The sequence below is a fragment of the Rhopilema esculentum genome, chromosome 7 (assembly GCF_057945365.1).
Source record: "Rhopilema esculentum isolate cy_ngs chromosome 7, ASM5794536v1, whole genome shotgun sequence".
In the NCBI taxonomy this organism is placed as follows: Eukaryota; Metazoa; Cnidaria; class Scyphozoa; order Rhizostomeae; family Rhizostomatidae; genus Rhopilema; species Rhopilema esculentum.
This window is the reverse complement of record NC_142821.1, coordinates 13890201-13960284: the sequence shown is the minus strand read 5'-3', so window position 1 is coordinate 13960284 and position 70084 is coordinate 13890201. Positions and strand designations below refer to the sequence as shown.

The 70084-nt window shown below is 36.3% G+C and overlaps 7 protein-coding genes across 11 annotated transcripts; 3 read left to right on the top strand and 4 right to left on the bottom strand.

Moving 5' to 3' along the window:
• The first annotated feature begins 9606 nt into the window (after window positions 1–9606).
• LOC135683154 (uncharacterized) lies at window positions 9607–23437 on the top strand. 3 transcript variants are annotated; one of them, XM_065198332.2, is made up of 4 exons: window positions 9607–10055; window positions 16667–16739; window positions 18169–21063; window positions 21527–23437. In XM_065198332.2, exons 3-4 carry the CDS (start codon window positions 18169–18171, stop codon window positions 23075–23077), a joined length of 4446 nt encoding a protein of 1481 aa, XP_065054404.2. In that variant the 5' UTR covers window positions 9607–10055; window positions 16667–16739; the 3' UTR covers window positions 23078–23437. The 3 variants fall into 3 exon arrangements, with proteins under 3 accessions (XP_065054404.2, XP_065054403.2, XP_065054402.2); XM_065198331.2 differs by having other exon boundaries at window positions 9609–14031; window positions 18165–21063; XM_065198330.2 differs by having other exon boundaries at window positions 9610–10055; window positions 18165–21063.
• Window positions 23438–24243: 806 nt separating this feature from the next.
• LOC135683157 (uncharacterized) lies at window positions 24244–27675 on the bottom strand. The gene has a single exon (XM_065198335.2). The coding sequence runs from the start codon at window positions 25978–25980 to the stop codon at window positions 24853–24855; it is 1128 nt and encodes a 375-aa protein (XP_065054407.2). The 5' UTR covers window positions 25981–27675; the 3' UTR covers window positions 24244–24852.
• Window positions 27676–27854: 179 nt separating this feature from the next.
• Window positions 27855–43514, bottom strand: LOC135683155 (leucine-rich repeat and WD repeat-containing protein 1). Its single transcript, XM_065198333.2, has 19 exons — window positions 43358–43514; window positions 41017–41245; window positions 40728–40787; window positions 40121–40177; window positions 39742–39852; window positions 37916–37966; window positions 37731–37803; window positions 37307–37404; window positions 37040–37172; window positions 36299–36399; window positions 33842–33929; window positions 33405–33527; window positions 33049–33118; window positions 32339–32473; window positions 31634–31716; window positions 31403–31464; window positions 31030–31105; window positions 30772–30902; window positions 27855–29304 (listed from the first exon to the last, which is right to left on the bottom strand). Exons 1-19 carry the CDS (start codon window positions 43453–43455, stop codon window positions 29170–29172), a joined length of 1914 nt encoding a protein of 637 aa, XP_065054405.2. The 5' UTR covers window positions 43456–43514; the 3' UTR covers window positions 27855–29169.
• LOC135683158 (uncharacterized) lies at window positions 33438–52851 on the top strand. 3 transcript variants are annotated; one of them, XM_065198337.2, is made up of 6 exons: window positions 33438–33596; window positions 49266–49314; window positions 50158–50293; window positions 50925–51023; window positions 51438–51500; window positions 52404–52851. In XM_065198337.2, the coding sequence occupies exons 1-6, from the start codon at window positions 33589–33591 to the stop codon at window positions 52655–52657; spliced, it is 609 nt and encodes a 202-aa protein (XP_065054409.1). In that variant the 5' UTR covers window positions 33438–33588; the 3' UTR covers window positions 52658–52851. The 3 variants fall into 3 exon arrangements, with proteins under 3 accessions (XP_065054409.1, XP_065054410.1, XP_065054408.1); XM_065198338.2 differs by lacking the exon at window positions 33438–33596 and adding an exon at window positions 48445–48708; XM_065198336.2 differs by lacking the exons at window positions 33438–33596; window positions 49266–49314 and having other exon boundaries at window positions 49569–50293.
• A 126-nt stretch (window positions 52852–52977) lies between these two features.
• Window positions 52978–56549, bottom strand: LOC135683156 (uncharacterized). Its single transcript, XM_065198334.2, has 4 exons — window positions 56151–56549; window positions 55653–55883; window positions 54907–55045; window positions 52978–54304 (listed from the first exon to the last, which is right to left on the bottom strand). The coding sequence occupies exons 1-4, from the start codon at window positions 56281–56283 to the stop codon at window positions 53560–53562; spliced, it is 1248 nt and encodes a 415-aa protein (XP_065054406.2). The 5' UTR covers window positions 56284–56549; the 3' UTR covers window positions 52978–53559.
• Window positions 56550–58818: 2269 nt separating this feature from the next.
• On the top strand, window positions 58819–61643 carry LOC148960057 (uncharacterized). Its single transcript, XM_089109230.1, has 3 exons — window positions 58819–59039; window positions 59809–60025; window positions 60938–61643. The coding sequence occupies exons 2-3, from the start codon at window positions 59827–59829 to the stop codon at window positions 61108–61110; spliced, it is 372 nt and encodes a 123-aa protein (XP_088965356.1). The 5' UTR covers window positions 58819–59039; window positions 59809–59826; the 3' UTR covers window positions 61111–61643.
• LOC135683649 (uncharacterized) lies at window positions 61276–63963 on the bottom strand. Its single transcript, XM_089109231.1, has 2 exons — window positions 63351–63963; window positions 61276–61576 (listed from the first exon to the last, which is right to left on the bottom strand). Exons 1-2 carry the CDS (start codon window positions 63520–63522, stop codon window positions 61386–61388), a joined length of 363 nt encoding a protein of 120 aa, XP_088965357.1. The 5' UTR covers window positions 63523–63963; the 3' UTR covers window positions 61276–61385.
• Between the last annotated feature and the right edge of the window lie 6121 nt (window positions 63964–70084).

Sequence of the window (70084 nt, the reverse complement as noted above, 5' to 3'; positions counted from 1 at the left end):
AATATTATTGTTTATTGGGAAAAATTGGGAGGGGGGTGTCATGCTAAAACTCTAGTGTTAGACGTTGGGGAAGGAAAGGAACGGCAACCTTTCGTTCCAGATTGCACGTAGTTGTGAATGACAGAGGAAGATGTTGTTTTGATTGGGGGAATTTTATTTCCTGAACAGAAATGTGCAGTTTCTTGTATCGAGAAGGCCATGTTTACGCATCCAAAATTAAAACATTGCAATGATATAGAAAGTTATTTACTGAATTAATGCAAATAAAAGAAAAATAATAAAAATGTACGTGAAAAAGTTAGCAATTAGATGAAACAAAATCGGTATCTTAACGATTTATTATGTTTTTTAGTTCCTGCACTGTTAAAAAGTAATAGAAAAAATGATAAAAAATTCCTATCTTTACCAAAATGTGGGCCTTCAGCCTCTTATTCCCCTCCAGTGACGCCGTGCTTGTCATGAAAATAATTTACAACTTAAATTAACTTGTATGGACTAAACCTTGCCCTCATAAACATATGCATCAATCATTGCATCCATTGGCTATGACTTTCAGTAAGAAATGCTTTCGCTTTGCAAATAACGGAGCTTTTCCTTACATACCTGTTCCGTTCTCTAAAATGCATAACGGAGCTTTTCCTTACATACCTGTTCCGTTCTTGGCGCCCTGCGAAATCTTCGATTGCCCTGCGAAATCGACTATTTTTTGGATTGGGGGGGTGTTACACCCCCCCACACCCCCCGGTAGTTTCGCCCCTGTATATCAAGAAACCTTCAGTATCAAACTTGATAGACGATGAAAACGACGATATTAATCATTTTAGAGGCTGGTTTTCATATATCGTAATTCGTCCGCGATGATCCTCGATGGTCAAGGACCATCCAAGTTGATTGGTAAATTTTTCCATAGTAGTTATAGTTATAAATATAAATGTAAATTGAGAAAAAAATTGCTTGGACTTGGCCCTGATACGAATTTACAGGGGCAACGTAAAGAAAAAAATTGCATTTTTTCTCAACAATTTTCAACTCTCCAATTTTCAATTTTCAAAGTTCAATTTTCAACTGGGCAGCCCTCCCAATATGAATTTCGTTCTGACCACACTGAAGTAAAGAGATATGACAAAGCGCGTTCTTTCCAGTTACTGCAAATGCTACGAGTATTTTTGTCCCTTTAAAACTTACATGAAATGCTTCTATTAGATTAAAATGATTCGAAAAAATTTTATCAGAAAATTTTTCTTTCTGGCCCCTTCTAGATATCATTCGCCTCGACGCCCCTGATAAAAACCAATTTGTCCGTAAAGGGGACATCGATGTTAGGGAAGATTTTTGTAGTATTGTAAACCTCTTCATTATGCTCAAACACAATTACCAACTTGGGCGTTTTCCTAAATTTTTAAGGGTCTGGTCTGCGAAAATCCCCCTTCCCCCTTGTTGTCAGATTTTTAATTGCCCTCCCGATCTCCCCAATTTGGCTACACCAAGGCAAATTAGAAAAACGATGATTATAAATTTCAACAGGCCTCTTTTCTCTTTACTTAAAGTAAACTTAAATTAAAACCTGAAATTATTGAGACATATTTTTTCGGCAAAAGGAAAATGAAAGGGTAAGAGTGTTTGATGCGATCAAAACAAAGCAGTAATCAAGAAAATTCACAGTTTTAGAGCTTGACAATAGCTTTTTACTGATATGCAGTAAAATTTGTAAAATCGAATTTGTCTCTGTCAACAGACAACTGTGCAGACAAAGTTATCAAATAAGTTTTTGTTAGGGTTGTTGCTAATTTTGTTTCCTGTAGAACTGCATTTTAAATAATTTGTGATCATTTCAAGTAGATTGGCACGATGACGAATTCAATGAATTGCATGGGGCAGCAGAAGATAGAAAAAATGAAAGAACTGTTAGTATGAAAGACAAAACCCCTAAGGAACTTTCCATCGTTGAATTTTTTTATCATTGCAAACAATCAAGAGTTAAGAAGCCAGTTCCTTTAATTTGGAGTTAAAAATGACATAAATAGTATATCTCATTGTGTTGTTTCCAGCGATTCATTGTTCTTCTTGGTTGAATTTTCACTTTTTCATATATTAAAAGTTATTCTGTCTTCTTTCTGTATTTCACTTTGTTTCTAGCCACAGTTAAGAATCCAACAACACTTATACAGGATTTTATTGCACTTGTGCAACTTTTATGTGTAGTTGAATTAAACTTTTAAAAAACTTTTATAACTTCAATTCAATAAAAGAGGTCCAAAAATCAGGTATTTCAAAAAACTCAGCTACGAGGTAGATTCCTTGAAAATAATAAGCGTGTATGCAAATTAAGATTACACAAATGCAGTTAGAGCTAGCTGCAAGTGCAACTTTTCCAAGAAATCATGCCTCAAGGGAAGTATGTCCTTATAGAATGCAATTGCTTACATTATCTGTGAAACTGCTGACAAGATCTGGGCTATTCTGTTACTTGATTGGCTGAGACCAAGCTATATGTACGCCGATTGGCTTTTTTCAGGCTACACCCATTTGCAGCAACTTTTACGAACACCCTTCAAATCTTTCAACATCACGAAAAAATTGTTTTTAGAAGCTTCTTAAAGTGTATATGCAGCGAAATTTTATGTCCTGCTTTTTTTTAAGAGTTAAATTTTCCCATCTTTTTCGATACGTTTGACACCAAAATTATCATAATTTGACCAGCAAAAGTGTGTTTAATCAGAGTTTGAAATTAGGTAGTACTTGCGAAAGCCAAGGCCAGTTTGTGACGTCACAGTGATGAGTCGGGTCGACAGTAACCAGGTTGTACAGAATAGGCTTTAGTGAGAGAGATAAGCAGAAGTATTGTGCAAATTGTGACACAACTACCAAAATTTTAGAAAACACCAAGTTTGATACGCTGAAAAAGATGTGATATAGACCCAAATCATATCTTTCCCATAAGATCTATTTTTAGACTGGGGTGCTCCGGTCAAGACCCCTAATTGTACCTTTGATCATAAACGGAGAACGCCAGGTCATAGAAAGTTGAAATTCACAATAAAAAGACATTTAAACAAAACAAAAAAGATGTAATACAGAACCAATTCATAATTTGTCCCTAAATTCTATTTTTAGACTGGGGTACTCTGGTCCAGACCCCTAATTGCACAATTGGCCATAAACAGAGAATGCCAGTTCACGGAAAGTTGAAATTCATTTCATTTCATTTTCATTTTATATTCTTTATACACAAAAATCCTTTCAGCTTACAACTAAATACAAAATAAAAGAATAAATACCCTAGTTAAATTAATATAATTTATCTACAATTAAAGCTAAATTATGCACAGTAATCTATCATATAACAGCTGCTTTTCCAGGGAGTCGTGTTTTATGTTGTGTTCAGCTGGTATAATAACTTTTCAATTGCTTCTTGAATTTACTAAGTGTAGGGAGCTCTCTGATATTGATGAAAATATCGTTCCAGGCTTTCAGAGCCGAATAGTGAAAGCCTTTCTTGATTTATTCAAGGTTATTTCTTGGGATTTGTAGGTCTCGGCAATTCTTTGTTCTGTAGTTGGAGTGCTGGGTCCTATGATGATATTTATCCCAAAGGCTTTCGGGAAATTGTCTGCTGATTATTTTGTATGTCATAACTGATCGATTGAACTTTGTTAGTTGCTCAACCAGAAGCGGACCGGCCCACCGGGACACCGGGAAATTTCCCGGTGCGCCCTCTGCCCCAAGTTATCTTTTCAAAAACTTGAAAACCTTCAAAAGGCAACTTATCCTCGAATAAAACTAAAATTGATTACAATCATCAATTGACCTCCTGTCTAAAGTAGGTTTCCATAAAAAGTTTAGTTTCGCTTTTAAGTTGAGCAAAATTAAGATTAATTGTTAAGTTTCCCGATCTTTGTTATTGTAAAATTCATTGTTGACGAAATTTTGATCAGCAAACTCTGTAAAAATTTTTGAAAACCTTGGAAAGAACATTTTTTATTTTGAAAATGGCTTTGAAAAAAACAAAAAATTCTAACATACTCAAATCTTTTTCGTATGAAACTTCTGAGAGCATATAACGTCAGAATAAGGGTCCAAAAGAACAAGATGGAAAATTCGACCCAGAAATTGGTATTTACTCTCCATCTTGTTCTTTCTGACCCTTATTCTGACGTTTTATACTCTGATGAGGTTCAGACGAACAGGCTTTTAGTATGTCAACAATGTTTGCTTTTTTCAAAGCCATTTTCAAATTTAGTAGCGCCAAAAAATGTTCATATGTAGCAGCCAGAAAGCCTACTCTTACTTCCAACCCTCGTTAACTTTTAATTTTTCAAGCAAGTGCGCAATGCTTGAATTAATTTGATATCTATTGAGGTGACTAATAATTTTGTGAAACCCATGACTTATGACTAACCATATTAGCTTTTTGGCATATGGCTAAAGCAAACTATTCCTGCTGCCTGATATCCAATAATTGAGGGCTCGCACTTTGGAAAGATAAAATGGTTATAACTGGATAAAATTATCGATCTGTTGGCTATTGGGTATGGGAACGTTCACATATTACGTAATCAAAGATGGGTTGAGCCATAAACTATCCGTTAATATTGAAAACTGCACTAGGCATGATAGAGGACAATACTTTCTGAACGTCCTGTTGTTCGCAAGCTATTTTATTTTGCAATTCAACTAAAAACTCATAGGCATCATGCTTTTTGTACGTTACAACCAGAAATTTTGTGCCCAAAAGAAATTATGACTTATTGGAGCCAAAAATCTTGACAACTTTTTGAAAAACTTTATACGGGATTCGTTGAGAATTCATGTCCTCATGTACGAACCTTCTTTAAAAAGTTAAACCGACCGTTTTGAAAAAAACTGGTTTCAAATTTGCAACTATCTATTAAAGCATTCCAATCTTCCTTCAAACGTTTGTTCCGGAATAGAGACTGTGCCTTTTCTTAAAAAATTATTTATCCTTTTTACCATGTCTACGCACAGTCTCTCATAGAGAAGGAGTCTTCAATCTGCAAAATCATCAATTTTCGAAAAAAAACGGCAGCATATACTCTAAAATCCATTTGTTCAAGATATGTTATCAGATACTTTTCGGACGAGTCTATAGTTTTTAAGCACGTGTTCAATACTTAATCATAATTCCGCACGCTGATGCACTGGCATGATATCTTTTGTAAATGATTTGTAACTCTAGCGTAGAGGCAGGGGCAACAAATTCATTAGGCTAGCAGGTGCTGAGGCACCCCTTTACTTTTTTCAAAGATATGCTGCAAAACTTTCGAAAATTTATGAGAATGAAGTCATGTATTTCGTCAAATTTCTAAGGATTTCGAGATCGATTTTAATCGAGAAGAATCTCGTCTCCTAGGCCAGAGAAGTTGCTTTCTTTGGAAAATCTTGGAAGATAGTGTCTCGCTACCTAAAATTGAGGGCAATACATCATTTGGTACCTACAAATTTTGTCAGCCGTGTAGACGTTGAAAATAAAGTCAATTTGACTGAGAATCTTCTTCAAGCCAATGCCAATTGGGAATAAAAAACTTTGATATTCAACATGGGGCATGTTCCGACATTCTAAATAGGGTTATTTCAAAAAATTTTCCGAGGGCCATCCCCCGATCCCCCGTTTCCTTTCCTGTGACAATGCTTGCAACAAACTGATTCTCAGCTAAAGCAAAGTTTTTCCGAGCCCGTTTTACAAGCCCTAAAGTTTTGAGACTTTAGCACCTATTGGCGCCCTTTTGGCTGCTTTTCCCGGTGGGTCAAACGGTTGCCAGTCCGCCACTGTGCTCAACGGTCAGCCAGTTATGAGACCAGTTGTCTTTGAGTCTGGCCTTATCAATAATCGAGCATGCTCTGTCCTGCAGATGTTGGAGTGTATTCAATTTTGATTTAGGAAGAGTGCCCCAAATACCATTAGCGTATATACAATATAAATTAGCGCATTCACAATACAAAGGCAATTTAACGAGCCGAAAAAGATGTAAAATAAACCCAAATCATATGATGCCCCTAAATTCTATTTTTAGACTGGGGCACTCTGGTCCAGACCCCTGGCCATAAACGGAGAACGCCATGTCATAGAAACTTGGAATTCTCAATATTAAGACAGTTTGACATGCAGAAAAAGATGTGATATAGACCCAAATCATACCTTGCCCCTAAGTTTTATTTTTAGACTGGGGTACTCCGGTTGAGACCGGTCAATTCTACCATTGGCAATAAACGGAGAGCGGAAATTCTCAATATAAAGGCAGTTTGATACGCTGACAAAGATGTGATATAGTTCCTATTCATATCTTGCACTCTAAAAATAGAAAAAGGGGACAATTTTCAGTCGGGGTCCATATCCTATCTTTTTAAGCATATCAAACTGCCCCTTATTGCAAACTGCTGTTTCATGCTATTCTACCAAAGTGAGACTGAGATACGATAATACCGTCAATAAAGGTCTAGGGCAAAGTACCCCAGTCTATAAATAGAAAAGGGGACAAATTTCATTTGGGGTCTATATCCTTTCGTTTCTAGCGTATCAGATTGTCACTTGTTACAAAGTTTAATGTTATTGTACTTACTTACAGCAGAGATATCGTAATATCGCCGCTAAAGTCTGGGGGCAAAGTGCCTCTGCTAAAATTAGCTGAAGGAGGTAATTTTCAGTTGGGGTCCATATCCTATATTTTTCAGCGTATCAAACTGCCCATCGTTCCAAAGTTTCATGCTAGTATCACAATTCGCACAATTCGACCTAATAAGTGATTTAAGCCTGATTTACAAGAGACGAATTTTTTCGTGCGAGGCGAAATTTTCGCCGCGAATGCGCAAAAAATATGCGCAGAAGTAGAGATTAGAAAATTCGCAGCGAAATCGCAGCGATAAATTCACTGCGAAAAAGTAGAAACCATTCCTACTTTTTCGCTGCGAAATTTTTCGCCTTGTAAAATAAACCAATCAGAATAGCATTGGAAGACAGCTGACTTCAGTTTTGGTTTCAGATGGCCTACGTCTTTCCGCATTCTTTTTCTCAAATACTCTCGCCTTTAAAACGTCATTAAAATAGGTTGGTAATTATTCATTTCCTGTTCCTTGTACATAATCCATGTATATGGATTCATATCAGATTATTATTCAAACATTTGAAGTTCAAATTGACAGAAACTGGCTTGAAAGTTTCATCTAGCTTCGATGGCGACCTTTGAAAGTATTTGAAGCTTGAAGTACATATCCTGGTCTGATAAATGTAAACGTAAATCTCTCTTACCGAAAGATGGAATTCCCCCTTCTGAAGACGTCCTGAATAAAATTTTCTAATCCAGTATCGCTTTCTGCTGTTTTGCTCGCTTTTTTATAACTTGAAAATTTAAAGCTTTCTGATAAGAGCACTCTTTGGACAGTCGCTATATTCTTTTGTAATACTCGCAGCGAATTCGCATAAAAATTTCTGCCAGTGTAAATTGAACTTTCGTGGCGAAAAATTCGCTTCGCGCGAAAAATTCTTCTTGATTTAACAGGCCTGACTAAATGGTTTCACCTCGACTCATCACTGTGACGTCACATCGGGAAATATAATTTCGCAATGCAACTGCAAAATATGCATACTTTGACACTCAATAAAAAAGAACGATATAACTTATCGGAATTCTGTTTTTTGTATAAGAAGAAGGGTGAAGGATTCTATAGGTTTCTTTTTAAATATTGGAATGGCAAATTTCGCTGCATATGCACTTTAAACTGACAAACAAAGGGTAAAAAAGCTCCCTTGCACTTCGGGGAATATCACTTTAGATCCTACTCAAAAACTGAGTAGGAAAGTCCTTTTTAGCGCGCTGTAGATCCATCTTGAATTCTAAAATATTGCCACTGAACATTCTTCCTACATAATTATGCGAACAATTCAATTCAATACCCGTATGCGATTTTGCTCTCGGCTACACAGAACCTCTACTTTCAAGTTAGGGGTCTGGAACACAGGCTACCTTTTTGGAGGGTAGGCCTGATCTCCCAACCTTTTCTTTTCGCAGGCCAAAGGTAATAAGAAAAGCGAATATGAAAGTTGTGAGAAAATGATAATAAGAACAATGAAAATCTTTCTACAATTTCAATAACACTACAATTATAAATATCTCTATTAAATAGAAAGTTTGCAACGATAGATAAGACTGTTACAATCGTAAGTGCAAAAGTGAAAACTAAGAAACCAACCAAAGGGTGTGATTCGGGTTTGGATAAATCACTCTAGCAAGGAAATACTTAGCAAGGAATTAGCCACAAATCAACGTTTAGCATCGGTCTTTTTGCTCAGTCCATTTATTTTAGAACACGTAAGCGCCAATTTATAGGCCCCCAGTGCACAAGCAACTGAGATATGACAAAATAGGGACAACCGTTATCCCTGCTCAACTGCCATGGGCGTGCCAAGTAAGATTCGTTGTTGCTGCATTTGTTAACTTTCGCACAGTCCCTCGAAGATTCTGCTGTCCTGTCTCTAAGCAAATTGAATCCGTGACAACGGATAGTGAGCAAATATTTCCATGTTTCACAGATTTGATGAAGATATTAGATTATCTAACTCTGAATCGATATGTTTCATTCAATTTTCGCGACCCCTCGGAAAATCATCCTTGCCAACCAAAAAAAATTATATGATATATATTATCTTTATTTTTCATCCTCACAACAAGTGTGAGGATGACCCAGTTGTTAAAGGCGCTGACTACAGACCCAAGGGTCCGTGGTTCGAGTCCCTGGCATGACCAAACTTTCACGCAGATTGAGGAGAGTCACCAGCTCTCTGTAATTCAACAGTATTCAGTGTAACAGTATTCAAAAGTTTAAGCCAAGTCCGTTTTCCTTGGAGCAAAATCCACGACAAGCATTTCAGAACCCGTTTTTTTATGGATTGGATTGCTTTAGCATTTTAGTTGTTATTTTATAGGGATTGTCTCAAGTACGTGAAGGATGTTTCTTTACAGACCCCAAAACGTGGGGAAATTGTTGAACATCCTTTAAAGATATACAGGAGGGTCATCTGCGAGCAAAAAAGAGCAGAATATTTTTGCGACGACGCCCTTGAGATTAGCTTAAAATCTTTTCAGAATATCCCTCCCCACCGTTACGCTGCTGATAAGAAGATAAATTCGGATAAGACGATAAAGTAAAATCTTGGCTAATTTGTTACTACTGAGTACCAACGAATGATTTTTACCGAATGAAGTAAAATTTACCGAAAGACACAGAAATATTGGGAGGTGTCGCACCCCCTACACTCCCCCCGCTAAATCCGTCCCTGCATTAGCTCCTCAGTGTCCTAAAAAGCTACCTTCGGATGCTAGGTAGAAACTAATACAAGTACAAATACGAGTACAAATCATCTCGCGGGCCACGAAAATTCCCTTCCCGGGCTTTATTGAAATTTATTGCACAGATTCTCTGGCCCTATCTGCATGAATTCTAGTTTAATTTTCCTTTTAACAGTTATGCGTTAAGCTTTCAATAGATAGATACAAAAGACGAAATAAAACTTGTGTCGTTAGTTTGCTGGCAAGACATTTATCGTAGCACTAGCAGGAATCCTGGAAAATTAGGGAGTATCAAAATCGAGAAAAACTTTTGCACAGACCGCCTTCATTTGGAAGATTTCATCAATCAAATTCATTAGAAAGGGCGGTAAGAATTGAAAACTTAGCAGAACTGAAGACGACTGAACAAAGATCGAACAAAAAGAAAACAAAGAAACAAATCTCAAAGTAAAGAACATATCGATAGGAGATTATCTCATGGTAAGGCGTTCTTTGTTTTGTTGACCAGAAGCCTTCCACTGTTCTGAAAGAAAACCCCATTGTTAGGTTCATTTTTCAAAATATTTTAGGATGGAAACCCATATATTACCTGTGGTTTGCACACAACGGAGTCGACATCTCGCTACATAAAGCTTCGGTAAGAAGAACCAAGACTGTTTGATATTCAAGCATTCGGAAACAAAATCTGGTATATTCATTAGGACGGCATAATCAGGCTGAGAGACATCAAAACGTTTGCGAATCATCCTGAAGGTAAGAACGCACTGTTTCAATAAATAGGTTACGGACGCCTGTTGGTAGTTTAACATAACAAAACTACATTTTGCTGGTGATTAAACACTTATGTGCTCCCGGCAAAAATTTGAAGGGAATAAGTTTCATGTTTTACATAAACGAGCGAATGCAGGTGCTTGGTCGAAAATGACCTGTCTTGAGTCATGCTTAGGCCTAAATCCTATCATTCTTGACTGAGCATTTTGTTCATGAGAAAGTTATTTTTCAGTCGAACTTGGTAACGAAGCCACCCATGTGAGTTTAAAGCAAAGGATCTAAAGTGTCTTAATTTTGCAGTTTGAATTCGTAGATTTTCATTAACACATGATTTATTTTGAGTCTGAAATGTCTTGTGGTTTTTTGTTTTGCGTACAAAGTGAAAATTCCAAGGTCATTTATTCTTTGTAGGCTGGTTGGTATATTTTGGTAAACCAGAAAATTATTGAATAACTAAACGGGATAAAACCCTTGCCACGAATGAAAAATTGTCCTCAGAGCAGTGTAAATTTTTACGGAGTGGTAAGAAATTGTCATCAAAATGGGTTGAATGCTGATATTTAACAGGTGTTTCCGTTAATTCGTGTTGGAGACAGAGTTTGAAAATTACCTCAGTTTAAATAACATCCTAAGGATGTTTTTTGCAATCCGAAAGTAAACATTCAAACGAGCTCATTCAAATCCAGCACTTTACAACTTCTCATTGTCTTTAACGGTTAGCGCTTCCTGTTCAATTTCAAGGCATAAGGTCGCAATACTGAAAGCAGACAAACATTGCTGCAAGGAAGGGCGCATTTACATCAAATGGCTCGTTTGAAGAACGCTTTAATCATAATAAACTTGAAAAGGTTAGCTGCTTTAAGGCGATCCCTGCTGCCTTGATTGGTTTGCGAACAAGATTACTCATTAAAGCAATTAACCAAATACTCCAATTACGCATGAAGTCAATTCCAGAAAGAGGGGGTTTTCCGAACGAGGCTGGCAGCCTCCAGCACCCTTCTCCTCGCTTGACCAACGTCATATTTCATTCTCAAACATAATTAATTGTATATTTTGGAGTTTTTCAAACTGCAATCATCATCATCGTGATCACCATTTACTAAAGGCAAGATTTTTCTTCTTTTCAAGGGGTTACCAACTTTCCTTTCATGACTTGGTGCCTCTTCTCCAACAAATCCAAAGTTACAGTTTTACAGCAGCAGTGAATAATCTTTCGTTTTAATGCATCTTAACTTTACTAAATCAAGAACCTGTGTTGAGAACACGGGACTTCTTTCTATTTTCCTTTACAGCATATACTCATGATGTTGTTAACGAATTTTTAAGGCCGCCATTGTGGGGAGGGGACAGCCGCCTCCCGGTTCTCAGGAAGTTGGTTTCTGAGAAAAGGCAAATCTGCAATAAAAATAGTACCCCAGGTTGGGGGAAGGGGGTGGAATATCAAATGAAAGTTAAACATTTTAAACGACTATAAAAGTATTCGGAAATTTATTTTAAGCTAATCTTAAGGGTGTGGTCGCAAAAATTTTTTTAATCCCATCAGTTTTTACACATAGGCTTCCTCGCCTGACACAATTCAGAATGTAAACGGAAGTACATTGGTAGCCTTAAAATTTCAAGCGTGTAAACAGAAAGCCAAGTGGAGAAGCGGAGGAGCTGAGGAGCTTCTAGCGCTTCTCCACTTCTATCTGGGGGTGTGGTCAGTCAAATCTTCCCCCGACTCCACTTTGCCTCTCCAATCTTCCACCCCTGGCTACGTCACTGCTTGACCACCTCTACTCTCCAAAAATCACTGCTCCCCTCCCCCTAGATCACATTCACTCGTGACAGAGTAAATCCAACGCAAAAGCAACTTCAGTCGTCTGTTACGACGTATTTATAGCAGATGAAATACAACAAGTAAAGCGTCAAACACTTGCGCGAATGACTCCCCCCCCCCCTTTGGGGCTAATGATGCGACCTCTGTGTACTGACGGTTTGGCCACATAACATAAAAGAACAAATAGTATAGTATTCTAAGATTTAAAAATTTTATGTTCTTGACCTTGTTGCTTCACAGACATTTACGGCCATTCATTAATCCCATTTATTAATGTATGTAACCGAGGCAGTATTTAAGCATATTATAAGTATACTGGATTTATCACCGCATCCCATTCCAAGCATCGTCAGCTTCAAATCAGGCCGACAGAATAATTCCGGGTCTCATCCTGTTTCTTTTATCCTAAATCCTAATCTGACCATACTTTATTTCATGAGATTTTATAGAAAAGATTATTTATTGTGCTTTATTTCGCAAAACTCATTACATTTTCATACATCAAGAGTAAAGATTGCGTTCTTCAATCTAAAAATTTTATGAATTTCAGTAGTTTTTACTGCTTCGTAGAAAAACGTATTTGCACGGTTTTTCGACCTACTTTTTAAAGCGTAGAATTCAAGTTTACAGTATACGAAGACCCACTTTTGTTTCATATTTTTTGTTTTTCTGCTTTTTTGAAAAACACCTTTGGGACTATTTACATCCCCTGCGATGGCGCGCTATAAAGGCAAAAGACTGTTTGAAGTTTCCTGACATCTTCAATCACAAGTTGAATCATCCCTGCTCATTGTTCATCCATAGTTCAAAATTATTTTGCATGAAAAAGGTTTTTCTAACTTTAATTAATCTATTTTGCTTTCTAAGCTTTGAGTGTATCCTGGGTTGTTTCTAAATGGGTCTCCTCAGAATTCTTAAAGGAGCATTTTGACAGTTGCTTACGATTTGGTGCCATCAGCGGCATTACCGCGCCGCTCATCGTCTCAGGTGCAAATTGTATCGTGTAAGTTTTTAAGCAGAGGCTCGAGTGCAGAGCCTTGTGGAACGTCGAAAAATATTTCAAACTTAATTTATAGGTAGGTTTACCCTTTGAACTGTAGAGCTGTTTACGCCTTTGAGTATAGAACAAGATGGTTCTAAGATGCATTAGCAAGACGGTTGGTAAGTGTGAAAGACATAGTTGCGACTTAGAACTGTCTTGTTCTTCACACAAAAGCCTACACAGCTTACGTACAGCTCTGTCTACTTGACATACGACGCTATGAGAGACTGGCGAAACAGTAATTTACGTCGTAGGCAGGTTCAAGCAGCTCCTGGATTGGATTTTGTTTGCAGATAAAAACGTCAAATCTTCAAAAAATTGTTTGTGATTGAAATTAAATTGTTGTTCGAAATTAACATGTGCTTGATAGTAGGTTAAGGAGCACAATGACAATACAATACGAATATTGTTAAAAAGGTATTTCGGCGGTAAAAAAATTTTAAAATGGCTTTGTAAAAAGCAAGCATTTCATTTTTTTCTGATTGACCTATTTGGATCCACAACTGGGTATATTTTATCCATTTTCGTCTTTCAGAACCTTATTGTGACGTTTTATACTCTGTTGAGTGTCAGACGAAAAAGCTTTTAATATGTTGTAAAATTTTGCTTTTTTCAATACCATTTCATACTTGTTCAAGAATGTAGGGTACATGGCCCCTTCACTGCCCCTTTGTGCTGGCCGTGTTAACGACTGATTAACTCGGTTCTATAATTACGTTTGACTTCATTTCTCAAAGCCATTTCTGCTGCTTACGTCACTAACCCATGAAACCAGTGAATGAAACAGTGCGATTATAATCCCTTTTTGCCAAAGTAGCCACGACTGCTTACAATCAAATTCAAAGGCTTTCCTCAAACAGTATGGATACTGATGTGTCTTTGATCTTTAATTATTCAACAGTGTTGCAGATTTTTAAGAATTAATCCTTGAAATTCTTAGGCAGCAGGTGTTGTCTGGCCTTTCCCTGAAAGAGTCTTGACTGCAGCGCTTATCCAAACCAATTTGTTATATTGCAAGAATAACGGCTGAAGCAATAACACTCCAATCGATACGCCTAGGCCGGCTCGGTAGAGTGTCAACCGCAAAACAATGCCCGGTAAGATGTAATTTGAGTTGTTTCACAAGCAGGGAATCTGGTGACGATCTTTCTTTTAACGATTTCATGAAAAGATATTGTTTTGTTATCTCTAATTGCAATTACTGGCTACATCTGTTGAAAGGAAATATTCAATTCAGTAGACGTGAAACTATCACAGAACAGTTTTATCTTTCAAAGGTGCACTGTAAAGACCTCTGCTCACTCTTGCTGGCCGTTTATGTAAATGTGAAAGGAAAAGATGATAAAATGTTTTTACAGACGCTCATGCCAGTCGGGGCTCGGTTCTTTTCTAAACTGGTGTGTCTTGAGCCGATTTTATGAGTTTTCATATGCAAAGCTTATATGAGATTATCACGCAAGAAATGCTTATACGGGTAAAGTCACACTATTGCTAACCCATGTTGTTGCTTATTATATTGAAAGGCTGACTCCTCGTTGTTCATGTTGGACAGCTGAAGTTACAAAGACTTAGGCTGCATTTATCATTAAATCTTCAGCATCGCCATCTAGGATAATCATAAATTTACTGGTTGCACACGAGGCCAAGCCTCTCTTTTGAGACCTTTGGCCTTGCTATGTTAGCAGAAAAAGCCCAGAGAGAGATGGCTACAAGACCTATATATAGCTCCTTAAACGCAAGGCTAATGTATTTACATAGAAGCATGATTTGCTATTAACAATGTGGAATTATCGGAAATACCCAACAGCAATTTAACGTCAATATAACTTTCTTTTGCAGAAGACAGACATAACTCGTTGCAAATGTGAGCAAAGCATGACGAAAAACGTCACATATCATGATCCTTTGCGGCTACCGTGAATCCTCGCCCAAACGCCCCAAAGTATTTAATGTTTGAAGTCAAAAGCAATTAAAGCTTAAAATCAAAGTTAGGAACTAAAAACATAGTTATAGATCCTATTCCTGTAAGTTTTATCAACGTTTTTAATGTAATAAATTTTCTCTCAATATCATTTAAGGTCTAGGGCACAGGACACACAGTGATAACAGCGATGTTGTAATTGTTGAAGTGTTTATCCTGTATAAATATTCGTTTTATTATTATTCTTATTATTATTATCTTTTTAACCATGTGATGCTTCCTTATCCCATTTATACTCAAAGTGTTTTCAGAATCTTTTTCCAACGGGATTTCATAAAGTTCGATTTTTTCGCGATATCACTGCTTATATGATCAATTTAATGTTAGTTGTTACAATAATGGAAAAAAATTAATCCAGACCAACATGAAGCCGCTTCAAAGACTGCCTTATGCGGACTGCCTTATGCGGACTGCCTTATGCGGTTAATTTACTGCCAAAGAACACCTGAATTTATTTTCATGAAACAGAGTTTTAATTAGACTTTCAATTTTTTTAACTTTCGGCTGTTTTAATTTCATCTGGAAGTGAAACTTTTGATCCTTCAAATTTGAGTGGTCATATTCATAATTGGTAGCTCTAACCTACGGTATCAAAACAGAATTTTTTCCTCAAAATTTGCGACTTGTTAGTTTTAGCGAAGTATAGTCCTTCACGAAAATAGGATTTAGATTGTTGAGAGTTTTTTATACTTCAGATGCTAAAACTCTAATTGATTGTGTATGGATCGCAGTTTCCTTCGAGGAGGCAATTAGATCCTTATAGGCGAGTGAATACCCATAATGCACTGGTCGTAACGCTGTCCTTTTTATTTCTTCTAGTTCATTCTATCTACCTTTGCTACACAACATCCATATTAATGGGCAATATCTAAAATCACATTATATAAAAGAATTTGTAATTATCTTTTTTTACTTTTTCCCCGATAAGCTTTGCTAGTCGCTTTAGTGAATATAACTGCTTTGCTGTTTTTTAAAAGATTTTATCGATTTGAGTTTCAAACTTGGGATATTCGTTCTTCTCAACACAAAATTACATGGCTATCTACTAGTATCATAAACTCATTCTAAATTTCAAATTTAACACCCCCTCGATTTTACCCCCCCCCCCTACTGTTACAGAACCCCCGTCAGTTAAGCTAAACAGTTCAAATTAATACAATTTAGCAGTACATTTCATGCGTCACTTCTAAGAACTTTTGCCATGTCTATTAAAAAATAATTAAGTTTGAGAAGAAAGCGCTTTGTGTATCGAAAATTTTAGGTGTTAAAAAGGCGTAATTCTTCTTACAAGATATTGCTAGGGTTGGCTCTTGCGCCTGGTCCCCTTCAATAACGGACCATGAAATGCCCTGAGCATCATAACAAAGGAATGTTCATTTGCAGTCAAATTTGCAATCGAAAACATTTGCTGACCCAAGCACTCTCTTGTAGGTGACAACGCCTCTTGCAAAATGATTTTTAATTAATGTTATCATATTGCCCTCACAGAACGCAATGAGCCGGCGATTGTGAGACCCAATCAAGAGCAGCTCCTTGTAAACATGTTATTGACTGTCTTAATAGACACTTTCATTAATTCAACAGATAATGAATAGGAACAGGTAGTTTTTACGTCTATGAATAAGGATCTTTGATGATTACATTTTCCTGTCCTGTCTCTCGCAACGCACTTCGCCACAAACCAGCGTGTAACTGCGTTTGCCTTCAATCTTATTCATAAATCATAACTTCAGTTTTTGCTCTAACTACAGATCACTGCATGACGTGATGCCAAGGTGAACTACTATCTAAAAAAGCGACTAATTAAATTCCAGCTGCAAAAAGGTAAGAACGATTTTCTGCATTTGGAGTTTTTCGAAGCCATTTGAGAGCATCTGCGCACAGTAATCATTATTCTCTTCTTAATAACCTCTGGCGGGTGCTTGCATTTTTATCGCTGTAATTTCTTTCTTCCTTTGTTAAGACGGGCAAGAATTGTTAGTGAAGCAAGGCTTAAAATGGATGTTATCCCATTTCTAGCACAGAATATCATATCATCGTATCAATGTTTGACGCATTTTCAAAAGCAAAATCTCCCAAGCAAATGTCTTGATAGGCAAACACTTACAATTTTCCATTAAAGAAAAGTGTCTAACAACGGATGAAGGGGTCTTTACATACTTCCAGCATGCAAAGAGTTCTTATAAGTAGAAGTCTCCTCCAGAAAAGAATCGGAGGTAAATTAGGCAAAGGAAACTGCTTCCTTTAACGTAACTCTACTTTCATAATTGATGTTGTTGTCATATAATGATGGGCAAATAGTCTTCAAAAATGTTGTAGAGCGGGTCAATTCCGGAAATTCTCTATAACGTTCATATTTTGCTTGCTAAGCACCATATGTGCATCCTAAATGAAGTAATAGGGACGTCCATCGATATTCTCATTCTCGATTTGTTCATCGCCAGCATGGGTTTCTTGAGCGAAGTGAAGCATAAAGAAGGACTTTTGTAGAATTAAACTGAATTGAATTATCCTTAGACACTTAGAGCAAGCAAACTAGGCCCTTTGAGAAAGAAGTCGGTTTGGTTCGGTTTGCTCATTTTAAGGCAAGCAGAGGTTTAACTAAGAATATCAAAATGAACTGCAGTTCTACCGAATGCGTGAATGTAACATCGCCTAATTTTCGATAAACATACGCTGAGGGCCAAGCAGAACATAGAAATGGCCTTAGGCCTGAATACAAAATAAAAGAGCTTTGTGACTTCAGCTTTCCTGTCAAGGGATGCTCTTCATCAACACCTGCATCTAAATGTTTTTGCGCAATGCGTCCTTAAATCAAAATTGAATGTTTCCTTTTTACAAGACGTAAAATCATCAAATATTTGATTGCAGTTTCTTTCAGCATTTCTGAAATCCAGCCTGAATTATTGATGGTGCGTTTTTTATTAAACAGCCTTGACCAATATTCGCTTGTGTAGCCTCAAAAAGTTTTGTTCAAAGAAAAGTTTTGATACCAGCACTTTCATTTCAAGGCCTAAGAAATATCTCGATTTAAGCAATAACGCAAATTTGTCACAAATGATGGAAGTATTGATGCCAATGTTAAGATCAAAACATATTTGTTTTTTTTTCATTATAACAAGACAAGAACTTAGATAATCTCCTTTTATTTTTCCTTGAACGCTTTTGTCATAGTCATTTGAATTGTTGTTTATTTTTATTCGAAATGAATGCTCGTGCATGAATTTGATTTTTCACGGTTTTTCGTAGAAAGATGGAATCACCGATGCGAGGCTTCGTGCCGAGCGCCAGCGAAGATAGATCATTCAACCCGAATACCAATCAGTGGCTGATTGTTATGAAATCGATTCAGACTTTGGACGAGACGCTTGGCGAATTGGAAGAGAAGCTTAAGTCGCAAAGTGCTAATTTACCCGGAAGGATAAAGGAGCTCTTTAGGAAGGATAAGAAAAGCTTTGATGAATCGTGGGAAGGATTAAAGGCTAACTGGGTGTCGAAATGTCGCGAGATAAGCTCGCTCAAGAAGTCGATCAATAGGATCACAGATGAAAAGACTAGGCTGCGAGATGAGAACCAAGGATTAGAGAAATCTATTTCTAGATTGCAAGGCCAGTTTAGCCAGGCCGTGCAATCGAGCCTATCCGAGATTCAGTCATTGACATCAGCTAACTCGGATCTATCAGTTCAGTTGCAAAAGATGAACGGATTGAAGGGTGAAATCAGCAGTTTCAAAGATAACGTTCGTGCCAAGATAAACAACATAAAGAAAAAGCTGACAGCAATCCCTTATAATGGCAACGTGCAGCAAACTATCGAATCGGCAACGAAAGATGATTGGGCACAGATCGACAAGTTGTTGTCTTCTCTTAAGTTTGATGACATTCTGTCAAAGGATATAATAGAAACAGCGCATCAATTGGGTAATAATATCGAAAATAAAAGAATGGAAACTCTAGAAAGTCATTTGCAAGAATTAGAGAAAGAATTAACGGAGAAAAATAACAGAATAAAATATCTGGAACTGCAAAGTGAGGATTTATTGAAAGAAAGGAGTGTTGTTGTGAGTGATGTTAATGAAGAGGAAAGGAACTGGTTTGATTACATGAAAAGGTCGATAATGCCAGGAAAGGCATCACATGATGATTGCCTAGAGGCCTTTGAGGTGGCATACATGGTCAAAGGCATCAAGTCAGCAAAGCATTTGTGCATCAATGCAAAGGAAGGTCTTGCAGAAGTATATCAACGTACAATCACAAATGAAGATGAATTGCACGAGGTGAAAGATTCAGCGGATGAAATACACGCAAAGCTCAAAGCGTCACAGCAGAAAATGGAGAGTGCAGAGGCTGAAAATGAGTATTTAAGAAGAAAACTGGAGCAAGAAGAGAGTAAAATGAAAATATCACGGGATGAGGTGATATCGCTGCAGAGTCGAGTACACATGTTGACACAGGAGAAGGAAGGACTTGAGCTGCAAATTGGAGGTATGAAAGGGGGGAAGGAAGATTTCAAGGAGTTTTGCTCAAATTTAAGCATTGAAAACGAGAAATTGTTTGCTGAAATATCGCGGATACAGTTAGAACGGGATTCGATTTTCGAGAAGCAACAAGAAACAGGAAAAAAATTGGCCAATGCTCTAAAGAGTATTGAAGTTATGGAGGAAAAATGCGATCTGCTGGAGAGACAGCAAATGAAGTTGAAAAGAGAATTCCAGGAGCAAAGCAGAGAACTTGAGCATTGCTCCAAGGAAAATGAAGAGTTGAAGACACTTTTGCACGAGAAAGAAGATTCTTTTAGCGAATGCAAAAACGAGTTTAGGAATATTGACATTGTGAATAAGGATTTGGAAGATCAGATATTTCAGCTAACGAATGATAATCAGAAATTGAAGAATGAGTTAGGAAAGATGAAATCGAACAAGAAACAGTTGGAAGCAGAATTGAAAGAAAAGAAACTCAGGATTGAACATCTTCTTGAAGCGGAAAGAAAGGTTGAAGAGAAGTTGAAAGATATAATGAAGGATGGAAGAGCTGGAGAGACAACAAGCTCACATTTGCAAGCCGAGTTTGATATTAATGAGGAGTTCTTGGAAAAGTCTCTTCATCGAGCTTCGCAACTAGATGGTATTGTGCGTCAAGTTTTGAAGCAACTCAAAGAATGGGCTGGTGACGTCGTAAGCGAAAAAGACAGAGCAGAAACAGCCAAAATGTTGGATGGGCTGATAAAGAAAGATTTTACTAATGAAGAAGAAATCAACTCAGAAGAATTAGAGTCAATCTTCGAGTTTCTAGCGACGGTTAAAAAGTCAACAAGACAACATTTGCAAGAAACAAAAAAACTTATGACTGATATATATTTGTTGGTTGCGAAAACAAAAGTTGGCTCAGAAAGTGCCGAAATTAGCAATGAAACGAGTAGCAACCAAATCGCCATGTTAAAACAAACAAAAATGTGGCTCTCGTGGATCTTGAAAGACTATAAAAAGATTTGTGAAGCACCAAGTCAAAATGAAAATGACGATAAATTTAAAAATCTCAAGGAAATTATTCTGAAGTATGTAATTGCATCAACTAAGCAATTAGAGGCAATGCTCGAAAGCGTGTCTGAGAAGAATTGTATCATAATGTTGTTGCCTAGCAACAAAGAGCCAGTACAGGATTCAATGGACAAATCTAATGAAGGCCTACTGCATTACGTGCGCGAAACATTCAGAGCCAATCAAATGGCGTTGGAAGCAGCTGTAGGAACATTAGAGCTAGTAAAGATCAGAGGAGAGGCTGATATCATCACAAAAAGTGAAATAGAGGCTAAGATAAAAGACCCTCAGCACAGAGGACTTTGCGAAATTTTGAAGCGAATGAACCAATCGGTGGATGCATTGACAACGAGGTTGCAAAGCTTGATTACGAATGCAGAGCTCGCTAGGACGCCGTCAACAAACAGTTTTGAAAATATTGAAGGGATGAAAGAGGTTGAAGAAAATGGAACAATGAACTTGCAGATGAATGCGTTAAAGCAATTGATTAATAAGCGAAATAACGAACTAGAAGCTCTTCGAGAGGATCTCCAGTTTATCAAGATGGAAAAACAGCAGCTGATTTCCGAGCTACAAGAAAAGGATTTTGATTTGGGAAAGCTTCAAGATGAGGTAAGGTTAAATGAAAGACCTTAGATCTTAAAGAAAGATCTTAGTTGCCAAAGTTTTTTATTTCAAAGTTTCCAACGGCCAAGACGATTTGGGTGGGAAGGGGGGGGGGGGGATGAATGGAGGGGGAATTGCAATTTTGTTGACAAGAACTTGCCTCGTTTGATTATTTCATCATTCTATTAGTTGCCGTTCTTACTTTCAACAGGACTCAAATATAATCATTATTTTTTGCTTGAATAAAAAATCTGTTTTTTTGTATGCATGCTAAGAATGAACGTTTCTCAAATTTTGAAATTCTGATTTCCAAGTAAAGAATTAAAGGCAGAAGTAATCATTTAGTCGATTGATCTCTTAGATTTGCTAGTCGAAAGACCATTGCAATTGCAGCGGCCTACTTTTGACGTCAATAAATGTTTCCCTTCACACTGAATGACTCAAATGTAATCATTGACATCTTTTAAAGGTGAAAAGACTTGACAAATCAAGCACTGTGTTGGGAGATCAGCTTTTGACGATGAAATCAGATTACGAGAAATCATCGAAGGAATTAGCTCAGAGGGAGGAGGAGCTAGAGTTGCTGAAAGACAAACTGAGGTCACAGGTTGATCGGGAAGGTGACGCTGGGGAACTGAGCAGCACAGAAAGTGCGCGATCAGAAATCGAGAGAAAAGAATCAGAGCTGAGGCGGTTGAGATCGAGTCTGGAAGACATTCGAAACGTGCACTGCAATAACGAGGACAGAATAAAGTCACTTCAGAACAAAATCGAAGGAGTGACGCAATTTCTATCTACAAGAGAACAGCCAATCCCCGAAGAAGAGCATGACAATGAGGAGACTCCCAAGACTAAAAAGGAGCAATTGCTTGTTGTAAGAGAAATCGAGCTGAAAACATCCCAAGCAAAGTTTTGTGAAGCAAAAGACTTGAAAATCCGCAGTAACAGTATAGGGCAAGATGAATCAGAAGATGTCTCGAGAAAACTGCAGAGCAAGGAGAAGGAAAACAACTATTTGCAATCCGTTGTGCGAGAATTGAAAATGGAGCTGATGTCGGTGCAACAGAGTCTGACAAATGAAGACCAATGGCGCTCGAAATTTAACAACATGATTGACGGAAAGCCTTACACAAAAACGCCGGCAAGTCGTACGCCGCCACAGGCACCTTCTTATGAAAACGAGAAGCTACGGCGTCGCAATGTCGAGTATCAGCAAATCAGGCGAACATATAGAGGCGAATCTGACCCAATGACAGCGAGCAGTGACGAAAGACCGCTGGTTTCAGTGCACTCGCCCAAGCACTTCGGATATCCACAAATGATGTTACATGAGCAGTACCCACATGATTGTGAGATATGTGCAATGGAGTCTGTGTCAGGCGCGTCAACATATTTGTGTTCTGATGAGGAGTGCGATTGTAATTACGCATCATGCGAAATGTCGGATACGTCTTTCGCATCTGACGACGAATTCGAACGAAGTAGAATGGTTTCACCTGGTTTCAAGGGGGTTTACTCCAAAGAAGCAAGAAATATTTCGCTGCAAGAAGCCACATTCGCCATCAAAAATCAGCACGATATGAACGTCAGACGGGGGGATGGCTCACCCTCGCTCATCCATAACCCAGCCACATCGCCGAGGCACAAGAGCAAAGGTCGCTATTCTTTTGATTATGATCGCCCAGTTGCCAAGTACACGGTTACTAACCTAACAAGATCAAATTCAGCTCGATTGGCTTCACGTCCAACGTCCTCGTCTTCTAGCCATTTCACAGAAAGGAGGTTTAGTTTGGAAAGGAGGTCTCTTGAAAGAAGGCCACGTTCAGATGGGTCTTCTTTCTATCCAAGAGAACACCTGTCTCCTCAACATGAGCCCCCGTCTTTCAAGTCGTCCCATTCACAGCAGTCTTCGGATGAATGTTCGAGTTTGAGTTCTGGCAGTGGGCCTTGCTCGGGGGTCGATTGTCAACATGACTGTAAAAAGCGGAAATCGAGCAGGTTAAAAGGCAAACTGGTTTAACTCTATTGGGAATGAGACTTTCGTTGGAATCAACACAAACATTGCAGTAGTTAGTGAATCAGCTATTTAAGAAGCAACCTGCAGAATATAGATGGCACACGGACAACTTAAAAGAGCACTTAACGGACACCTAATCTGCACAATCTTCACTTGGTCTTAGTGTTTTATCACTTCAACAAATTAAGTTTGATTTCATATAGAGTATTGCAGAGTGCAGAGCACTGTAAAAGGAGCAATCTCAAAATTTATTGAAAAACTTTATAGGATTAATTTATTACACGACTGAATAAAGCTTATTGCAAGTATGTTTATATCAAGAAACCCTAGCTTGTTCTATTGGCATATACAATATAGAATTAATTGCTTCTTTGTTACGTTTAATCTCCCTGCTTTTTTTGCCGCATGCAACTAGCGAAACGCAAGGAAAGGTAGGCAAAACCTGAACATGAAGCGCTGTCAAAATTTGTTTTTAAACGAAAATGGGTTAGTGTGAACGTGCTATACCATGTGAACGTTTTATTCAACTTCAATGTTTAATATTTTTCGTCTTCAGCGCTCAATTTATTTTCGTTTTCAACTCATAAGCAATTTTTTGACGAGAATAGCTAAAACTGAACAGTAGGCCGACCAATGAATTAGCAAGATAGAAATAAACAAAGATTGGAGGATTTTGGATATCTAAGTCATTGATAATTAAATTCCAAAAATATTTTTACACGTTTGGAGAAAATGCACCAATTGAAGCTTCAAAATCAATCACAAAAGACGTTTCAAAATCATAGTTTGAGAATGGTTTCTTTCTTTTTATTCGAGCAAAACTTTTTCCTGTTGAATGACGGGAAGCTATCTTTATGTTTTCTTTATTGATGTCATTCAAAATTGATGACATTTTTATATTCTCATCCTCGAGTGACAATCTATTTTGTGTTAAGTGAGCCAAATGTCTGCTTCGAGGGGAATTTTTTGTCAGATTGGTAACTTTTTGAATCTACGGATAGAGGTGCCTGCAGGGTGGAGGGCTTTCTGTATCAAGGGGAAATAATTGCCTGTAACCAGGGGGAATTGGAGACGGTTGTTTTTATCAATGAGAAGGGATGTTTGTATCTAAGGGAGTAACCCTTATATTTTGGGAAAGGGGTGTTGTATTATTCGGGGAATAGCTTCTGTATATATGAGAAATAGCTGTTTGGATCCATAGGGAAGGGGTGTCTTATTCTTAGAAAAGGGGGTCTGAATCCTTGGAAAAGGGTGTCTGTATCCCTGAAAGAGGTGTCTGTACCCTTGGTTATGCGTGTCCTCGTCCTAGGAAAGGGGTACTTGTATCCTAGTTGAAGGGTGTCAGTATCCTTTGAAAGGGGTGTTAGTACCCTTGGAAAAGGTTTTCTGCATTCTTGAAAAGGGGATCTGTATCCTTAAGAATGGGTGTTTGTACCCGCGAGAAAGAAGTTAAAGAAAAGCCTGATGAAAGGAAACTTCCAATTTTCCGAAATATCAGGAAAAAAATTGGTCTTTAGAAAAAACTAGAAGCCAGAATACGTAAACTATAGAATATTACAAATATTTTTTTTCGTAAACACGATAGAAGAAGTTATTTATCAACATATAATTGCATAGATGTGGATCAGGTAGAAAATTGATTTTTTTCTCATTTGATTATAAATAACATGATAATATGAGCAAACATGGGATCCAGCTAAAGCCATAAAAACCATTTGCAAAAATAGCAGTAAATAATTCTTCAAAAATCAGTCATCGCGTCGGTAGTTATTTCTCTGCTATGTTTCCGATTGAAATTTTTCTACAAGGTTCTTTCTTAGCCTCCTTTCTCTTCTGGTTGCGGGCGGGGCCGAATTCTCCCTCCTAGGAACAGTACTTTTGCGCATCACCTCCAGCGAGGTCCAACTATGTGACTTGACATTATCCGGGTAAACGCGATAGGCCTTAGCCAGGTGTCTAGGCGATTCTTCGGCCAGAGTTCCAGGAATTTCTGACATTCCGCTATCTAAATTGTCTTCACTGCGACTAGTTCTCGTACTGTGTTCTTTCTCCATGTCAGTCGGACATTCATTTATCGAAACAGTTTTCTTTTTCCCCTGACTATTGTTGCTTCCATTACTCGTTGTGCGTTGTACTCGAGTATTTCTCCTGTAGATTCCACCTATATCACTCCCCGTATTTTCCGCCTGCTCAGTTTCATCTAAATCTTCAATTTCCAGGTCGTTATCTGCAAAAGACAACTTGCGTACTCTGGTTTCAAACAGAGCTGCAGGCTTCTCCTCCCTAATGGCAGATTTATTGGTGAGCAGCAACGAGTCTTTATCTTGCTGAAGCCGCACTGCATGCGATGAATGGCTCAACGCTCCTTCGTCTTCCGACCCAGATAGATTCTCACTGGACTGCGCGCAGCGTCCATTTAGATGCCCGTTCGTCCGTGCAGAGTGCTGTCCCCTAGGAGGGTGGTTATCCCTAGAGCCCTTTGACGCCAACCTGTCTTCTTTTCTCGCTAATTTTCCTCTACAGTATCGAGTAGGAACGAACTTTGGGGGTGGCTCTGGAGGTTTTCGCGCAATCGCAAGACGAAGCGTGCAAACCCAACGATACCGTTGAAAGTTCGTTTCACATTTAAAGTGGTAGTTTAGTTTTCCCATTTTCAAGTAAAATGGAAATCGATAACATGTTTTCCGCAAATATCCAACAGTTGCATCGGTCGTAAGTTCCAACATTGTGCAGTTATTCTCAATAAACTTTCCGGTCCGGGGATCTTTCCTGTTAAAAACCAAATATTTGTCACAGAGCACCGCATAATACTCCGTCCAAACGCGTGAAGCTTCCTTCTTCAGCAGCACTTCCCGGTAGTAAATCTTTTCCGGATTCGTGACCGAACTCGGTATTTGAATCTCCATAGATACGAACACAGTTCAAACATTCAAACTGGCACTGTTCTGCACATCTGCCCGGTTCAATTTTCCTGCTTAACCCAAGCTTCTCTCTGCATATCTGTTTCACTACTTCAACCACAACATTTCCCTGACAAAGGCCTTTCTGTACCTGCATTTATAATCCAGCGAGTCGACGGGAAACATTAGCAAAGCGATGTCGCTTGAGGTGAATAAATAAACTTTTCAGCTGCAAGACAAAGCCAGACTTCACAAGATGTGTGCTTCAAATGCATTTAGTTCATTGCAACAGCAATAAGGCCTGCCAATTTGCTATCTCTCGTTTGTGAATCAACAAAAGCAAGTTCCCATCACCTTTGACGACACAAAACTGTGCAATGGTCAAGTTGACCTTGCCTACTTCGGTAATTTCTTGCTCCAACGTCCAACATCAACAAAAACACGCATTTTTCCACATTCCATGCCAATCAATTCTATTGTGCGCCAAAGGATGCGTATCAAATATATTGGAGGCAAACCAGTAAATTTCAAAATCAGCCTCCTATTGCTACGGGTAGTTGTATTGAGCGACTGTTTCCGCCCATTCGTTGCCCTGCATAACAAACCGCGCTGTTTCAAAGACCAGGGGATAATGATTGCTAAGAAAAGTCCGTGAGCTCTTTACCACAGGGTTGAACAATCGCAAATAAACGCAAAACTAGCAATCTCGCAAGTCAAGCAATCCACCCAATTAAGGAACAAACCATTTTGTGAAACTAATCATCTAGCGATGCTAGCCCCATTGCGTAACAAACCATCTCCCAAAGCCAAATTCATGGATATACAGGCAATATTGTGAAACAAGAATTGCAAAACAGGTTACCTCACGAGACCAGCCACCTCGAATTGGGTCCTGCGCAGGCTATGGTGTAACTGCGAGTGGTTGTGTGGATTACCGATACAAAAATACCGTGAATTTGGCATCAGCTCAATAAACAAGCGTGGCAACGCCCAAATTTACTTTTCAGCAAATAGAACGCTAGTATTTTGTGCCTCCCAAGCAAATTAAATATATGTCAAAAGATTTTTGTCTTTGACAATTTTGGGAAAAATCATGTTGGCCTTTCAAGTTAAAAGATTGTAAAGAAAACACAACACCCGTTTATATGAATAAAGTACACGCACAGGCTTATTGAAATTGCGATTACTTCTAGGACAGTTAAGTGATTTACGCCTGCAATTTGTGGCAAATCGTTGAAATTTGAACATGATAAGATATATTAGTTTAATAATTTGAAACCTATAAATGATAAGAGCTCCTAGCACCGTGGTTCGTAGCACAAACAACGATTAGGTGAACTGATAAAAAATAGCATAAAACACACGGGTGGCCGCATTGGTGCAATAGCAGGCCGTCGCTCGTCTCCACAACTGGGCCTTTGTGGCAAGCAATCACTGATTAACAAAATGCATATAAATAATAGATTCGGACAGACACGCCAAAAAACCAGTTGGATTTGAGATTTGACCCAATTAAAGAACAATTAGGATTGGGCACAGAATTTCCTTAAACGCACTTAAGGAATTGACAAACCGAGAAGCCGTTGAGAAATGATGACAACCCAGGCTGATGCTGGAAGGTGAATTGACAACGAATTGCTGCAGCACAATCTGCATGAGGCAGATGAATTGTGGGGAAGGGGGGCTGGAAAGGGGGAGGGAAGAGATTAATTCTCTTACCAAACAATCTTCTTGAATTGGCCAATTTTCAATGCATTTTAAAAAAAAGCGTGTAAAACCGATTGATCTGGTCGAAAAATTTGCAAAATTGCACTTTAATGAGCGATAATTGTAAGAAATGTGGATAGGGCAATCTCAGAGGAGGCAAAATGAAAAGGAGGTTGTCAACTTGAACACAAATATCCGCATCTACAACACATCGTAAAATAAGGACGATATTAAACACAAGACTAAAACGCTATCTACATAATTGTACAATTAACGCCGAAGTACACTGTGGAAAAAATAACAGAAAAAAGAAACAATTTAAGTTCTTAGCTAAAAGGAATTTGTCTCACGCATTCCAAAATATAACTTATAAATCCAACTGATAAAATATGGAAAGCCTAAAATCTACAGTTAAAATTATGTTGTCAGAATTTGAGGATTGTGTGGTGTGAATAGGATTGTGATAGAGGGGGGAGGGGATGGGGGCGGTTAATGTTGCAAAGTGCGAGATCATTGGCTGGTACATTAAGATAACATGAAAAGAGAAAGGCAAGTAAGCCACAGTAAGGCAGCGGGAACTAGGGCGCTGTTAGAAGGCAAGATATGATGCTGTGGTTCGGAGAGCCTGCGGACGGACTCAAGGCACAAAGATTTATACAGGCACACTCTTTTGATTTGTGATTTACATAAAGAAAATATACCAAAACTTGAATATATGTCACAAACTAGCCCTTTCCTTTTTCTAATAAAGCAATATTTACAAATCCTTCAACGTCTTGAAACATGGGGAAAGGTCGAGGACGCTGTTCGTTACAAAGCAAAAATCACTAATAAAACGGTACTCACACAACTATAAACATTTCTTCTAAATACTTTTTAAAACAATCTTCTGGTTAAAAAATAATCTAAATAATCTAACAAAACCCTGAAACAAATTTGACTTTATCAAGCACCGTGTTAGCTCAGAAGTAAAAAAGTGTACAAAATATGGGAAGTTGATATAATTTACAGCAGGTAATTAAAACTATTTGAGAGATACTCAAATTTTTAACAAAATTAGTCAACAAAACATATAGCTCTGAAAATTATCATTGGCTTTGGAATCTCATGGTTCCCAGAGAAAAGGTCATGGTTCCAAGAAAAAAGGTCATGGTTCCAAGAAAAAAGGTCATGGTTCCCAGAAAAAAGGTCATGGTTCCCAGAAAAAAGGTCATGGAGAGGTTTGCTTGCCGGGGCTCTGGAACTGAACCAGAGGGGGCAAAATATATGTTTTACCCAACTACTTAAGTTCTATCACAGTATCTGTACCCTAAAATATTGGCATAGTTGAGGATAAAATTGGCATAGTTCAATATCTGAATTACGTCAAAAAAGTAAGCTCAACTCCCTGAAAATCTGATAGGTTAAGGTACAATATTACATTCAGTTATGACGATTTCATTTGAAATTACCCACATATCTTCAGTGCAGGCAAATGTTTTTCCTTTTTCATGAGCGCGAGGCTTGGTCTCGTTTCCAAATTGCGACGACATTTGTATCAGATACTGCTACAATAAACTTCATTTGTTGGCCAGCAGACACGTGATTAAAAAGTCTTGCCAGCTGATTGGAGCATCGCAAGCACTGGAAAGAAAATACAAAAATACACTGAGGAGTACGAAAATTTGGCTATCTTAGAAAACAGAAAAGTGAATTTCAACACTCGTATGTGAGATTAATGATTTAAGATTAACTGGGCACCCAACATTGTAAATTTCGATGTTGGACGAAATTTGACTGAAGTTAAAAATGTTGGCTGCCGACGTCCCACCTCAGCCAACATTGTTGGCTCTGCGCACTTGAGTCGGTAAAAGACCGCCAAAATTCAATCATAGCATTGTTGTTGACATTTCGGGTTGATTTCGGTCGCTTCGACACTCGCTTGGATTCTCGATTTTGCTTACAATTGATAACATTTATAGCTATGGCGGCATTCGGATTTCGTTTTCTCGGATCGCAATGTGGCCCATTGTTATGTGCGGCCATCATCGTGAGCGTCTGGTGTGCCTACTATTGTTGAGCAACACCAATGCTACCTGCTACCAATTCCATTTTCAATCTGCGCGAGAAAATTTTTGGGCGAAATGTTGGGTGAAATTTTGGATCGTTTGACCACCAACGTTGGATGACTTTCCAACATCGAAAAAAATGTTGGGCGAAATGTTGGGCGAAACGTCGGATCTTTTGACCAGGGCTTTATATGCCGAACTTAATTTGTCAATTAAGTACCCGAGAAGCACGACATTCGAATCAATCATGGCAAGATTACGTTCAAGGCATTCGCCATGCGTAAGTACAGTGAATCCAAAAATAACTTCGGACAAGTTGATCAGAGCACGTGCGTAGGAAAGAAAGATTTGCAGAAAGGCGGAAGCTGCTCACATGTTTTTCTCTGTGCGCAATTTGATTGGTCAGCGCCTGTTGGTCAAGTGATGGTAAGCCACTTTAACTTCAGTCAAATGCCTTTAAGTACTGCAAAAGCAGTGTGGCACGGCGGGTCTTGCCGAACTTCACTAATGGATGATTCGGCTATTCAGTGTTTTTTTCAATTTGCCGCCAACATACGTTTCGTTAATAAGAATTTCAAGTTGCATGCCGCCATCTTAGAAGTCCAGTTACTTAATGTAAGCGACGCGAAGTCGAAGATTTTTTCCTCGTTTGTCAGAGTATAAGACTTTGCATGAGGACAAAAATGTAAAGGGGTACTTATAGCAACGAGCAAATGGAAGATGCATTTGATCGGTTTCTATCTTGATCAAGCGGTTTCATGCAGTAAAATGGCGCCTCACTTCGCAAATTTTCAATATTTTTTTCTTGATCTTTTGAGAATTCATTACGAAAACTATGCTAAAAACTACTGTTTTGAATTGAAACTCAAACAAGCAAATACATAGAATTGGTTTGCTACCTTCATTCAAAGATTATACCCAGAGGGTAAATCCGGAACAAGAAAAGAGCAGACGAGTTAAATGTGATGATGTTTTCCGCGCAAACTCCTAAAAAATAACTGAGGGGAACACAACAACATTGAATGTGATAACTTTAATTCACCTTCGAGTGCCGAAGTTCAAGGGGGCCTTTCCTGTCCCTTTCTTCAGGATCTGGCAATTGTCCATGAATTTTGGACAAATCGTAGAGCCACACAAACCCCTCATCATCACCCGCTAACAACTTGTTTGCGCCTAAAAACCAAGGGGATTGCAGTCAGGACAAGACTTGAGAAATTAAAAAAATATGCGAGGCAAAATTGTAAATCGCAATTTTGGTAGAAATTTGTTCCAGAAAACGAAATGAAGGCACGACACTCACTCGAAATAAAGTTGAACTTCAAAAATGGCGTGTCTGTGACTCTCCAAGGAAGTACATGCGAAATAATGACGTCATTCTGTATAAAAAGAAATTGGTTAGAGTGGTAGAGATTAAGTTTGTTGGAGTGCAATGGGGAAAGATAACGGAGAAGTTTAGCGAATCTTAATTTTCCGGGGCAATCGAATCAAAATAAACATCAATTCAGAAAAGAAGTTCTTCTCTTTCTTATCGAGATAAACAAGATCAACGACAAAAAACTGAAGATACAGCTCATACGTCCTTAACAAAACTATTGTATAAGAGTTCAACCGAAAAAGGTTATACCAAACTTTTCAACTTGCAAAAGCACTGAAGAAAAATGAAAGGAACTAACTTGAGTGAATTCCGAGACTGAATACCAAAGCTGACATTGGCCCTCTTCGATGCGTTTAGTTGCTGAAAATCAGAAGCATTTCATTAAACATAGATAAAGAATTTGAAGCAAAAGCGGATCATGGCGTCTGTATGAAGCAGCAGTGTTTCAGGAGGAAAGAAAGGCTATGAGCAACAACATACAGCAAGAAAATGCAGAAGAATGTCCTCAAAATGACATTGTTGGACTTACCTACAATGGTGTTTGATATACAGCTGACGGAATCGACAGGCAACCGCCTTTCTCCTGGGAATATGAATTTGAAAACGGCGGACCTAGAGGAGAATGCAACGAATCCTAATTTATCTATTATCAACGGAGTAATCTATTTGTAAAGAAGTAAGGTAGTGGAGTTTAAAAGAAATACGAGACACATGCTGAAATCAGCGGCGAGGCCATGGTAAACAAAGTCGCAGAGGATGGGGCGAATCTTCAGCAACAAAAAAGGCGTGGCATTAGCGGCTACCTTGATGAATTTTATCGAGCAGTTCTAAAAATTGGCACCTGAGAAAAAAATATTTTGCATAAATAGGACGGCAATTGCCTCAATGCAAACAACTATGATGCAATGAGCTATGTCTTCGGTTTTTGCGCCATTTCAAAAATTTGTAGGACCTAGAACGGGGAAGGACAAAATAGACCTAGAACAAAGAAAATTCTAAAATTCCAAAATTCATTCATTCTTTATTCAATTCTTTTTGTCAACTTTATTCAATTAGATCCCATGATGTTATAGGTTCAAACTACGGAGAAAATACAAATAACTTGGATACATATATCACATATAAGGTTTGGTTAAAAATATAACACATGCGATTTTGATCAGCAGCAAACGGGATCAGAGAAAGCAAGAACTAATCTCAATAATTCATCTCATAAAACAGGGGAATGCCTGACCTGGTTTGATGCTCGTCGACATTGTCAATATTCCACACATAACAGCCATCATCACACGAACCAACCATAATGCGTCCATGGGGTATGACGACAATTTGGCGAACGATGTTGCTTGATTTCAGAGTCAGCAGTTTTCTATTCACAAAAAAACGGACATAAAATCAACACTAATCGATGTTAGAATGACACTGTTATTCAAATAGTTTAGTCTCTGAAATCCTTTTTCTCTCTTACAAATACATGTACAATTTGAGCAATGTCATTCTCCAAACATGCTCCGTTTATGTATTGATAAATTGAGACAACGAAAAGGTCATCAATTAACATTGTTGTAAAGTTATATATAGGCAATCTGATGCTATGAAAGTCATTCTCGAGTTTCCCCTACATTTCCAACCATTTTGTAAATGTAAAACTGAGTACTGAGTACATTATTTTTTATCGTTAAAAACGTTTAACTGAGAATGTTTTCAGATGGAATTAAATTGCGAGTGAAAGGAATAGTCTCTAAAAAAACATTAATTCTTTATCTTTTTCTGTAATGAAGAAAAAACCAATGGAGGTATTTGATACAAATCTTTAGCACTTAGCTCTTGGCAGAACTTTGGTAAAATTTGAGTTATTGAAGCACTTTGCATAAAATACAAAATATTCTAGCAAACCGCGTGCTGCGAAAATTCATAAATAGATTCGATTCTTTGTTTACATACTTAACAGCCAAAGCAGGTGAGCTGGGTATATTTATGTCCCATAAGATAATTGTTTTGTCCTCAGAGCCACCTACAAACGAGAACAAAATGTAGTCTTGGAAGAGAAGTGGCAGTTTACGCTTGTAAATGCAAAAATAATTGTTGAGACAGCTGGCAAATCTATCACCCATGTATTATTCACAAGCACAGCTCAGCAAGCTAAATTCTACCAACTAAATCCTAAACAAAATCGTTTTGTTTTTAAATCGTGACTTCTTTAAAATTATTCGTTGATTATTCGACAAAATAAAAATAAATTTCATGATGAATCAGGTCTAAGGCTTAGCTAATCAAAGGGCAGAAGGGGAAAAACTCACTGAACAACCACGTAGGGTGGATGGGATGAAAAACAAGAGCATCGATCGCCTTTTTGTGGTGTGAAACCTCTTGATAGCAAATCAACTGCTGTGGATCGATCAGTTTTATATCACCGTGAAGCCCTGAAACACAAAATTAAGACGCTGAAAATTGAACATAGTTGGTCGTCTTGAAGCATCTTACATGAAAAGGTAAGCAATTGTCACTAGGCTATCGTTGCTTGGATAATATCAGTGAAGGCCGAGAGTTGGCGCGTACTGTTCTTTTCTAGAAAGATTTTCTTAGGGGAACTTAATGGGCAATGAAGGGGTGCTGAACCCCAACCCCCGTGTCCCATTGACCAGTTTAGACATGTTTTCAATGTCACAATGACGAGTCGATTAAGTTTTTTCAATCACAACAACAATTTAATAATTCATGACGAATGGAAGCAAACCTGCAACAGCCAGCATGCTTGCCTTCACCAACTTGCCCGATGATTCGTCTGATTTTTCTACGACTGTCCATGCCAAGCAGTAAAAAACCTTGCAATTTAGAAATATTTTACTTTTAATATCAAATATTAGTTGAATTGAGTATCTATGAAATACAAAATGACAAATCGCTGAGAATCAAATCGTTGAGAACCATCTTTGGTTGTTGGAGCAATAGTTAAAGAGTATGATCGATTCTGCTCGTTGAAGCAATAGCAAAATTTTACGGTACATTCATTTGCACGCCAGGACGATTAAAACAGAAGATCGTTTACCATATAGAGATGGGATTAATCTAAGAGTAGCGTTTCCCCTTTGTGTTTCATTTCAACCTCCCCCTGATTTTTCAGTTCTGGTTAGAAAGATTAATTTCTTTAGCGGTAAAAAAACATTCTTTAGCCCTTGCTAACAGAGAGAAAATTCTGTTCCAAGTCCAACGAGAAATCAATACACAAACCAAACTATAAAGAACCAAAATGATTCTTCAACCAAGATCAAACGATGCAAAATCATTTCGGAGAACAAATATATTCAACCGAGACACAATTGAAGCGCGATTTCTAGTGGATATTAATGCAACTTTTAGCATTAAATACGATTGTTGAAATAAAATGACGACTTGAGACTGAAATAAAGTTTAATAAATTTAGGATTTTCACCCATCTGAAAACAACTATCTGTCACTGGTCAAATTTAAGCCCATCTACAACTAATTTAATAGGTTTCACAAAAAATAAATGTTGATAATAATATTCCTTTGACGCTCCATTTCCAGTGACATCAGAAGATTTAAAGGAGAACTGACACGCAAAAATAGGTTTGGCTAAAACGGTAGTTTGTGACAAGCGAATACCGGGATCGAAAAGGTTTTTACATCACAGTTACCGTTTTTGAAATACAGGCGTTTTAAGTTGAGAAACGACAATTGTTCCGACAACTTGAGATTCAAGGCGAAAATCGTCACGAGTGGCCGATCATCTTTGACGTCACAAGTGACATGTTCTCAGCACGTACTGTGTGTTTCCCTATAGAAACATTTAAGAATATGCTGCGGACAAATCTTAATTTTGTGCATGTGAAAGGAGTCAATTTCGCATTTTTGACATGTAATAACTTGAATGGTTTGGGACTCTGAATCTGAGTTTTAATACACTGATTTCGAAACAAAATGAAAATTTCAGCCGTCTGAGTTTGTGCCACCAGCCAGCGCTGCAGCTTGGGCAGACAGTCGTTCCATGGCTCAACAGTGACGATATTATGAACAAGGAACAGACTGGAAGTACAAACTGATAAGGAATTTCTATTAAAAACATTGCTCTTGCTACAATTTTAATGAGATCAGGTATCGTAAAACTAGAATTTCATTTCAGATTGAGGCCATTTTGTCCAAACTGCTTTGTCTGTATGGCCTAATTCGCTGAAATGCCTATGATGCCCTAAACGGAACTGCAAGTTATTCATTGTTAATGTAGCATTCTATGATTGTTTTTCAATGTTTCAAACGCGTTAACTGTATAGTGATATCGGGTTAAAAGTCGACTTGTGCGGATTATATGCCATTTTCACCGGGCGTGAAGGGTTTCGGGAACTGATAAGTTACCTTTAAGGCAGTGGAAAAATCTATGTTGCGAAATATGCTCTTAGATCTTAGTCAAGGAATTTGATTTCTTAGTAAAAGAAATTTAGCTGCTGTTTAAATATCATAGTAATATTAATTTGCGCATCATCTTATTTTGCAAATAGTTTTGAAGTGGAGGGGGGGATGCTCTTTTTGCAAGACTAGGTTATTCCCTAGTGTCCCAACCTCTCTTAAATATGATAATTAAGTCCATGGCCGAACGTTTTTTTCTTGAACTCTTATTTCTGCAACCAAAGCAGGTTGCCGGATCACTTTTACCGCCGTCTCGACTGAATTTCGTTTGTCTTTTGGCTATTGCTTCAATCCCCCCCTTCCCCCTCCAATAAAACATTTGGAGAAACGGCATCAGTTTTCCAACAAAGTGGACTCCTATTTTATAAGCTTAGAGACCTTTCCAATGTTTCAAAGAAAGCTGCTTCGAAGATATCATGGCATAAATATAAATTTTTTTGTGGACATTAGCGTCTCAACAGACCCGCATCTAGGATTTTCTAGCTTCTTTATACTTATAAATGAAATGCCTGACAATTTTTTGTTATTTTATCGCAGAATATTTTCAATAAAACATGAAATTTTACTTGAGCTTTCACAGTTGCAAAAAGTGCAAATATCAGAAAAACAGCGAATCTAAGAAGAAAATGTTTACCAGATACCAGATTTGAAGTCAGCGACACATTCTGCATAGAATAAGCCAAAGTTATTTGGCGTGTCAGTTCTCCTTTGAGATAAGGTCACTTTAAAGAGATATATACAATAGAATGTACAAGAAAAATCAACATACTTCTTGAGGTTGTTTATATTTTTTTAGAACTTGTCCTGTGTTGCAATCAATGAAGCAAACAGAATCTCCCCCACAAGTTGCACATATTCCAGTCGTCTCACCTTTAAGAAATGTTTGTCTAATTTTAGATTCACGTTTACAAAAAAAAATTTTTAAACATGAAAGACCAAGAATCTCTTCCTTACAAAAGCTGTCAATGTTGACGTAACGCAGTCATTCCTTGACTTAGTTTTCGTGCAAGAAATGTGATAGTTCTCAAAGTAAAAAAGAAATCATAGAGTTAGTCATTTGCTCCCTCGTAGAGCCCCCCTCTCAAAGAAACCCTTACCCTACAAGCACGTTTATAGGAAGCCCCAAACCTGAGCAGGCCACAGACTAAAAAATTGCGTAGTATTGGCCTCCCAGCCTCTTTCATACCACACACCAAGTTTCATACCACACACCGTAAGGAAAATGAACGAATCTGGTCACTGATAAACTATATAGTATGCTAATCAAGGAGGGTTATTGAGAAAATGAGCAAATAAAATGAACTTAAAAAGGGAGACATTTTTGAAAACGAGCAGCTTTTCAGTGAACTTCCAGAACTATTCAAACACCTCTCTCCCTGCTTAAGCCGCAACCAACAAGCCCCAAAACAAAAATGCTTAGATGAGGACTGAAGAGAGGATTTAGGGGGGGGGGGGAGGGTTTGGGGTGGAGGAGAAGGTAGAAAGATTTTACTAGTTGACTTGACTATACCTGGGTTATTAACATCGGGTTCAAATTCACACATCCAGACTTTGGTATCCCAATCTTTTGGGTCGTTGTTCATAGAATGCGTTTGAAGAAGGTATTTCAGGATATACTTTGAGCCATCGTTACCTGCACCAACCTAAAATTTGCAAATTATGAAAATAAACAAACAAGTAAAGATAAGAAAAGACTAGAAGAGAAGAAAAAAGATAAAAATTTGAATTATAAATTCTTTCTCTGTCTCTTCATAACTGGACATTACAGCTAGCTCACCTGGTCAACCTGGCATTCAGCATTTTTTCGCTTCTTTTCCTTGAGTCCATCTTTTTCTACACTTGTTCTTTTGCCTTGCGAAATGCTCCCACCGTTCTCTGTTACAAAACATGTGAATAAGTTGCTATAATTTCCAGACTATCCGTCATGTGATACATTTCATGGAGAAAAACTTAAGTTGCAAATGCCCAAGATATCTTCAAGTCTTGTAGGAATGAACTATACAAATAAACCCAACTTTGAGGAATGTTACCTAACGACAATACAACTAAAATTTTGCAAGAAAATGGATTTATAAGAAGAAAAGAAAAAGGCTTGTTTAGCTGAAAAGAAAGGAATAACATATTATTATATATATATTGTCAGACAGACGCTGCATGACTTACCAAATGAAAATAACATAAAAGAAATATTTTTGACGTACCTTTGTTTCCATTTGCAGAGTCCTGTTGCTTTCTAATGGTATCAGGTAGTTCTGACTGAATAAAGGCGTCAAGCTGCAAAACCAAGAGTTAATCTAAGATATAAAAATAATACGAATCCACATGATAAATTGGTTAATTTCCTTGCTGAGATATAGCGTTTTGAATACAAAACAGTAAAATTTACCTTGAAGTCTCGATAACTTTTAAGAACTTCTGGGCCACAAGTAATTTTTTTCTGCAAAAAAAAAGAATCAGAAAGTTGAATAAATACAAATCAAATTAATCATTTATTTTCAATGCCATTTGGCATTTGAGAATCATTACCGTTCACAGGCATTGTGTTTTACTACTGTTTGGCATTGCACTTCATACTCAGGCAGCAATGCACCCATCTTTAAAATTCAAGTTTGCCAAGACACTGGAATAGCTAGAACAATTATTTGGGAGAATTCAAATCTTCTTCTAATTTATACTGCGATTCTCAACGTACATATAAGGCAACACTTCGTTTTTGGGTAAAAACACACCACTTCCAGCAAAAACAGACCACAAGTTTTTCGCTGCTCCAAAATAAAAATTGTTCTATTCATATTGAGTTTTGACAGGCAAAATCATGACAATCACGAAAGAAAGAATTTTCTTTTAATTTTTTTCTAATTTCCTTCAAATGTATTTTACGAACCTAGAAACTCTACTTTATATTCTGGGAAAGATGGTATCTCTTAGGAACTCTTGAGGCATATTTAAAAAATGAGGGCAAGTTTTTTAAAAAGTAAAATTGGCTTTAACATGATTCTCTAGTATACAAACCACAGGGAATACATGAACAATATTTTTTCTGAATACTCAACAGCTAATTCACCAACTCCATACACTTTAACTTTCCTTTTGGTCCAAGTGAGATTGCTGGCACAAAGTGCACTCAGGGTAAAAACATATGGAAACGGTAGATAAAAATGGCGGCTCACAGTGGCCAAGGGCCAAGAACTTGGGAGCAAATGACGCGAAAATGCATTCTTCATGTTACAGGGTTTAAGTTGAAAACAAAATTGAACGATTAGTTTGCTGTTTAAAGGAAGAAATTTAGTAAAACATCAAAGCACTGCTTCAAAATGGTTCTGTACAAATGTACAAAAAGCATTTGTAAATAGTGACAATGAAATGAAGATTTTTTGGAAAAGAATACAACGCTTGAGTAAAAATCACAGAAAAGAAACTTCAAGCTTTGCTATGATGACAAAATTTTTATTAAGAAGACCCTTCTAGCAGAAATTTAGGGCTTTAAAATTTCAATATTGACACCAGGAGAGTCGCTCATCGCTCAACCAAAAAGACTGTGGTTTTTGATTCTTTAATATGTTTATCATCTACCCAAGAAACAATTAAAAAAAATTGTTATACGTTTTTTCTTTATTGTGGCTTTTTAAATCGTAAATAGAATTATTCAAATCCAAGCTGTTTATGTCTTTTAGACAATAAACTGATTTGATCACTAATTGTCAGTCTTTAAACAGTGTTCACCTCATTTCATTATCAATAATCTGCAGGATTCAGAGCAGAAACTATAAAAAAAGTGTATTGAAGATCTGCAAGATAATGAATTATTAACCTATGTTGACTACTCAGAGAACTTTGAAAATAAACAACAAGGATAAATAAAAGCAGCATTCTATGGCCAGGGCCTGTTTACACTTTATACAGTTTGTGTTTATAGTAACCAAGGTGGAGTGAAAAATGTGACACCTATGCCTTGGTGACAAAAGAGAGTGACCATAACAGTGGTGTCAGTTTTGGACTCAATAAGTTTATCCTTTACCACCTGCAACAAATATATACCTTTGAAATCATTAAACTTTGGTCTGATGGATGTGCAAGTCAAATATGACAAAACTGGTAGAATGAAGCAAGGATAAAAGATTGGAAAAAAGACATGAAACAACAAATTGATTTACTTCAATTGAGACTGAAGATTGGCTAAGATTAAGATATTTTTTGTAGCTGAGCCCTTACCTTGACTGTTATTAAAACTGCAGCCTCTGCTTCCTTGACCTCCTTTTCATCACTGAGATTCACATGCATGTAAAGCTTTTTTATTTCTGCAGACCTCAGCATTTCCTTTAGCTAAGCAAATAAATGATAAAATAATGAGTTTTACTGTTCAAAGGTTTGTCATAAAGTAATTATTGGTGCAACAGGCTTTAATGTACAGAACATGTTTGTGGTTCCTGCTATTTACACCACAGCATAATTAATGAAAAAATATTACAAGAATATAAAATAAATAAATATGGTTACAGGAACCAAAAAAGTAACTCTGTAACTTTACTTGTAGTTGAAGCAAAAATATATATTTATGTTTAAAACCTACAAAAAAATCAAAACATCATACCTTGCTTGCAAGCATTGCATCAAGTCTTCCAATTGCTTCTCGCATTAGTCCAATATCCTTAAATCATTGAACAGAAAGTAAAATTAATGTTTTACAATTGCACATATGGCACATGAAAAGAAACAACAAGACATTAGGCATCAGACATGAAATTTAATGAAAAAACTAGTAACCAGAAATGAAAATATAAGCGATTTTTCCTATAAACCAAACCCTTGGGAATGTCATGAAGTCAAGAAGCATTAGTTATAGTCCAACAACTTTATCTAGCCTGGTCTTTGGAAGAACAAAACAACTGAAAAAAGAAATAACAATAGATGTTTCCTTCAAATGCTTTACTCAGCACTCAAATCTACATCTGGCTCTACATACCCAAAAAGTACTGAGAAATTTCTAAGAAATAAAGCAAGTTGGAGTATTTAATTTCATCACTAAACAGGAAAATGCAAATTTCACTCGATTTTTTTAAACCTATTTTGTGACCACAAATAGGCACTTCCTAATCTTTTGATATTTGTTCTCCTAAAAGTCATCTTGACCAATAGCTCTTGCCCCTTGACATAAAAATTGCAATTTGTATTCCAAATATGATGTAGTTTCTACTTACTTTTCCATCAAGAGTTTTTAATGCTGATAGTGTAGATACCAATTTGTATCTATCAGATACCTATAAAAAGAAAAGAATGATAAATGCTTCAACATGCCAAACAAAGAACTATTTAAAAAATATTGTCAGGCATTATTTTACAAAATAGCTAACTATTAATGCTAAAAAATCAAAATTCTTATGAAATCTTATGCAAACTATTAAGTTCTTTATTAAAAATTATTTGATCAAAATTTACAAAACCTCAATTGAATTCACAACATTCCATAACAAAAAAATAAAAACAAACCTGTATGTGATCATTTCCTGAAATATCAAGATGCTCTAGCTTGTTAAAGAAAATTATTTCATTGATGGACTGTAGTTTATTGTGAGAAATGTCTATTTTCAGCAAATTTTCACAATTCCTTGTAAGTGGTAAAGCGTGCAGGTCATTGCCACTCAAGTCAATCTCCTTTAAGTTTCCCAATGTAGAAAAAAAAGCATCTGAAAGCCTTTTGATACCTCGATTCTTTACACTAGGAATAAAAGGAGCATGATGAAAGAGTTGTAGGATATAAACTGAAGGGTATAAACAAGCTCATCAATAATAGATCATACATGGTAATTATTATTATTGTTCAAGAACATTGTGTCAGGCTGCATTCAGCACGAATCTTGGAAAATGAATTAAACCGGTCTGGTAGCTCTTAGGAAGCATTACACATCTACCTTGGAAAAATATCATCAAACAAATTGTTACTTTTAAATAATTTTGTTTTCTGTTTTCATTTTCTGCTATCCTGTAAGCATTTTTATGAGGAATGAAGAACCAAATTAAGCCATCCAATCATACACACTAGAGCATGAAAAAATAATTTTCATCTTGTCGCATCATTCAATAAATCATGCTACAATTTACATAGATTGGTTCATTTTTGTAAAAGAAAAGTGTTTTCCTTGTATAATATATTGCATTTGGGCCTACTGCCAAAGTCAAACACTGCTAAAACAAAGCATATTTCCTATATCCCAACTGTTCTATCTAACACAAGGTTCTTTATGGTATTTCATTAATATGATAATCAAAGATGCCACTATCAAAGATGCCATCATATTGCAAACACGACAATTCCTGCTTTGATTAACATAACTTATCACTGAATAAAAACACATGGTGTGCATTGAAGAGTTTATTTTGGTTCATGAAATACCCTATAAACAATACTTCTCAGCGAAAATTTGCAAAGTCATACTTTATGCTCTGTTCTATCTAGCCTGTTATTCTCTCTTTAAAGATACTCAAAGATAAGGCAATTAAATTACTTGGTTAAATACTTATTCATTCTTTGCCTGAAATTTAATTATATATAAAACTTGCTTATTTCAAACTCATTTACAGTTAAATTTCCTATTTCCTAAATTCATTTCCTACTTCATGGTAGGTTTAGTAGCCTGGGTACGGAAAATTGTAGAGTTACAATTTCAAAGCAGTTCTCTAGTTAGAAAAAGAATTGTTAAAAGCAAGAAAATGAAATAAGTTGAGTCGATAATGTTGCAGGAAAATTAGATATAATGTGCTGGAGTTTCCTATCATTTTTAAACCTCTCTATGCACATTAGAGAAAAGACGGCCTGCTCTGCCATAGATTTTAAGACTGCTGGCTAGGGAGTTAATAAGTCTCTTGCAGGTCTGATAAAGATGTGAATAACTGGAAATTCTAAGCTTAGACTGGAAAACTTATATTATCAAAGCTTTAGATAGACAGGGATATGTAGCATCTAGCATAACATGTTAATCATGTCATAAATTCAAATACTTAAAGTGACCAAAGCTATGTTTACAGGCCTACCAAAAAGTGCTTGATACCCTATAGGCAGATGCCTGATGTTCACATTGAGTGTGAAACTTGATAGAGTGCTGTTGCTTGTAGCTTCACAAAGTCAAACATGTCTTCCAACCCAGTTGCATATATAAATATGTAGCTGCTTCACACCTTTAATCTACACCTTTACACCAGGTATGGATTTCTTAGGAGTGCTTTTCCTTGGATTCTTATGCAAGTATAGAATTGGTTGTACAAAGTGCTAATTACAGCCTAATAATAACAGTTTGGAGGAGGTTGTGCTACAAATTTGTATTCTTGCATATCAATTGAGATTCATTTGCATGGGCTGGTGTTCAACCCTATCTTTAAGGCTGACTATAACCAACTTGGAAATAAACAAGAGTTGATCTGTAAAAGTTTCATGTTTGAATGCATGATTGGCAGCTCTGATTTGGAAATTTGTGAAACGTCATGCTAGAAGGAGCTTATTCACAAGGGATATCTGCCGAAATCCACAGACACTACCTGTATACCAGACAGTGAGAAGAGGGCGCTGTAGAAGGTTGAATGGTGACAGCGTGTAAAAAATATCCACTGTAACCTTTTTGTCTTCATTTAAAAGGAAACCATACGAGCTCGTCTGCTACGGGCGTGAATTTTATTTCTTTGGATGACAAAAAACTAAATACCAAGCAAAATAGAGACAAGAAATGCAACATTAGGAACCATTTTTGGATTTTGACATTTAGAGATCTTGTTACTGAAATAGCCAACAGCATTTCCTACACAAATAAGATTAAGCGCATATTGGCGAAGGCCATACTTAATGCTTTCCAGCGACTCATAATCCTTGCAATCGCAAAGATCCAATGCGTCTTTTGGACAAAATGCTTCATTCCCTTCCTCCATACCTGGCTCCATGTCTTCTCCGGGGGCCTACGACTTCAGATTGTTTTCACGTGCTCGTTTATTGTGCCTACTGCTCCTCTGCAGCGTCCGTGTCCTCGTCCGATCTCTGGATTCCTACGTAAGCACCGACATCATATTTCTTTTGAAAGAATTACAAGAAGCAGAAAACCTCTCGACTCTGTAGGCCTCCAAAACTTATTAGAAAGAATCTCCAAGTGCTACTGCTTTTGTGTAATGGGACAGCTTTGAATTTTGTTACATTTAGATTGGACTCCATCAAGGATCCAAACTTAGTACCTTTCCATTTCTGGTAATATCACCCTCCTATTTATGGTATTGTAGATGCGAAATTTCACCAAGAGAGAGTTGAAGGAAAATCTTTCTTTGGTTAGACAATCTGTTTGTAAAAACTGATGACAAGGAACAAAAGGAGAACTGGATAGAAATGACAGCAAGAGATACTGATGTGGTCAGTTGAAAAGGCAAACTTTAAAATTTTAGAGTGGCTGTTGGTGAACATCGAGAATGTCCCAAAAGGAATAATGAGGTAACTTGCACCATAAGAATGGAGTTTAATCGAACATTTTTTGGAGTTTAATCACATGACCAGAAGACCAAGTAGATCGGGTAGATACATCTCTAACTGTACGAAATGAAGTTATTATGCTACAGATTTCTTGAAATATGGCCAATGAAAGATTTGAAGTCTGTTTGTTGTTATTTCAGACATGATGTATAGACAAGCACAACTTTGAACATGACCTGGACATCATTATATTAATATAAACATAAATAGGCAACTACAGCCACCCCTCATCACCTTTTTCTTCTAGCATTATCCTGCAACCGTTTCGATTTGTATCCGCAAGGCCCAACAGACACTTAAGGTCACTTGCTAAACAAATAGGAACTGGATATAACTTTATAATTTTTTTGAACTAAAGCAGAGTTACAATGGTTTGATAGAACACGGTTTTATAGAATTCTCCTGTGAACATAAAATACAAATTGTAGCATATCTACCTGATTTTTTTCATTTAGAGAAATTTGTGATGATCTCTCGGGCTACATGTTTGAAATCCAAATGTTCTGAAAAAAGGTTTTTAGTACGTCTTCGCTTTGTCACTGAAAATAGAAAAAAGGACAGTGTAATAGAGAATGGAAACAAAAAGTTTGCAAAAAAAGTGAATGTGTTAAGACAGAGAATCTTGGGATAGGCTGTGTTATAGCAGGATCCCAGGGTCTGGGAAAAAGGAAGAAGGGCCCGTTATAAACTGTGATTTTGTACTGCTCGAGACAGAAGAACGTACCAACAAACATGTCCAAATAATGGTTAGTAAACTCAAAATTGACATCCTATATCGTTAAAGAGTTATAAAAGGGCGTTTTTCCTGTGAAACACACTCTTACCGTATTTCATCTAAAGAACGTCACAGTGTTTATTTCAAAATCCAACTTTTGGATGTGGCGTTTAATAGAAGGCGGCGTAAATCAGAAGTTCGGCCTTGATTCACTACTTCATTTTTTGCATCACATATAATTATCTTTGCTTATTAGCACTACATATATAGTTTTAATTTTGATGGAACGGGCGAATCATACTGCATTTTAATATTTTTCTTATGTTATTTTATACGCTCGCTTTATGTTACATCTTTGCGGTGAGGCACCAAATATATCATACAAATAACAGGCCTTTAAAAGGCAAACAAGGATTAACCTTAAGGAACATTCTAGGTTTGTGTGGACATCAAAAAGACAGTTAGATCGTCATCAGGGGCGTAACTTGGCCAGTAGGTTTTGGGGGGTGAAAAGGGTTTCTGCCCTGCAAAACTGAGTGGTGCCCTGCAGACCTCGTAGCAAAGGTTTGTCTATCTTCTTCTATAGGTTACTATGGCTGGGTACGACGTGAAGAAAATTTTTGAAATTATACCTTGTAATAGGGCTAAAAAGCATCATTCAGACAGAAATTTAGCAAAATACTATTGTGCTAAAAAACTGATTATTGTTTATTGGGAAAAATAGGGAGGGGCATGTCATGCTAAAACTCTAGTGATAGACATTGGGAAAGGAAAGAAACGGTACCCTTTCGTTTCAGATTGCACATGTGAATCACAAAGGAAAATGTTGTTTTGATTGGGAGAATTTTATTTCCTGAACAGAAATGTGCAGTTTTTTGTATCGAGAAGGACATCCAAAATTAAAACATTGCAATGATACAAAAAGTGATTTTCTGAATTAATGCAAATAAAAGAAAAATAATAAAAATATACGTGAGAAAATTAGTAATTAGATCAAACAAAATCAGCATCTTAACAGTTTACTCTCTTTTTATTGCATGCACTGTTAAAAATTAATAGAAAAAATGATAAAAAAATTCTTATCTTGACCAAAGTGGGGGCCTTCAGCCCCCTATCCCCCCAGTGACGCCGCGCCTGTCATGAAAATAATTTACAACTTAAATTAATTTATATGGACTCAACTTTGCCCTCATAAACATATGCATCAATCATTTCATCCATTGGCTATGACTTTTGGTAAGACATGCTTTCGCTTTGCAAATAACGGAGCTTTTCCTTACATACCTGTCCCGTTCTCTAAAATGCAATATCAGGAAGGTAGGTTCATAACAAATATGATATTTCCATTTCAAAATTCCTAAACGACCCTTTACGAACTTCAGAGGTGACATTTCTGCGTGGCAACAAAGCTCTTCTTGGCGCCCTGCGAAATCTTCGATTGCCCTTCAAAATCGACTTTTTTTAGATTAGGGGGGGTCACCCCCCCCATACCCCTCCGGTATTTTCGCCCCTGATCGTCATCCCATAGCCTTTCTTTCAACGCTAAACAGTCCTGGTGGTTTGACGTGAGGCATTTTGGTCTTGCTTACGAATTGACGTCATAGATTTTTGCATCTCACTATCTACAGAACAATGCCAAAAACCAACCTTAGATTTATATCTTCTACTCAATTTAGTTTGTACTACATTTTGAATATTTGGGAATTTTTACAGATTTGATCTGAATTTGCTGCTGCAACAGTTAAACTTTTTTACTTTAGCAGCAAAACCCATGGAAATATACAGGAAAAGCTAAATTTTGAAAACGGCGTAATTTGCGTCCTGACTTTCTTGATAGCAAGATATTTTCCGCACAGACTGATTTAACATGAAGTTTCCGATTCTTTGATTCATTTTTTGGCAAAGTTACGATAAAATATTAACAACGATAACTGGGAAATATGGATAGCTGTGAACAAATATGACAGAACTACCCTTTTAGGAAAGAAAACAAAAGGCTCAGATAGGCTTAGCTTGGCCTAGGTTCTTTCCAACAAATAGTTGTTCGTATGCAAATGTTGAAATTATTCTTGATTCTAGTGTAAATAATGCAAAAATGTTTGTTATTTTTAACTGTTGCTGTAGCTGTATCACAAGATTCTAAAATTATTTTGTATGATCACTCGTGATCATTGTTTAACTTCGTATGATCACGCGAATGTTTTTGAACCTGTTTCTCTTCATCGAAGCAAAACGCTAGCTTGTATCATAATCATCATCATTTAATATACACCAATATGCTTGTTTCTCGTCAACTACACGCAATTGTAATGGCAGAAGGATATTGATTAGTAATGGCACAAATAATTAAAGAAATTGATTAAAGAAAGCGCTCTCTTCTCTAAAAATCTAGATAAAGCTTATTTTTCAGTTTATGCAGTTTATGCATGCTGGGCCGTTTAATTGAATTGTTAGCCATTATTAGTTATTTAGATTGTCAGCCATCGTTAGTTCACGAGGAAAGCAGGCCAAAATCTGACTCTTTTATCAGTTTAAAAAAAGATAACGATGAGCCTTTTGTGTTTGCTTCTGTAGACCTGTGTTTCTGTGGATAAGGGCTAGGCCCGTTCGAGATCCTTAGAGGAGAAGATTAGGAGGCAGGGTTGGACCAGATCACAAACCAGTGCGGTATGAGCCATGGAAGCCCGGGTTGAGCCATGGTTTTGTCTAGCACTTTGATGCATTGAAAGCAAAAGTTTTGATCAATGAAAATGGTAAAACAAATGAATTTTGTTTGAAATGATGCTTGCATTGCAAAAAATATAAAAAGAGTCTGTCCGTTTTAGACCACGGCATTATGAATTTGTTCAGGAAGAATTCAAAATGATTGAAATATCTTAGACAGTACTGCACAACAGCCGTTGCGCCAAGCAGTCTAAAGCTAAAACTAGCCTTCAAATAGCGTCTTCCCTATAAAATATTCTTGAAACATTGCCACAAATGTGCTTTGACCAGTACGAGCAACGTTTACTAGACGAGGTTCTAAAAATATGAACAAAAAATTTAGTCTACCAGCCAGACTCAAGCATTAAATCCATATAGACGATGAATCACTCTTTAAATACACCGATATGAAATGTTGAGGCATCTGCTAAATATTTTGCAGGACGTCGTCTCTTTTCTGTTGTTAGCTTGAGTACTTAACTAGGTTATTGACTTGCTTTAAAAGGAGAAGGCGAGACTTTCAGCTGAAGCTTAAACGAGGTTCAAAACAGCATTACTTATCAGGAACATGCTATGACACTTGAGTAACTTGATCAACATTCTCAAACATAACAAGGCTCATCAATGAAGCTAACAAGACTAGGTTTTGTTTACTCCTGTCGGCTCACACGTGCAATAAATGATTCATATAATGTCATTGAAGAATTTAACGAAACTGTTTGGTCTCTTCAGGTGCTCTAAAGTGGCTACTAATTGCATCAAAAGACGTCAGCTTCTTTTTAAGTTAATGAAATGAAAAAACTAATTGTAAGAAAATTTAAAATCGATGGAGCTACCGCTCTTTGCTTTGGTTGAACATTCAAAAGATATAGAACACAGGTGCAGAGAATTAAAGAGCACTTTAAATGCTTCTCTTTGCACGAAATGAGCAAAGCATTGCGTTTGTTGTCATGCTATGCAAAACAAACGTCGTTAAGAATTCTTCTAGCGAGCACTTTAATTTATTTACAAGAGGATTTGCTGCGTTGAGCTACGGAGAAATGTAAACAATTAAAAGTTTGAATAGCTTGATTACGATAAGAAAATTAGAATCGTTCGTGCGGTAGCTTCTTCTAGGAAACTCGTTGCTCATTGCAGTCAAACATAGTGAACCCTGTCTCTCAGAGATTGCTGTGGAAGACTGTGTCTCGCATCGTTTTCGACAAAGACACTGCTTAAATAGACTGCGTCAACAGGTCTATAAGCAAGAAAACATCTTTTTGTAAGTATGAGCCGGTTCATAAGGCAACATGAAGAAATCAATTTACACCAACCGGTTTTTAACTGTTTCAAAATTTTAGTGACGTAGTGAATTGTATCTGTATAAGGCGAGTATCCAGGAAAACGACGCCTTCCACAATGGTTGAGTTTGAATCAAGTTCGATTTTTAACTTAGCTGACACGAATATGGCATCGAACTATTTCGGACCTTCTCTTACTGCTGACTAAATGATGTTTGCAAAAAGAAACAATTACTTGCTTGCATTCCAGACTCTCTGAAGATGGACAAGGGATGAATCGCTTCAAAAATAAATTGCAATCGACAAGGATATCAAGCAATGTTAGAACTAGACAAAGTTACAACAATTTTGCACCAGCAGTTTGTTTAACGAATAGTACTTTGTTAGGCGAAGAGTATTGAAAGATCAGTTCGGTTATTGTGGTCTGAGAATGCAGCTATTTTCTATATCTTAAGCAATTTTTGTACTAAACAAATCGATTAAAATCAATTGATGATAGCTTGCTGATATTTGATCTCTTCAAAATTTATACTTTTAGTAAAAAGAAGACAAAGAAAAGTTCAGAAGAAACTAAGATGACAAACAGAGTGTGTATTTTTGTCTTCTTTTAATTTGACGAATTTTCTTGCAGAATAGATTTTCTGATTATAGCAAGAACATTTGTAACAAATTATGTTGGTGAACTTTGTTGCCAAATTGATATGTGTGTTGGGTAGAAGATTTTTGTGGCAGATAAGAAAAAATAAAGAAACAGATGTAGCATGTTTAAAATGTTACAAAAAGTTACTACGGAGAAAACAAAGATAGAGCGAAGAATTGCATTCGAAAAAGCTTTCTTTGAATTACCATTATTAATAAACATCTGTTTGATGAAGCTATGTTTAGTTGGAAGTAAAATGCTTGAATCTTCGTTTCTTTACATTCTGCTAGAAACCCGAATTTGGGTCCACAGGCGTGTTTCTTGCAACATGCTTGAGGTGAAAGGGATCAAAACTGAAAACATGTTTAGTCTAATTGCACAAGAGGCTAACTATACGAAAGTGATCAAAAATTCACTAATCCTTGTTATGTTTGCGGGACCTCCTGCACCCTACGTTAATGAGCATTGTCCGGGGCACCTGTTCGCCTATAAATCTCTTGCAAACTGCAATGGATTATAGTCCCTTTCATTGAATTTTAAAGACCGCTTCATTATGGCTTGCTTTTGAAGTGTTTGTGACTTTGGAGCGAAATTTGAAAACGTGGCTGAAAATGCCGTGCTTGCGTCGCTGGACACAGGTTGTACACGGAATTTAAGTAGCCTAATCTCAATGACTATTAAGAGAATGAGGGCGGTTGCAAATGAATCAGTGGACATCCAGTTGTTAGAATTAGACTTAGACAAGACACCATACACTGTCACTAAATCATATCAATCTTCGTTTTATAAGAGGGTGACATTCAAAATGCTGGACAAGGAGAAACGAAGGAGACTGACGAATTGCGGAGTGTATTTTGCCGTGTTGATGCTTGGCGTCCTTATTGGCCTGATTCCCTTTCTTATCCAATATGTCAAAGAGACGCAGGGTAAGTGCCGGAAGTAAATACTTTTCCATCTAAATCATCTCAGAAGCGCCAAGGTAACTTCAATTGGTCAGAGACTTCTGTGAAACAACCTTCGACGTAAAGGTTTTCTGAAGAATTTTTAGCTTGATATATGCCGTTGCCTCTGACTTTCTGACTTTGCGAGCATAAAATCAAGTTGAAATTTCCTGAAAATGATTAACTGAAGTGATGAATAATTGTAAAGCCAGTAAGTTATTATTTTTGACCATTTTAGTTTTAATAAAGTCCATCCAAAGCGATTTTTCCATACTACATCTTTTATCTATTTGTTGAGCGTTAACACCATTTTCTGTCAATCTACAAGACGGCATTGAGGTAGACTTTAACATGTTTGAAAATTAAATCTTATGGCATGTACAAAAGAGATTTGATCCCATTCAAGGACATATTGCCTGAAAATCTCTAGTGAATTATCATAGATTCTGTACCCTGTTACTTTAAAACTTAAGAAAGAGAATTGAGGGCATAACGGCAAAGGAACAAATAAATAACATCTTATTAGTGCTCTTTTCAAGCTTGAGACTGTCTCATACAAGTGTTATGACATGTAGAGTAGGAAAACAACGTCGTAAGAATAAAATTTCCCTTGCAGCGGACAGAGAGGTCCTCAGACAATTCGTTCACCAAAACATCACGGAAGCATGGAGGGAATTAGCAGAGCTGCAGAAGAAAGTGAGCGAGTATACAAAAGGTAGGGCTGTTAACTTATGTTTGTTGCACCGTTGTTGGCTTAAGAACCAAGTAGTTAGAATCTAGTACTTCAATTAGAAGGATTAAATCTAGTTTGATTGCTTCTTTTTCAACCAGGAGAAAACACAGGGGAGGCTGATTGTAGTGAGGGAAGGAATTTACTACCTCGCCTCGTGACACTGACAAGTATCCTTGCAAAGATGGACTTCTTCTGTCTGCCAGTCTTATTTGGTAGTTAGGCAAAAAATCTTAAATTTGAATAAATGCGAATTATTCAAAATATGTAAATTTTGTTGCAAATACTGACTAAACTAGCCCAGCTAAGTAAATAAGTGAAAATTTTGAGCTTCCTAAAACAGCATATTTTCAGCAGCTAAGTTTACCTTAAATATGATATACTATCAATTCTTCGTAGAGAAGAAGCCATCAGCCTTTGCGATAACATCAAGAACAACCAGAACGGTTGTACGTAGAAGAGGTGAGTTTCAATAAACCTTTCATTTTTTGCTACTTATATAAAATTAACTGCAAAGCAAATGCAATTGTGCAAAGCAAATGCAATTGTGCAATTTTACTTGTCAATTCTTTGAGGATGTTTGCATAGGATAAACGACAGAAACACCGAACGTGCTTCATGATGGGCAGGGGTAAACTTAATCAGTACTTCAGGTCATCTAAATAGGTCTTTACTGCTCAAAATCTGCTGCATGAAAGAGTTTTCGTTTTTAAAGTTAACGATATATATTAAAGTTTATAGTGAAAGAGAAGAATCCCAACCATTTGTTTAGTCCTTCCCTTAAAAGGGCTGGGTCACGCCTAGGGCTGCGGGACAATGTTGTTACGTTGCTTTCTGGTGGATAGGGCGAATCCACCACAGCAACTAGTATGACAGAGACTCGCAGCGCATCGAGAAGATTTTAACGGCCTTTGTTACTGAAAAGATGATTTTGTCATTGCCAAAGCCTTAAAAAATTACTTCCTACCTATTTTTCAACATCATTCCTTTGATCATTCCACGAAAAACGGAGCCGATTGTACTGCAGCGGGAACAGAAGTAGTGAACGCCATTTCGGGCTGTTTGGCCGATGGGACAGTACAGATACATTTTTCTATAGAGATCCAGGTTTACGAACAGTAAACATTACTGAAAGCCAATGATTTAAGAATGATCCAGGCTCGGAAGCATTGCTGCAAGCATAAGATTTCACAGTCTGCCATTTTGTCAGACACTCTGTTTTGACAATTGGCAAACAGAATCCCTCTTATATGGAGACTGTCCCGCATAAAATGCTTGTTTACAGTTACGAGACTCAGCCCCTTTGAGACAAGGTTTCAATTGCAAACAAAATAGCATTTTGTTGATCAAATGATAATTTTTCAGCATCCAGTGTTGGCAATGCTAGCATCACTCTTCAGTGCAAAGGAATGATGAAAATCGAGAAAGTCTCTTTGAATAATGTTACTCCATTTCCGGATACAATCAGAAAATTCGACAAATATTGCAAAGAACATGAAGTGATTGATAAAAACATGAAGAAGTGCACTGTCAGCATGCAGCTCGTTCTCAAAATCAAACTGGACACGTTCGAATTCACAGAAGTCGAATATTCGTGCGAGGAAACCGTTAAAAAGTGACGTCATATATTGAACAAATGAAGTTGGTTGGCTTGAAAATTTGCCTACCATTTTATCTGACTGTATGTACTTTTTAGCCTAGGATATGATGGTAAATGCAAATGCTTGTTTTTAACTTAATTGTAGACAATTTCATTTTCTTGTAGATAATTTCAGATATAGAATAATCTTAACATTAATTTTAGAGCACAGCATGTGAGATTTTTTTTGCATTTAAAGTTTTGGAAAATTGGAAGTTATGGTATCAAGTCGATCAGAATTTGACAATCGTGTGCCTAAAACTTTGAGTTCTTGTCCAAATGAGATCAAATCGTCTTCTAATATCGAAACAATCTTCACAATTTTTTGGCGGTACAAGATTTGAAAATGGCTTAAAAGGTTTTTTTGGCGGTATAGAACTTGAAAATGGCTTTAAAAAAGCAAAAATCTTACAACATATTGGCTAAAACCTTTTTCTACTGACACTCCTCAGAGCATAAAACGTCAGAAAAAAGGTTTTCATTTTTCAAAACCGTTTTGAAGCTATGATGTTTGGTAATAAATACTTCTGCTCAGCATGAAACGACGATAGTCAACTCTGTTCAATCTCTTAGGTGTTAACACTAAATAGTTGTATACATTTTGTCCATTTAACCTGTATAAGGCTGATGTTGATGGTAATTGCATCTGCATCTAACAAATAATTTTATTGCAGGCTGCCCTTTCCTCTAAATTGCTTCTAGCTTATACAATGACACAAGTTGCTTTACTCATATAAATGATTGTGTACAATCACAAGTGTTAGGAGGCAAACAAAATACTTGTGTTTAATCGTATTTTTAGTTACAAACATTTAATGTTTAAGCATGTGCAAAACCATAAGGAAATAATAGATAAAAGTTATAATTAACAAGAGAAACCTGTCATACATATGAGACATTCATCAATCTATTTCTTATTCTATTCTTTGTTACGTTAACAAGGTCATCAATCCCGCGTCCCCAGTCAATTTGCCGCATATTGCTCTCCTTCTTTTGTTCATCGACAATAATGCAATGCGAGTTTTCCAGTTCACTCAAACACGATGCTACTCCAAGACCAGATTCATTGAACTTATCAAACATGAATTTTTTCAGTTTTTTTGGTGTGTATGTCCTAGTTTCATTGAGGTATGACCCATTTTGCTGTGAAGATTCTCCAAATACTGAAGAGCTTGCTGGTGTGGATGTTCGAGGGCCAACTTTATCAGTAGCATCTGCACAAGGTTCTCTGTTATTGCTAGACATTTGTAAATAATCTTCTGTTTTATTGCATACTTTGTTTCCATCCGCTTCAAGGGGAGAAAATGTTTCAATGCCCCCCTCAATAAACGACCCTTCCAGCCACTCATGACTGTCGTTATCTTGGCGCTCCTCAAATCCGCTCCAGTTTTCCTTTTCATCAAAAACCGCACCTTGGACAGTATCAATTGTTTCCGGTCTGTTGGTTTCACCTGGACAAGCCAAGGCCAAAATGGATTCTGGGTCTTTAATGTTGTTTAGTGATCTCTGAGCGGCAACGTCTGGGGTCTTGTTTGGCTCGTTACCAGCTTTCTTTGCGTTTGTTTTTGTAAACATGCATTTAACTCGATGTGGTATCCAACCCGCAATATACTTTATGATCTGAGCACTAAAAGCAAAAGACATTATATAATATAATATGAGGTTAGTAGAAAAAAAATATAGAAAATATAGCAAATATGGGGATATGGGGATTCTAAAGCAAAATGATTTGAAAACTGAATCCAAGGAAGAATATGGCTGGCGTTTTCATAGAAAGAGTACGGGAAATATGGCACAAAATTTCTATTATATTATATCGTTTGCAATTTCAAATTTAATTCAAGTTGCTTGTTATTTTTAATAAATTCATTTCTATTTATTGGAAGAGGAACGTCTCCTCCCCCTAGCTCATGACAGGGTTAATGTTTTAGTTCTTCAAAATTCGATGAGAAACGATTCATGTGATTCTATGATTCAAGACTACTTCTACGTATTCAAATGTTCGTCATTGCCATTTCTTGTTTGTAAACGGGAGTTCTATTACGGTTTAAGGGGCTTGGCTTAAAAATTGTCATTCTCTCCCCTCCACGGCTTAGTGGCTGGCACCGCCATTAATAGACAGTTCATCAAAGAGGCCAGTTGCTGCGGGGTTGCTATGCTGTTGACCAAATTAATCGTGAAAAGGAATAAGATGGACTTGAAACTCAATAAATGTGTACAAAATCTTACAGTTTGGCAAGTTGAGCAACCAAAAGTCTTGTGACGTGTGAGCTGCAAGCGTTGAAAACTGGTTTGAGGTAGACGAACACGACAAAAATTGCCAAATTCAGAACCAACGACATCACACTGAACTCCGATTGTACAAATTCTGTGAAAATCAAATTTGAAATTGAGATTTGATCAGCAATTGTTTGTGTTTTGCACGAGAACTAGGATCAAGAAGGCTTTATGCATAAGTCAGGATATCTAAAGTAGTCAAATAATTCGAGAGATTTTCCACCGGTTGAGAAAACGGTAGAGTCAAAACAGGGCAAGGGCCGCATTTACGTCTGTTGGGGCCCATGGGCCCAAAGTTGATTGGGGCCCTTGAAATATGCCAAAAAATTTGCGTCACGTTCACAGCACTTGGCTAAACATAATCAAACATAATCAATCAACTATAAGACACGAATAAACTTGTACCCATTTCGCATTTCAGTACATTCCCAATAAAACTACCCAACAGCTGAAAACTTTTTGATGATTTTATTGGGGTTTCAAACTCCCAGGACATCAAAATCTGTTGCTCTTGAACATCGCGCGCTTGTGTGACATTGTGGACCTTAGTTCACACACTTTTTGACATTGCCTAGTCAAAAGAATAGGTATATCGCCTTAGGATAACTTCTTTGATAGGTTGTAATGTTTTTGAGATCCCAAAGACAAGAAATCAACTTTGATGTTAAGATTATAAATGAAAGCAAACTGATACTTACTCGCAACTTTTAAGCAAGCATGTATTGTCAACTGCTTTATAAAGGCAAGCCACTCTTTAACATCTGATGGCCACTTAACAGTTTGATCAGAGCTTTCGGCCAAGTCCACAAACATCAATTTGTTTTCTTTTCCAAAGTTTAAGCCAAGAAGATCGTTTAATGCAACCACCTCTTTTGTTAGCTCGTCAAAGCCTTCATCTTCAACTTTATCCAAATCTTCAACACCATTATCTAAGAGGGAAAATCAAATGAAATTATCAGATTAAGACGCTTGAAAAGATATAGGACTTATCAGAAAGTATGAAGTACTATTAAGAGTAGGATAGGAAAGGTTGTTTATTATAACAAAAATTTTTGCCTATGTACATTGGAAACTTTGTAAAATCTATGGTGCCTAACTTCTACTTAGATAAGATTAAACGGCGAGTAAAATCCCTTTTGTTAAGTAATAAACTTTATTCTGAACTATCTAATCAAGGCATTATTTTCAAAACTCACCCGAAATGATTGTGTTTTCCAAGTCAACTGCGGCATCCAACGTTTTATTCTCATGAACCCTCCATGCAAACGGCACCGAAAGAATCAACGGAAAGAAACTTAAGCACAGACGAACCTGACCAAAAGTTACCATTTTCAAACAAATTCAACAAAACAAAAACAAAAACAACTTCAAAACAAAGACAAAACCAACGAACCTAACCAAAACAACGTAACCTGAAAAAATCTGCACCAAACAAAGTGAGAAAGAAGGGGAATTCGGTAAATATATCGTCAGAATATAGAATTCGAAACATGTTCGAAACGTCGCGAACTGTCAACGGACGAGCGAAGTCGAATTTCTTTATTTTCCAATACATAACTAATTTTGTACGGGCATAGTAACACTAAAGAAAAATAAATAAAATGTAATAAAAATGGTGGATTTTCAAGAAAAAGAGCCAAATATCTCACTCAAATGCTTGCTCCTGGACAAACATTGATAATGTAATTAGCAAGATGATGTAAAATCACATTTTTGTTAGCAAAAATTATCACGTAAGCAACATCTACGAATAAACTTCAAAAGGCAAATATCAAATTTCTATTTTCGATTTTTCAAGCGTATCTTTGGACCTTTGCATTAAAAAGCTACATAGAGTACAAATATGCAAATTTTAAAATTTTGCGCAGTTTAAAATTGAGCTGTGAAAAGATTTTTGAGCTGAGAAAAGTATTTTTGATGCAGCTGGAATGGAACATGAACAAGTTTCTTTATTTTGCCATTGGTAGATTTTAAACATAGAATATGAATCCCAATCAGGAAAATTGCGCAGAGTTTTGCCAAATTTTATGAAAAGTTTTCTCATATTGCTAAAGCAAAAAAGATGAAAAACAATTTTACAAATAATGCAGATAGGTACACTTACGTGACAAAAGTACACGATGAATGAGTATAGGACGATGAAAAACAAAATGGCGGCTCCAAAACTAACATTCTAACATTGATTGAACAAATCTTGCTGTTTTGGTGGGATTCTAGAAATGGCATCAGCAAAAATGCAAATCCTAGCAAATTCAATTTATTTCCTACCTTTCTAAGATAGAAAAGTAGCATAATATCAGGGAGAAATGGAAAATATCAATGTTTTAGTTTCAATGCCGAAAAAACAAAAACGACCAGAAAGAGAACGAAAAGTAATAAAATATTTGGGTCTAGCAAGTCATTTGTTTGCTGAAACTGCAAGAAAGTTTGCTTGCAGCAAGTCTACAACACATGTTATTCACAAGAACAATAAGTTAACAATGCCGACTAGAATTAAAAGAAATGGTAGGCCTGTAGGCCAGGGTAGGCCGACTTTTAGTTGGGCCTAATGGCATCTGCAAGCTGGCCTTGTGTAAGAAGACATTCAATGCAATCATTTGTGGAAAGTCCCAAGGCAAGTACAGAAACAAGTAATGATTCTTTGCAAATACCATTTATTTTTAAGCAGTACAATAAACCTAGTTATGCTGCATTTCTGACAAAAATTTTCAAAAATAATAACATCATGGTCTTTCAATAACCCCGTCAAAGTCAAAGCCTTGATGTAATTGAGAACAATTGGTTTTCATAAAAAAAATCAAGAAATAAAATTTTCTAAGACCAAAAATAAACTCATTTAGAATTTTCTTGAGATTTCCTACTGTGTCCGAAGATATTTCGTTGCAAAATTAATTCAGCGAGTTCCAGTTCAAATGGCGGCTGCCAGATTCTTGGAGCTCATCCGACAAAAGATAAGATAAAGCAAATTGTACTTGTTTAAAAAAGTCTATTTTTACAATTTATCAAATATGTCTTTATTTTTACAATTGGGTAAAATTGCAATTGAAAATCTCAACCAGCAATCTCGTTATGTTCCACCGATTTTCTATGTTGTTCTTTGAGCAAAGGGTTAACCACATTTGCTTTGAGGCGATCGTCCTAATACTTTTGTCACGTAAGTGTACACTGGAGTATCAAAAGTATTGCACCGCTTCGAAGGAGGATGAATGGCACATAAATGATCGGATGCTTTGTTGTGAAAACCAATTGCGTATTTAAGTGATGAATCGAAGTGAGTCAACAATAAACAATCATCTATAAAAATTTCATTTTTTAAAGCACTTTTTATTAAAATTTTACAGTTTCAATTTGTACCACTATCAGTCTTTGTGAATTGGTTGGATAAATAACAAACATTTCACAACATGAAATTTGAAATTTTTTCGTCTGACGCTCCTCAGAGCACAAAACTTCAGAATAGGGTCCTTCAAAAGTCCAGAAAAGAAGAAAATGTTATACCCTATTGAGGATCGAAATAGACGATTCAGGAAAACATAAACACATGACCGGCATATTTGTCCAATCATTGCTGCGTGCCTATAGAAAAATTACCACTGGTGTCTATAGGACAATAGTCTCTCTGTCACATTTGGCTACTCTCTGGCGCTTTATCGTTAAGACATTCTGATGATAATCCTAATCTCTCTGAGCAAGTCCTAATCACTTAAACAATAATATTTTACGACTCATATCCTAACAACTTTGTGTCGCTCGTTGTCTCTTGTCTCTATGCATGATTTTCTTAATTGGACAAATACCTAGTGACTTTAATGAGCAAGCATTCGATACTTAGCGAATCTGAGAAGGAAGGTAAAACTGCGGTAGAAGAATGAAAGAACATGCTGGCAGGTGGGAAGAAGACTTGAAAATCAACCGCACACGAGCACAAAGTTTGCTTGTGTATTGACTCAGCTGCCACCAAGGTGTCAGATTCAATGAAATGATGCCAGAAGAAATAATTTTGCTCAAGGGCAATCGATTGAATTTGATTTCTCTTTTCCATTTTTCCTGGATTAACAACAGAGAAGTCAAGTTTGAATCGATTTGTAAGTCAGTTTATATTAACGTATTTTCTGTTTCCATTGCATTTGCAGACCAAATCTGTGTAGTCATCGATAAAGTACACTGATTGTATAAAAATGAATGCAAATTATTTAAAACAAACAAATTTAGACAAGTCTGAGCTTTTTGCGTTTTTGAGGGAAGCCTAAGTCAGAGGTGGAGTTGGAAGGAATGGTGACGTTACATTACAAGTTAAAGCGGAACATCCCAATGAAGAAACCTATTGCCTTGAATTTTGATAGAAGGATAAACTATATCTTGTATCGTGTACCTTAACTGTATTTTGAAAATGTTTACACTGTCTGTAGAAAACTGGGGAAATTAAGCATATGAGAGACAATATGAGGAAATTAAGAATCAACTTATTATCTATAGGATCAGCAATGGGATTTTAAATCATTCCGAAAGTCTCAATTATAAATTGATTATAACTTATGAAATTTTAATTTGTCAACTTTGTCCTTCTAATGAAGATTTAATTGATGTTTTCATGCTGCTTGTGGTTTTTTTGTAAAAACGGCTGATATTCTTAAGGCACCTTGAAATATCACCAGATTGGCCCAATATTTGTCTTTATGTTGACTGTCCCCTGGGACCACTTCCTTATAATTAATGAAGAATTTCTGGCGGTATCTAGAGTCTTGAAACGGTAGTTTTTGTAAAAAAAATTTGTAAAAAATGGCGCAAATGGTAGGTTTTGTAAAAAATATTCTTTGAAAATCGTCAATAAATTATGGCACTTGATTTCTTTAGCAGAGGAAAACTTCCGCTATGGCAGCCTCCTCAAAAGTCTGCATCGCATTGCTGATAGTTTTCTTTTCATGTGCTTTGTTTGGTGCCATATTTGCAAATGAGCACGAAATTAAAGTTGGAAGGAGGATGAAAATTTGTGGCTTGGAAATTTACCATGCTTTTGTCGCTTGCTGTGAATCTGGGTGCAACAGACACAGAAAAAGAAGACATATCCAAGGTTGGTTTCTTTGTCTATACATTTAAATACCATAAATAAAAATGAAAAGCTGATAAAGATTAAGATTCATAGTCGCTTTTAAATCACCAGTATTACAATCAAACATTGCATTACATTAATAGGTCCAATTTCTCTCATCTAGGCAAGGATCACGTTTTCTACGATTAATGTGTCATCTTCGATTAACTTAAATGTATGAAATAAAGTAGCCCTCACATGAAGATTTTCGACCAAAGAAAGAAAGAAAACAGCATGAAGATACAAATATTGTTTTTAAAGTTATTACCGTAAGAGGATAATCTTAAATTGCCCTGCAAGGAGAATTCTGAAAAGTAGAAAGAGTCACAATGGAAAGTAGTAATTTAGCTACCAAAATTTCGACAAAACACGGCAAAAAAAAAATTATTAAGTGAACAATTCAAAAAAGGAAATGAAGGAAAGTATTGCGGTGTGCTGAAGAACTTTCGATCAAAGGCGGTTTCACATTTAAAGTTTGTCGACATTTATTGATTGGGAATATTCACTATAATTCACGAGTGAAACTAAGATGCATCTATGATCTAACTGCTATATAACCAGTATATTTATTCCGAAAAAATATGCCTGATCAAAAAGTTGAAATTACTTTAGATTCTTCAAAAGAATAAGGAGACACTGTTCTAACAACTTTTCTTCGGAACGTCGCTCAAGAAGGCATGTGTCTTTTAAGAAGGAGTACATTTGCTTATCTCATTGTTAAGAACTTAACTTCTTCAATATCCTTGTCAACTGTTTTACAAGAATTTATTGATATTGAGAATAGAAGTTTTTTCTAAAAATATGCAGAAACTTATCAAAATTTCAAGACAAAAGATGCAATTTTGGAAAAAAAATTCTTCTATACGCAGCCTAAAACTTTATATTTTCTTGCAGAAATCAATGAAGAAAAGAAGATACCATTTTTAAAAAAACAAGATGCAATGATGTTTCTGTTGAAGACTTCCAGACAGAAAAGACATTTGCGAACCTGGTTCAGCAATGCCAACGAGGAATGCTGCAACGAAACTTGCACATTCGAAGAACTTGCTGAATACAGATGCCACTAGTAGTCACGTGACAATGTTATTTCATCACTAGGCAGATTCTTTAGTCGATTTCACCATTCTTAATTAGAATGGAAAGAGTGCAATATATTTTTCAAATGCCCCCAACTTCTATGTTGATAATAACGGCAAATTTTTCTGAAATATTTTTACATTCAAAGTCACAAAGCCAATGATAATATGATTTATGGCAACATGGAAGAAATCTAGCTAAGTAACTTAGAGTCATAGACAAGAAAAGTAATAAGCCAGATAGATTTGAGGAAAAAGACTTTGCGTTAATCCCGACAGTACTCTCTAAGTTCCTCTAAGACACATCCTTCATAGCAACATTCTTGAATTGGAGTAGTATCTACTTCTTCAACAACATTAGGCCTTTTGCCCGATCTTCTCCTCCTTCTTAGGCCATTATGGATGAACGAAGTTGCTTTTGTACGCGGGAGTACATGCCCAGCGCTGTTCTTATGATCTGGGAAAGAAGAAAATTTATCATCACATTACAGTTATTAAGTTTGAAAATGAGCTTTAAAAGTCAACATCGTTATCTTCTATGATATGTTTTTATCTGAAAGTAAATGTAGACCTTTACTCAATTTTAATTGATGTGCTGTCAATAATTCCAAAAGAGTCTAATAAAAAAATATACAAATTCAACAACGATATAAATTCTATTGAATCCAGACAACAAAAAAACGGTGAAAAATACAATCTAAAATTCAGCTCCTTCTAAATTTTCCAAAAGTTAAACAGGCTTTAAATATGAGCTGCTTAACATCTATTCTAATTTATGAAACAAATAAGTTAAAAGAAAATGTGGCTAGGTTAATGATGAAACTTTAAACACTGACGATAGAAAAAATATCATTTTTCTAATCAAGAAATAAAGAGCGACCATTTATGAAGCAAGTTTCTGTTGGGTGTCATTAAAATCTTCCAAGAAAGTTAAGTTTTAAATGTCTTTATATAGCCTTCTATTTAGAGTGCAAAGGACAGGCCGTGTCTCTAGCCTTTCTATCTGGAAGTAGAGCATTATATTGTGTCAATATTTGTGCAATCAAATGTTTCTGAACAAAGACCTTCTTGGCTGTATCGCTTGCACAAGTTCAATGAATGTTAGGTCCACTTAAAATGTTTGATCAGCTTCAGGGAGCTCGTCTGTAATTTATATTCAAAGTTTCCTTCATTGCAATTTCGTGTCATTCAACTTTTATGAGCTAATTTACTGTTTGGCTAAAGGGCGTGGTAGCAAAAACATTTTTTATAATACTTCCACTGGTTGGTCAACAGTAGTTCTTCATGAAATTACAATGAGATGTAATGTTACTATTTTCTTTGATTTAGTCAACATTACTCGCCATCCAGTTCTCTTTAATCTAAATTGATTTTATTACAAAATTTTGTTCTGTTTTACAGGGTTTCCAACATGAACCCCTTTGCAGTGATAAAATTGGCTTTGCAAAGTATTTATAAAGATGTAGATGATCAAATATATAAATGATATCAACCAGAAAATAATGAGAACTCATCAAGAGAGTAGTTTAACAGTGTTCTGGTGATCGATTTTTGCGTTACGTTGCTACTTAGAAACCTCCATAGCCTTTTGCAGGAAAAGTAGCTGCGAAGGCATGGAGGACAATCGCCTATTGTTTAAAACAGTTGAGGCAATTTTCCCAGGAATAGTTACTAGGTTTAAAAAAATACCCCGGAATTGTACTGTTTTACGCACCAAAGCGTCATAAGATAAATAGATAAACAAAAGAAAAGTCAGATAATTTATGTAAAAAGTGGCAGGAGAAGCCAGCACTGAATATTTTGTTCGTTTACTTTTTTTACTTCGTTTACTTCATCAGGAGTGGAACAAGGCAGAGCAGAGAAAAACCCGAGACAAACTTTTGCAAATATACACAAGACTTTCAATAACCTAAACAATTTCGATACTGTACTGCTTACCATTTTCATCCAAAAGTTGGTTGTCATTTCAAGCCATTCAAGAAATTTCCATTCAACTAAATTCAAGACTTGTAAACATTAGCGAAGAAGTAGCATGAATTTCTTTGATCAATCTTACAGTCAAAGGAAAGTTAAAAAGGAAATAAGAAAGCTACATTTTATTTTAAGGAATACTTTGAATTAATTTTTGGAGTGCTTTGAAACCTAACCTTGTGGTTAGATTGATGATTTTATCAAGAAAGTGCTTTTTAGAACATTTAAATAGAAAAGTAATACATTTATAAACTATTTACCTTGATAATTTTTGCCGCTTAGTACCTTGCATTTCTCTTGGTTAGCACAGCAATAATCAATGGCGCTTTCAATTTCTCCAAGAGCACAAATTTTTATCAATTTTGCATTCAAGCAGGGAACTGTTGCAATATATATCACGCAAAGAAGCAAAGCGAAGTTAAAGTACTGCATTTCTGTTGTCCGAAGATTGTCTAAGTTTCTCTTTCATCCAATACACAATATCTTGAAATCCTATCTCGAATAATTCAATAAGATCCGTACATCTGGTAGATCGTTGTACTAAAACTCAAATCAGAAATACTGTAGTCGTCAATTTATGCATAAGGGTATTCCAGGGGGTATCATCTGCATTGTTTGAAAATCTTGGCGAGTTTACGAGAATGGATTTTACTTGAGGAAACATTTTCCTAAACTTGGAATTTTGAAAATGTTTCAGAAAATATAGAGTATAGTAAAATGCCTTCTATTTTAAGTATCAAATTGGCTTTTTCACTAATTCCATTTCAGTATATCTCACCCTGAAAGAAAAGTGCAACTTATGTGCATATAATTGGTTGTTTCACTGCCTGTGCAAACAGACCATCTGCAAGCTGCTACATTGTCTTTTTTGGTTGAGGGCTTTGGTGGGATGACGAAACGAAATGTGATCTTTGTTGACGTGATTTCAGTCAGCTCTGAATGAATGAATGAATGAATGAATGAATGAATGAATGAATGAATAAATGAATGAATGAATAAATGAATGAATGAATGAATGAATGAATGAATGAATGAATGAATGAATGAATGAATGAATGAATGAATGAATGAATGAATGAATGAATGAATGAATGAATGAATGAATGAATGAATGAATGAATGAATGAATGAATGAATGAATGAATGAATGAATGAATGAATGAATGAATGAATGAATGAATGAATGAGCTTTGGAAAAAATAAAGAAATTAGCTGAAACGGAAAAAAATTACAATATATTTTCAAGTATACTGATGACTTTTGTTTTCTCGTTATTACAGCATTCAAAGGGAAGATCGACGTCAGAAATAAAATCAAGACTATTTTTCGACTTTTCAAAGTTTTTTTTCATTTACAGTATTTCATAATAAGCATTAGCATACTTTGCTAGCAGAGTAATTATATACATTGTCTTTTATCAATTAGAAATTCTTAAATATTGCTAAATACAAGTACATTCCTGAATTTGTTAAGTTCAGTGGCTATTAGCAAGGGTATTCTCTCACTTCTTCTAGTGTGCACATCTCATGGCAACATTCTTCGTGCGGGTTTTCCCAAGCGTACTGTGACCTCTTTCCTCTGCTCCTTGCCCTCCTGTTCAAAAACGAGGTTGCCTCTTGCTTCTTCATTGCATCATCTTGCTTTTTCATTTTATTTGCTTGAATAGTTATTCCATTTCCACTTTTAGTTTGAACTGAAAATATTATTGACTTGGGGTTTGTGTTCGAATTTTCGATAGGTTCAACAACTGTAAAATGGGCAGAAAGTGTAGCGAGATATGTTATGGGTCTTAACATCATGGGGTAGTTGTAACAACTTGAAATACGCTGAATATTCAATGTCATCAAAAATAACATCAATATAGAGATGATTAAAGAAAGTCAAACATGCATAACAGAACTCATTCATTCATTCATTCATTCATTCATTCATTCATTCATTCATTCATTCATTCATTCATTCATTCATTCATTCATTCATTCATTCATTCATTCATTCATTCATTCATTCATTCATTCATTCATTCATTCATTCATTCATTCATTCATTCATTCATTCATTCATTCATTCATTCATTCATTCATTCATTCATTCATTCATTCATTCATTCATTCATTCATTCATTCATTCATTCATTCATTCATTCATTCATTCATTCATTCATTCATTCATTCATTCATTCATTCATTCATTCATTCATTCATTCATTCATTCATTCATTCATTCATTCAATCATTTTCTTGCAAAACTAGCTGAACAACTATGCATTCTTTTGTCAAAATTGATATTCCTCTATTTTTTCCGGCCTTCTCATTAAAGCAGGCACATGGCAGTCGCTACCCAGATCTTTATAAAAAGATTGAAGAAATTTTTATTCGAATTTCAAGAATTATAGTAAGGTCATGGGCCACTTTGGTTTTGAATGGTAGAAAACTGGATCATCCTGATATGCAAAAGAGAATTATAATTTTGATATACTAAAGGTGATCCCCTAAAGATCCTTAGTCGAATTTTCCATTTCACGCCTCATTCGATTCTTTTTCGGTACTACTACTCTGGTACCAGACGCACTGAATTGTCTCTGCGTGCCCCCATTCTCTGACTTGACTCCAATGTACGAATAATTGATATGATACTCAATGAATTTACTTTCAGCTTCTAAAAAGATCTAAAGCTTCAAAATCAAATAAAATGAAGAAAATTGTTTCAACGTACCGGGCAAAGACCTTTTGAAATATTTCCCTCTGCATGCAGCGTCATCATAGCAACAATGCCAAAATTGGTAGATGAATTCAACTCCACAGAGTCTTCTGGCATGACTTGGTTTTATCTCAGCTTGTGTGGAAAATTTATGATTAAATAAAAAACATATGACAACACTGCCAATAAATAAGTACGGTTTAACCATTTCTGTGTACTTTTAGAAGTCCGGTTCGAAACACCAAGCGTTTTGGAATACCATGTACCACTCGAGTCTTTTGCTAAAACAGCTCTTCTGTTTTAGCAAAATTATAAGCAGTATTATTTATAAATTATAAGCACGTTTCCTCTTCAATCAGCATTGTCATCTGAACAATGTAATTTCTTGAGTGCTAAAACCCCTCAGGGTACAACTGTTCCTCAAGGTCCTTTCACGCCTTCAGTGGCTCATATGATGCTCTCTTGCAGTTATTCACCTTCGCTCATCATCACCTTCGCTTATAAAGGTTGACTGTTTGCTACCTGCTTAAAGAAACCATTTTATTGTGTAGTGTACAAACAGAAGAAAATTAAAGGCTGGCGTTAAAAATACCATAATTTAAGGTAAAGAAACGTTGTTGTTTTTTAATAACACTCTTCTTTTAAAAGTCAAGCATATTTGCTATGATTTGAAAGCTACAAACGTTTGATTGATGTTTGATATCAATCAGAAGTACCGCGATTGAGAATGCTATTGCAACTTCCGATTCCCATTCTTAATTCTATTCCCACGTGGCACTTGCGGAGGTTGATGTGTCAATGCTAATCCCAAGAAGCCCTTTTGCAATTAAAATACGTGCAAATATAATCAATTTTCATTTTAGTCATTTGTCTGTTGACTAACAAAAGTTGCTAATTAAAGCAAATCACACCAAGGTGCTAAATTTTCACTGAAATAATTTTAGAAGTCAATTAATATCTGCTTGGTCATTCATTTTCAAATAGAATATAAAAAATCTCACGATTTGTAATGCAAAAATAGACATAATGAATTTCAGCGAAGATCAGCGATGAATGACCAAGAAACCATTTTGAGCTTTCATCATCGTTTGATGATATCTTAACAAAAAGAAACAACTATTTTAAAGCTAGCTTATTGAGCCAGGATTTCTCACCATTTAAGCTGTTTACTTAAGTGATTGAAAAGCAACCAAGTTTTGCCTTTCATCTAATCAAAAACGTTTTATGGAGGAGAACGAAAAAAGTTATAACACAAATATTATTGAGCATATAAGTTTCAAATTGAACTAAGAAAAGTCACACAGTTATTTGAAACCATACAATTTTGAAAAAAATTAATGAAATTTTTCAGTGAGAATAAGTAAAGTATATATTCTTATCTATTTTACTTAAAAAATTAAAACTTCACCACTGAGAAAACTTCATTGCAAAAAAGATTTGGACGGACTTCAAAATTTGCGAGAATGACTCGTTGTTATCTAAAATTTTTTGCTCACTAGAATCTAATCGCTTTTATCAAAAGCAATTTCTGTTCATTATGTATAAAAATTTGGAATGAATGGAAAAATCGTTAAAATATTGAAAAAATTGTCGTGGAAATTTTTTCAACACTCTTATCTATCAATTCTTTTTTCATTGTCTTATATCTTTTTCTGACAACTGTGCTGGTTTCATGCTTTTAATAAAGTCAATTCATTTTGATTATAAAGCTGTCAAATTTTCAAAGTTCACTTGTGAAAGGAGTTCAAAACCTTTCTACAAAAAAAGAACGAAAGAAATGCAATTTCGCCTGAAATATGTGTTGTACAATTCTTAGAATAGCAAGTTGACACCTGACTTCAACATGGAGACATAAGTACAGCTTGTGGGTGTACTATTGGCAGAAAATTCCTAAAATAGGTAGTGGGACCTGCCCACGAAAAAGCTGAACAAATGAAAAGACATTAAATTCTAATTTAATATTCAGCAAAAGTGCTTTCTTTTCTAGTTTGTTTGTCTCTGTCAGCGATCGTTGATTTTAAAAGTCGATGAAAACGTTAGCAACATACAAAGTAGCATTTGGTTCATTAAAACAAATATTATCAAAAAAAATAATGTGAGAATTTGTCAAATCGCTGACATGATCACCTAGCACAAATTGACGTGTAGTTGATTGAATGATCAAGTAATAGATTGGTTACAATCCAAGCAATTCTTTCAGGAATAACCGCTTAAACAATTCCGTTTTATTTTTGCACGAAACTCTTGACAACAAAATTTTACGTTTGATTTTAAAAACTTTCTGTCCTTGGACTTGGCATATTTGCTTTTCAGAGATTACCATAAGAAAAAGAGCTGATTCAACCTATCATCATCAGAAATCATTAAATCACAGGCCTTTTTGCAAGAAAACGGTGCCATTTCTTGCCAGTTTGGTTCAACTGTTGTGCCATTCCATTCATTCTCGTATCAGAGAAAGAAGAACAGGAATTACTAAGGAAAAAAGCTATAAAGCTTCTAGGTAGTAACAAATAAAGTAATGTGGAAAATTAATCAAGGAATGTTAATAAATATGAAAAATAAGAAAATACGCTTTATGTTTTTTTATTTCCAAACCATGCCGATCACTGCAAAAACACGACAAGTGAGTTGTGATGATAGGAGTACCTGTAAAAATTGCAATAAAGAATGTTTCTCTCAGCACAAAGTTTTAAAATTTTATTAAGGTGGGCTCAGAGATATCTACTTTCTGGTTGGGTGCCCAACATTGGTAGTTTTCTTGGCTGATATTAAAGAAACTGTTAAAAGTCTTGAGTGCATGTTTTTTTGTACTGCAACTGGCCTAACTTTGAAAACCATTTTGTACCATCTTGCAAAAGAATTCAATTGACAAAAAATATTACTAGTCGTTACTTTCATGTTTTCAAGTTCATTGCGATAATGCTGTAAATTGCATCATTCAGAAACAGGGACACGCAAATCCCTTAATGGCATCGAAAATTCATTAAAAACGGTTATAAAAGTGCCATACTCTCCAGAATTCAAAGCCAGTAATGATCAGTTGTGACTTCAGGTACCTCAATGTGATCTTGCAAATGTTTTTCTCCAAATTATCTTGTGGCATAAGTAATAGCCTGCCTCAAAAGTTTTTGATAAAGTCTTTTGAAAGTCTTACAAGGGTTTCGAAGCTTTGTTTGCATTTTTGATATTTTAAAAAAAGGTTTTCTCAAAATTTAAACTTGAAATGTTGCCAATGTTTTGAAGTTTTGTTTGACTGGTTTTGGACTCTAAACTGACGTCTAATGGCTTCACAAAAGTGGTTTGAACTTTGAAGATCATATTGTTTACAACTCCGATGCCATTACTCGTTCGTCGAAGTGGTGCAATACTTTTCGAACGTAAGTGTATTTTGCATACACTGGACATGTACCGGTTAGTTTTAAATAGTCACGGTAACAAAAACATGTATTGAAATAAACGTGTATTTGTTGTTGTTTATTCTCGGCGTATTGCGGTGTTTCATATTTGCTATATTGAAATGAAGCTTGTACGTTTTATTTATCCAAATAATAGTGTCATTAGTTAAAACAAGCTTTTCTTGCAAGGGATATAGAATTGAAAAGCAATCAAAAGCCACTTTCAATTATGTTCTAAGAAGGACCGAAAAAATGTTTGGAGATAAATTACTTGGTTGTGTTAGAAATTTAGCATTTTCTTTGATTGGAAAACCTTATGATACCATTTTCAGACCACTAAAATTCTATTCACCGCAAAAAGGTAGTTTCTGCAAATGTTTCATATTCCATTCTCCTACCATTTAATTGTTAACGAATTGGGTCAGCTTTCATAAGGCCGTAGAAGTGAACATCAGTGAACGTGAGCTTCTCATCGATCTTCAAGCCTTTAAAATGTATATATAAAGTATCTGAGCGCAAAAGAAATTGCACAATTGTAGTTATTTTAAGAGAGAGATGGGTTGCATATTCTCTCAGTGAAATTTAGCGATTTTTCCCATAAGTAACACCAGCATCAAAGCCGGCAAGAAAAGATTTTAACATAAGCTTGTGAAGTAAAGTTTATATTTGTTAATGACGTGAATGAATATTTTTAAGTTAAGAGCGCTGTGATTTTTCTGTGCTCCCTCCAACATAGAGCAAAATATTTGCAGCCACTGTGCAAAGGGCTTTTGCGCCTGCAATCTGCAGCCAGATGGCGGCGCGCAAAATTTTTCTCGCCAACCGATCATGCGACACTTTGATTGCTATCAAGGCCTCCTGGGAGGAGCAATGTGCTGGGTTTTCGTGTCACCACAACC

What these genes read in the sequence shown, in the direction of transcription:
- LOC135683156 (XM_065198334.2), bottom strand. Translation starts at nt 56,283, where the DNA reads ATGGTAACTTTTGGTCAGGTTCGTCTGTGCTTAAGTTTCTTTCCGTTG. An exon ending in TGCTTGCTTAAAAGTTGCGA is followed by an intron (nt 55,046 to 55,652) that starts GTAAGTATCAGT and finishes TGATTTTCACAG; the next exon opens with AATTTGTACAATCGGAGTTC. An exon ending in GTTGCTCAACTTGCCAAACT is followed by an intron (nt 54,305 to 54,906) that starts GTAAGATTTTGT and finishes TTTTGCTTTTAG; the next exon opens with TGCTCAGATCATAAAGTATA.
- LOC135683155 (XM_065198333.2), bottom strand. Translation starts at nt 43,455, where the DNA reads ATGGAGCCAGGTATGGAGGAAGGGAATGAAGCATTTTGTCCAAAAGAC. An exon ending in CCACCCTACGTGGTTGTTCA is followed by an intron (nt 33,119 to 33,404) that starts GTGAGTTTTTCC and finishes TCTCGTTTGTAG; the next exon opens with GTGGCTCTGAGGACAAAACA. An exon ending in TCACCTGCTTTGGCTGTTAA is followed by an intron (nt 32,474 to 33,048) that starts GTATGTAAACAA and finishes TTTTGTGAATAG; the next exon opens with AAAACTGCTGACTCTGAAAT.
- LOC135683649 (XM_089109231.1), bottom strand. Translation starts at nt 63,522, where the DNA reads ATGCAGTACTTTAACTTCGCTTTGCTTCTTTGCGTGATATATATTGCA. An exon ending in AAGCGGCAAAAATTATCAAG is followed by an intron (nt 61,577 to 63,350) that starts GTAAATAGTTTA and finishes CTTCTTTCCCAG; the next exon opens with ATCATAAGAACAGCGCTGGG.
- LOC135683157 (XM_065198335.2), bottom strand. Translation starts at nt 25,980, where the DNA reads ATGGAGATTCAAATACCGAGTTCGGTCACGAATCCGGAAAAGATTTAC.
- LOC135683154 (XM_065198332.2), top strand. Translation starts at nt 18,169, where the DNA reads ATGGAATCACCGATGCGAGGCTTCGTGCCGAGCGCCAGCGAAGATAGA. An exon ending in TGGGAAAGCTTCAAGATGAG is followed by an intron (nt 21,064 to 21,526) that starts GTAAGGTTAAAT and finishes CATCTTTTAAAG; the next exon opens with GTGAAAAGACTTGACAAATC.
- LOC135683158 (XM_065198336.2), top strand. Translation starts at nt 50,038, where the DNA reads ATGACTATTAAGAGAATGAGGGCGGTTGCAAATGAATCAGTGGACATC. An exon ending in ATATGTCAAAGAGACGCAGG is followed by an intron (nt 50,294 to 50,924) that starts GTAAGTGCCGGA and finishes TTTCCCTTGCAG; the next exon opens with CGGACAGAGAGGTCCTCAGA. An exon ending in AGTGAGCGAGTATACAAAAG is followed by an intron (nt 51,024 to 51,437) that starts GTAGGGCTGTTA and finishes AATTCTTCGTAG; the next exon opens with AGAAGAAGCCATCAGCCTTT.
- LOC148960057 (XM_089109230.1), top strand. Translation starts at nt 59,827, where the DNA reads ATGGCAGCCTCCTCAAAAGTCTGCATCGCATTGCTGATAGTTTTCTTT. An exon ending in AAAAAGAAGACATATCCAAG is followed by an intron (nt 60,026 to 60,937) that starts GTTGGTTTCTTT and finishes ATTTTCTTGCAG; the next exon opens with AAATCAATGAAGAAAAGAAG.